This window comes from Ziziphus jujuba, chromosome 11, assembly GCF_031755915.1.
Source record: "Ziziphus jujuba cultivar Dongzao chromosome 11, ASM3175591v1".
NCBI lineage: Eukaryota > Viridiplantae > Streptophyta > Magnoliopsida > Rosales > Rhamnaceae > Ziziphus > Ziziphus jujuba.
The window spans coordinates 13868737-13940825 of record NC_083389.1 but is presented as its reverse complement, the minus strand read 5'-3'; the positions used below and the strand labels follow the sequence as shown (position 1 = coordinate 13940825).

The 72089-nt window shown below is 32.3% G+C and overlaps 3 protein-coding genes and 2 long non-coding RNA genes across 7 annotated transcripts; 2 read left to right on the top strand and 3 right to left on the bottom strand.

Annotated features, from left to right (window-relative positions):
* Positions 1 to 33: 33 nt before the first annotated feature.
* LOC132800076 (uncharacterized) lies at positions 34 to 1157 on the bottom strand. The gene is made up of 3 exons (XR_009634974.1): positions 552 to 1157; positions 333 to 476; positions 34 to 228 (listed from the first exon to the last, which is right to left on the bottom strand). It is a non-coding gene; the product is annotated as an uncharacterized LOC132800076 (long non-coding RNA).
* A 2688-nt stretch (positions 1158 to 3845) lies between these two features.
* Positions 3846 to 7701, top strand: LOC107432719 (receptor-like protein 7). The gene is made up of 2 exons (XM_016043901.4): positions 3846 to 7415; positions 7498 to 7701. Exon 1 carries the CDS (start codon positions 3987 to 3989, stop codon positions 7377 to 7379), a length of 3393 nt encoding a protein of 1130 aa, XP_015899387.4. The 5' UTR covers positions 3846 to 3986; the 3' UTR covers positions 7380 to 7415; positions 7498 to 7701.
* A 4325-nt stretch (positions 7702 to 12026) lies between these two features.
* LOC107432705 (uncharacterized) lies at positions 12027 to 14512 on the bottom strand. The gene is made up of 4 exons (XM_048466170.2): positions 13622 to 14512; positions 12845 to 12962; positions 12477 to 12726; positions 12027 to 12372 (listed from the first exon to the last, which is right to left on the bottom strand). The coding sequence occupies exons 1-3, from the start codon at positions 14260 to 14262 to the stop codon at positions 12508 to 12510; spliced, it is 978 nt and encodes a 325-aa protein (XP_048322127.1). The 5' UTR covers positions 14263 to 14512; the 3' UTR covers positions 12027 to 12372; positions 12477 to 12507.
* Positions 14513 to 42600: 28088 nt separating this feature from the next.
* LOC107432707 (MDIS1-interacting receptor like kinase 2-like) lies at positions 42601 to 45348 on the top strand. Its single transcript, XM_048465712.2, has one exon. The coding sequence runs from the start codon at positions 42601 to 42603 to the stop codon at positions 45346 to 45348; it is 2748 nt and encodes a 915-aa protein (XP_048321669.2).
* A 56-nt stretch (positions 45349 to 45404) lies between these two features.
* On the bottom strand, positions 45405 to 50226 carry LOC125419641 (uncharacterized). 3 transcript variants are annotated; one of them, XR_007238510.2, is made up of 4 exons: positions 49630 to 50226; positions 48600 to 48849; positions 46690 to 47931; positions 45405 to 45739 (listed from the first exon to the last, which is right to left on the bottom strand). It is a non-coding gene; the product is annotated as an uncharacterized LOC125419641 (long non-coding RNA). The 3 variants fall into 3 exon arrangements; XR_007238511.2 differs by having other exon boundaries at positions 45405 to 46799; positions 47769 to 47931; positions 49630 to 50214; XR_007238509.2 differs by having other exon boundaries at positions 45405 to 47931; positions 49630 to 50213.
* Between the last annotated feature and the right edge of the window lie 21863 nt (positions 50227 to 72089).

Below are 72089 nucleotides of genomic sequence, written 5' to 3'. Positions count from 1 at the left end.
ATTTGCATGCAAGTAACAATTGCATACCCTGAAATTAGAATCTGGAGGGCCACTAGAATGCTCCCCAGCTTTGGACGCATCTTTAGCTCTAACATCTTTAGCGCCAACTATTGGTGCTACAATTGGAGGTGACGTGTAGCGAACTTCATGTATGTCAACTGCTATTGTTCGCCAGTAATCCATAGTCTTCTCCTCATCGGTAGCATCTAACGTCCAGTGCACAACATACTACATGCAATGAAGAAAGGAAAAAAAAGTAAATTTGGAAACTGACTATGGTAATGTAACTTGAATGTAGTCGTACCATGTAGTCTAAACAAAATTTGCCTTACACTGCTATTGGAGGAGAACCAATTATGGACAGCAAAATGGTTCGGTTGCCTTGGAGTATGCCATCCAAGGATCCTCGGACAACGGGTTTCCAACCGGTCGGCAAATTGGTTACCAAAATCAGGGATTGCTTCAAACCCCCACACCTACAAAATACAAATTATAGGTTATTAAATATAAATTTTAAGTAAACGCTACATGTATTAAATATATTACCATACCTGAAACACCAATGGAAAACCTTTTAGGTCATAATACTGTGATATATTCTTTACTGCACGTCCTCGTCCTCGTAGCTGGAATGCATTGTGGAATGAGTTGATCGTCTCCTTGTAGCTCAGAATGCCCCAAGGGTAGGAATTAAATACGTCGAGATCAGCAACCAAATCAATGAATTTTTTTTTTTATTTGAACCTTCGGATCCATTCCGAGTACACCATGAACTAAGAAATATAGTAACGCAATTCTAACAGCATCCCAATCATCCACAAAAAGTGTATCCTTGAATAGTCATTCCAGTTCAGGCGGTTTCAAGTCACTCCTGTCATCTAGCAACCTCGTGCGCAGCTCATTTCCTTTGGAAATTTGCAAATCATACATCGAAGGGTACCTACAAAACTTTAACCCACTAATGAGTGCGAATTCCCACTTCGTAAACCGCACTGCAGATCCGCCGAAGTTAAACTCCAGTACTTCTGGATTGTTGGACTCAACTTGTCTGCAAAGCAGGTGATGCACTAACTGACCAGAGAACCGGAGGTTCTTCATGTCAAGTAAGTGTCCAAAACATGTTTGTCTATACTTTTCGAGCTTCTCACTTGTGAGGACACTTGTAATTACTTTGTTCGCCCCTATTGGATTCCCAAATGAATGTGCCCTACCTTTATTTATATCGGCATCCTGCAACATCCGTTCCTTTGGAGCATCGATGGGCTGCAATATGAATTACATAAATGGAACTGACATCAACGATTTAATCATACCCTATTTTTCCACCCTAACTTGATAATAATAATTTCCAACTAAATCTTAAGACATATGGGTTCACATTTTTGAACTGTCGGGAAATTACCGATGAAACCATCGGTAATCAACCTACAATGAACTAAAAAAAAAGCCCGATGGCCTATCGGCAATTACCGATGGCCATCGGGTGAAGTTTTTCTTCAGTTTTCACATTCATGAATAAATACTGTCACATGTCTTATCATTTACCGCACAAAACAACCTAAATGAATATAAAACTTACCGTATCAGATGGGGGAGAGGAAAGTGGAACGTGCCCTCGAAGTTTGGTGCTTTCCGTCTCAGATTTGGATTTCTTCCTAGTAGTACGTTGACGCTTAGAGTCGGGTGCTGCTGCTGTGCTACCACCGCGTCTCTTACTTTCCACCTTCTTAACTCCCTTCTTCGGTTGACGTCGCAAGTTCCTCTTTGGTGCCATTATAAAGTACAACCTACAAATGTATATTGACAACATTAATAAACTTTTATCTACCTTTAACAACATTGTCAACTATGTATACATACATGTATAAATATCCGCAATCCTCAATTTTATACGCTCTCTTCCTAAGGATGGGTATGTTGATGTTGCTGCTTGTAAGGGTCCTTTTGGTCTTAGTCAACAACCGTTAAAACATATTACCTTTATCTAGACAGGATGCTTTTATGCTTTTTGGATCAAATAAACGCCACCCTAGTTTTCATACATATTTGTGACCCAAAATTCATAATATATTTCATTATTTTGTATATGAATACAAGGAAAAAAATCTAATAGGGAATTCTTGACGGTATTACATTCCTTTATGAATTACTATTAATTTCTCTCTCTCTCTCTCTCTCTCTTTCTCTCATTCTTTCCCAAAAAATATCCAAAAAAAATAATCATAAAGTATTTCTCTCATTTTTTCTCTAATTAATTTCTCTCTCTCTCTCTCTCTCTCTCTCTCTCTCTTTCTCTCTTTCTCTTATCTTCAATTCTATATATATATCTATACCCAAAAAAAAGCATTTTTTATAAAAAAAAAAAAAAAAAAAACGACGTGTCGTCTGGGTGTCGTCCATCCCAAACGACATGTCGTTCAATCCATCTTCAACCCTTGTCCGGGTCGACCCGAACCCGCCTAAACCAGCACGACCCGATTCTTGACCCGTTTATTTCTTCCACCTCCGGCCACCGATCAAGGCCAAACCAGTCCCATTTTTTTCCTCTCTTCATTTCCTACTAATTCCCAATATCAATCTATCCTAAATCTTCAAAAAATAAACCCACCTAAACCACTACCGACCCGATTGTTCACCGGCCTATTTCTTCCACCTCCGGCCACTGATCAAGGCCAAACCGGTCCCTTTTTTTCCTCTCTTCATTTCCTACTAATTCCCAATATAAATCTATCATAAATCTTCAAAAAATATAAACACAAAAATTATAAATAAAAACCCACTCCACGGCAACGAAAGAAATAAACATAAAGCCAAATCCACACAAAAACAACCCACACCGATCCCACGGCAACAAATAAAGAAAGAGATTCAACCAATTACCTTATTCCCTGTGCTGAGATGAGATCCTAATGTTTGCCTTTTCCACGACAGCTTCGGTTTGGTTGTTTGTATTTGTGTGTTCGTGTATAAAGCCGTTTATTTTTGTTTGGTTTTAAAAATAAAAAGATATGTAAGTAATTGTTTTTTGTTTGAGGGTTATAAGGGATATTAAGGGGTAGATCAAAAAAGAAATGAATTGAAGGGGTAAAATTCATGAAGCTCGGTCCTACAGGGGTATTGGGCCAAATTCCCCTATGCGTGGTGTGTTTTCTGTACGGCTGCAATAGAAATTCATAATCAACTGTGGAAATCATTTTTCAAAATGATTTAGCATTATGTAATATTATTGGAAGATGTACGAATCTATTAAAATAAAAAATAAATAAAAAAAAGAGACTTTCATATGGTAATCCAATAAATATATATAAATGGTATTATATGACTCAAATATTTTAGTCACATTTCCTAAGTATGACGTGGACTTGTTTATAAAATTATAATGTAAAATTTAAAATAAAATAATATAAATTTACAAATTTAAATCTAACTTGATATACACGGCTATTTTCTCCAAATGCTAATACAGATTTTCTTTCGATCATGTCAACTTCTCACTCAGCACAATAGACACTCCAAATTAATTAACATATTGGCTGTAACGAAGACTCCAAAAATAGTCTTCCAAGAATTGAAGCTTAACTACTTATATTAATTATGAAGACTGATATCCAAAACTTTTTAATCTTTGTTACGGTGTATATGTGGAAAAATTGAGCAACACTTTAATTCTGTCATTCCAATTATTTTATTTATTTTATTTCTCTTCAGACTCTGCATCATATATAAAAATTGTAATATAGATAAAAATATCAAAAGGAAAAGATAGAGGTAAACCAAAGCAAGAAATTATAAAAGAATGTTATTCTATTGGTCAAGATTTACATTTACATTTACAAAGGTCTGAAGCCACTAAAATAAAACTTTTTATTTTATTTTTTATTTTATATATATTAGTAAATAAATAAAGCTTTATATATAGTAGAGAGCTCCGCAGAACCCTCAGAATACCGACTCTGTTTTATAGATCATTCTGCTGAAAGCCTAAAATGAAGACGATGAATTGCCACATTCGATATGCCATCATACTTCTTCTCATGACCTCATCTTGCTTCTTTGTTTCACACTCTTTCAATATCGATAATGCCCCTACCACTTCCTTTCACAAAACATTATGCCTCCCGGATCAAGCCTCTGCTTTGTTGCAATTCAAACATGAGTTTGCATTTCATAAACTCAACTATTCTTATGAAGATGTCCCTTATCATTATTATTTGTTATATAATGGTTATCCAAAGATGAAGTTTTGGAAGGCGGAAAAGGACTGCTGCTACTGGGATGGTGTTTCATGCAACATGGAAACCGGACATGTGGAAAGCCTTGATCTCAGCCACAGTTGGCTTCATGGGCCTCTGCTTTCTAATAGCAGCCTCTTCAACTTGCATCAACTCCAACGACTCAATCTCGCCTTCAACAACTTCAGTTTCTCTGCAATTCCTTCAGAGTTGGGCCGCCTTTCAAGGTTAACACATCTCAACCTCTCTTCATCTTTTTTCTGTGGGCATATCCCATCTGGAATATTTTGGCTGAACAAATTGATTTCACTTGATCTCTCTTACAATTACCACTGGGATCCATTTAAAGGTGATTATATTTACCTACAAAGGGTAGACATGATCACAAGGCTTGTCAAAAACATGACAAATATTAGAGAAATTCTCTTAAACAGCGTGGACCTGTCTTCGTCACTACCTGAATCCTTGGCAAACTTATCTTCCTTAGAATCTCTTTCATTGAGTGGATGCTATTTGCATGGTAGATTTCCCAATAATATCTTTCTCTTGCCTAAATTGAAAGTCATTGATTTATCAAGGAATGATATTTTCACTGGTTTTCATCCAAAGTTTCACAATGGCAGTAACCTGAGGTCCTTAATTCTTTCATGGACAAACCTTTCAGCAAGATTGCCAGATTCAATCGGAAACCTCAAGTCCTTGAATGTTTTGGATATCAGTTATTGTGATTTTTCAGGCACTCTTCCTTTTTCGTTTTGGAATCTTTCCGAACTCACAGAGTTATACCTCTCCGGAAACAACTTCGGTGGCATTAATCAACTTCTTCCTAGAGTAGGAAAACTTTCAAAGCTCACTATTTTGGAGCTTCATGCGCTTCAACTTAGTGGTGAAGTAGCCTTTTCACTTGGAAACCTCACACGTCTGGAAATTCTAGGTCTTTCTGAAAATAATTTTAGTGGTCAAATCCCATTTTCATTTCCAAATCTAAAAATGTTGCGAAGTTTAGATCTCCAAGAGAGTGGTGTCAGTGGTAATATTCCATCTTCATTTGGAGACCTCATCAGATTGGAAGATTTAAATCTTTCAATTAATAATCTTAGTGGTCAAATTCCTCCTTCCATTGGAAACCTCTCAAGGCTGGAGTCTTTTGATCTTTCAAATAATGGTCTTAGCGGTCCAATTCCTCCTTCGATTGGAAAGCTCATAAGGCTGGATTATTTGTATCTTCGCTATAATAATCTTAGTGGTCCAATTCCTCCTTCGATTGGAAAGCTCACAAGGCTGGAAGATTTAGAACTTTCCTATAATAATCTTAGTGGTCAAATTCCTCCTTCTCTTGGAAACCTTAGCCAGCTAGCCTACTTGGATATTTCTAGTAATTGTTTTGAAGGAGTCATTCATTGGTCTCTGTTTGCAATTTCTTCCTTGGAAGGGATGTACATGTCTGATAATCAATTCAGCGGCCCTCTCAATATTCAGAATATCTCCTCGTCCCAATTGGTTCGATTGGATATAAGTGGAAACATGTTAAATGGGGAAATTCCAAAGTCGATATCCAAATTACGAAACGTGGAATGGCTTAAACTTGGTTCAAATAACTTGAGTGGCACAGTTGAGTTGGACACCTTCTCAAGCTTACGAGTGCTTGATCTCTCATCTAATAATATTTCCAAACTATCATATGGACATGATATGGCTTCCATTCTTCTCAATCTTGCATATTTCAATTTGTCTTCTTGCAACATAACTGAGTTTCCAGAATTCTTGAAGTCCCAACATGAGTTGCAGCGATTGGATCTTTCCCACAACAAAATTGAAGGCCCCATACCTAAATGGTTCTTGAGTGTTAGTATAAACAACTTGTTTTTCTTGGATCTTTCTCACAATTTCATTAGCGGTTGGGAGGTAGCCCCTTCAATTTTACCTTGGAATGAATTAAGGTATCTAAACTTACATTCCAACAAGTTGCAAGGCCCACTTGTAGTTCCACCAGAGGACATATCTTACTATATTGTTTCAAACAACAACTTGACTGGTGGCATTCACCCATTTTTCTGTAAGTTGAAAGATCTCGGATTTTTTGATGTGTCTAATAACTTTTTGGCTGGCATTATTCCCCACTGCATGGGTCAATTATGTGTACATAATTCTTCCTCCAACTTCAACTTAATGACATTGGACCTCAGCAACAACCGATTGCACGGGAAAGTTCCACACTCTTTAAGCAAATGTCAACAGTTGGAAATTCTTAACCTTGGGCATAATGAAATAGAAGACACATTCCCTTCTTGGTTACCTGAACTTTCAGAGTTGCAGGTTCTTGTTTTGCGAAGCAATAAATTCTATGGTCCTGTATGGCATCCTCACAGCAAAGTTTTTGGTTTTAGAAAGTTGCGGATTATTGATCTATCTTTCAATGAGTTTAATGGAACTTTACCACCAGATTACTTCAAAAGTTGGAGCTCCATGATGCAAATTTCCAACAAAGATAACTCATCACAACTGAAGTATATGGAATATGGTGATTCCGGAAAAACATATTATCATGCCTCTTTGAAAGTAATAGATAAAGGTATAGAAATTGTGATGGTGAAGATCATAACCATTTTTACATCCATTGATCTGTCAAATAATAGATTTGAAGGAGAAATTCCAATAAGCCTGAGGAATCTTCAATCATTAGTTGTGCTCAACCTATCAAGTAATAGTTTTACAGGGCCAATTCCATCATCTTTTTCAAACCTTGGAGAGCTGGAGTCCTTGGATCTCTCTAAAAACAAGTTGTCAGGTCGAATCCCACCGCAGTTTGCTAAGCTGACATTTCTTGAATATTTGAACCTCTCCCACAACAATCTCACAGGTCCCATACCACAAGGCGGACAAATGGAAACATTTCAAGCTTCTGCATTTGAGGGAAACTTTGGTTTGTGCGGCTTACCTTTGCCCAAAAAATGCGATGACATTGAGACACCAACTTCTCAGCAAGACCAGGAATCAGATTCAGGATATGACTTTGGGTGGAGAGTAGTAGCCTTGGGATACGGATGCGGATTCCTAATTGGAATGGTTGCAGGACATTTTATCATCTCCAAAAGACCAAATTGGTTTTCCAAAACATTTGGTGTCAACATACAGAGGCCTAGATGATTCTCTCTTTTCGCTTATCTTTCTGCTATACGCCAGGTAATTATATATTAACTATGTATAAAAATTATTTTTAATAATATATTCTGTTTAACTTTTTCATCTTTATTTTGTTGAATAGTTTGAATATATAATTGGCACATTCTGGTTGGCGGTGCATGGAGAAAGCTGCTGTTCTGTGGTTCTTCATCAAGTGAATTTTTCTATTTTTAAGTTTTTTTGGCAATTGAAGGATGTTTTATGATTTTGTTAAAAAATATATATGATTGTACATATTGCTTTCGACTATTCTTATCAAGGAATTGGTGGTATATGCTTTTTGATATATTTTTTTTGTGTGGTTTTGTTTTCTTACGTTTTTATGATATGATTAGCATTAGATTGTAATGATGATTAAGGAAACTCTGTTTAATACATATTTGTGTTGGATGTTGAGTTGGTTTTTGACAAAGTTTTAAAACAATAATCATATTACCCTTGTATTATTATTATTATTGATAAAATTACTTTTATATCATTTAAATATTATATCTAAAATTATTTAAAGTCATTATGTTTGAAGTACATGGTAGTTGACTTGTCTTATTATCAAGACGCGATGATGGTGATAAATAAGGGTCTAAAGATTGTACTAGTGAAGATAATAATAACTTCCACTTCCATTGATTCCTTGAAAAATAGATTTGATGGAGAAATTCCAAGCAGTATAGAGATTTTTAAATCATCAATTGTGGTTAACCGATCTAACATTAGTTTTACAGTTTTCTTTTGAAAATCTTAACGAGCTTGTGTCTTTGGATCTTTCTTAGACAAATGTATTCTGGTAGAGTCCCTCCCCACTTGACAAATTAAATACCTTTTTTTATTTTTAAAGTTTCTTTTTTATTATTTGGATTGAAAACTAAATAAATATTTCTTTCAGATTTTAATAGTTCAAATTTTTTACTTTTTTTTCCTTAATTTTTAAATTTATTTTAGATTGATTCCTAAGTTATATAAACATCTCATTTGAATTCCTATAAATTAACCGTCCTTGCCCTTGGTCTACTTTAATATGGACTTGCATGTGCCACTTTCATTACCATCAAATTGGATAGAAAAATAAAAATTGAGTAAGGCCTAATGATTACAGAATAATATTTAGAGACCAAAATGAGACTAAACTATAGTTTAGACTCTAGAAACTAAAAGATAATTAATAATTAAGTCTAAATCTTTTTCATTTAATTCGCACTGAATAGCTGGTAGATTCTCCTAGTGTTCCATATTATATTAATGTAACAAAAATAAGATTATAATAATTTTACATTTATTGAGCAACATTTAATTCTGTCTCTCCAGTTATTTTCTTCATTTTACAGCTTATTGAGATTCTACTTCGTTGGTATAGAAGAAAGTTAGTATTACAGAAAAACAGAGAGATCCACAAAACCAAGAAACTAATTTTGGTCTTCTTAGATAAAAATAATAATTATTTGAGATTAAAGAAATCCTTTACTATTTATCAGGATTTACATTTACGAAGGTCTTAAAGCCAAGAAAATAAAGCATTATATATTAGTCCATAGACAGCTCCATAAACTCTGGATCGTTAAAAAAAATGAAGATATGATGAATTCCCACAATTTATATGACATCATACTTTTCCTCATAATCTCATATTGCTTCTCTGTTTCACAATCTTTCAACATTAATATTAATAATTTCTCAATCACTTCCATTCACATACTTTTCCTCTGCTTTGTTGCAAGTCAAACAAGAGTTTGCATTTCAAAAACCCAACTATGATTTTTACCCAACTTATGCGAAGTATTATCATTTCATAGATAGTAGAAAGAGTAGTTATTGGAAGATCCTAAACCTCAGCCGCAGTTGGCTTCGTGGTCCTCAACATTCTAATAGCAGCCTCTTCAACTTCCATCAACTTCAACGAGTCAACCTTTGCCTTCATCAACATTGCTTCAACCAGAATCTAATAGCCAACTCTGAAGGAATTGAAGAAAATGTGAAGTTGTTGAGTGCAAGGTTGATTCATTGAGGTCAATGCAAGAAGAGACTGGTATTAGAATGCATAGGCCTAACTACAACTCTGCTCTAAACTTATTACATGTCCCGTTAAAATGTTGCATATAATAGCATCCCAGGAACAACGGTCCTTTTCCGCATTCCAAAACTATAAATAAGAAGCCTCCATTGCAATATTTTATAAGTAATGACATAAAGTAAGAATTCTGGGGAGATATTGGGTAGAATCTCTTACCAAGCATGATAAAGATTGGAGCATGAATTTCTACTTTGAACGTGTGATACAAGGTGGTGAAGATCAATATTCTTGCGTGCACTTTGTGTAATTTGACAATTTGAGTCCCACCATTTCAATGACTTTGATATTTTAGTGGCAGGTTCTTGGTGTGTCACTGTTGTTTCACTTAAAATAAGAGTCATTTGATTGAGACACAGCGACGACACCAAAGTCATTTAGTGCCGACTCTGGTAAGACGAACTTAGCGTGCCATTTACTGCACATAAGATGGGTTGGCTGTATCCTCTTAGTTTTCCAAACTAAAAGTGCTATCAATATATTTTATAAATTGTATATATGTGTATATATATATATATATATATATACACATATATATTACTTTTATGATATGATTAACATCGGATTGTACTGTGATTAACATTAGATTTCCAAATTAATTTTATGTTTCTATGATATGATTAACATCAGATTGTATTGATGATTGAGGAAACTCTGTTTAATGCATATTTGTGGTGGATCCAGAGTTTGGTTTTTCAGAAAGTTTTAAAACAATAATCATATTACTTATTATTATTATTATTATTATTATTTTGATAAAGTCATCACTTTTGAAGTATATGGTAATTGACTTATCTTAATATCAAGACTCGGTGATGCTGATGAATAAGGGTCTAAAAATGGAATTAGTGAGGATAATAACAATTTTCATATCCATTGATTTCTCGATATATAGATTTGATGAAGAAATTCCAAGAAGTATAGCGACTTGTCAATCATTTTAGTTGTGGTTAACAGATCTAGCATTAGTTTTACAGATCTTCCATAGAAAACCTTAGAGACCTTTGAGTCTTCGGAGATATTTCTCAAACAATGGATTCGGTTAGATTCCTTCCCCACTCGATAAAGTATTTGAAACTTTTTGTGGTTCCTCCTTTTTTTTTTTTTTTTTTTTTTCATTTGAAATGAAAAGGTTATTTCATTTTACATTATCAAATAAATATTTCTTTCACTTTTTCTAATATTTGTTTAAAATTTTCAGATTTTTATTTTTTTACTTAATTATTAAAGTTTCTTTCAAATTGGTTCCTAATTATATAAAAATCTCACTTTAATCCCTAAAAATTGACCGTCCTTCCCTTTGGCCAACACTTTAACATTGACTTGCATGTGCCACTTCCATTAGTATCAAATTGGGTAAAAGATAAAAACAAAAAATGAGTAACCGTGCAGTTATGATTGCATTTGAGGGCCTAATGATAGAGAATAATATTTAGGGACCAAAATGAGACACATTATATTTTAGACTTTTTAGAGACCAATAGATAGAGTAATTAATCTAAATCTTTTCAGTAATGCTTATTTTTTTATTTATTTCGTATTGAATTGATGGTAGATTCTTCTAGTACGTTCCATATTATATTAATGTAACAAAAAATAAAATTCAGATAATTTTTACACTTATTGAGCAACACTCAATTCTGTCTCTCCAATTATTTTCTTTATTTTACACTTATTGAGACTATTTCGCTGGTATAGAAGAAAGATAGTATTACAGAAAACAAAGAGATTCACAAAACCAAGAAACTAGCCTTCTTAGATAATGATTATTTGAGATTAAAGAAATCCTTTCCTATTGACCAAGAGTTACATTTATGAAGGTCTTAAAACCAACAAATTAAAGGGTTATATATTAGTCCATAGACAGCTCCACAAACCCAGAATACTGACTCTAGATCGTTCGAAAAAAAACGGATATGTGATGAATTGCCACAATTTGTATGCCACCATACTTCTCCTCATAGTCTCATATTGCTTCTCTGTTTCACATTCTTTCAACATTAATAATTTCACTACCACTTCCTTTCACTTACTTTTCCTCTGCTAATTTGTTGCAAGTCAAACAAGAGTTAGCATTTCAAAAACCCACTTACAATTTTAACCAAACTTATGCCGAGTACTATTACTTCATAGATAGTAGAAATGGTAGTTATTGGAAGATGAAGTTTGGGAAGGCCTAAACCTAGGCCGCCTTTGGCTTTGTGGTCCTGTACATTCTAAAAGCAGTCTCTTCAACTTGCATCAACTTCAGCGACTCAACCTTTGCCTGCATCAACCACAATCAAATAATTCCAAAGGAATTGAAGAGAAAGTGCAAGGTAGATTTGCCGGAGTCATGCAAGTTGAAGAGACTGGCATTAGAATGCAGAGGCCCATGAAACCAATTACAACTTGATCTACAACTCAAACTTAGTGACATTGGGCTTTAATCTAGATACAAGAAGTAAAACTACGAAATGACAGCATTTAATTTCTAGAAATGACAGTTGATAAAAGGTACTGAATCCCTAAACTGAACTGCTGTTTCACCAGCAAAACATATTTGAATGTACAACAGAAAGAATGAACTTCTATTATTGTGTTAATATGCTGTTAATAGATTTCAATTAATTGGCGAACCATTTAAACTTATTCAAGAAGATATGGAGTTCGGCAAACATAAAAGTGTGAGCATAAAAGGGTTCAAAGATTAGTGTAAGAAAATCAAGATCATAGAAGATATTGGTCCATACTGGTATGCAGAAGCAAGTTCGTCTCCAGAATTTGGCCAGGAGTCACAGCCACATGCAGAGTATTCCATTTGGATTGATTACTATCTCCTAAATCAATTCCTTTGACTTGTGTAACTGCTTTCCTCAATTACAACATTTGGTTTCTTCTCATTACTCGTTCATTCTGTTTTAAAATTAAAGGCACCAAGGAAACAAAATTGTAGCATCAATAATGACAAACGACAAACATAGTATTAAGTATTAACCACAGCAATAATCGTAAATTACCTGAACAGTTTGTAAAAACCATTAGCTTGCTTTATGAAATAGTTTGGCTAAGCTTTAAGACCTCTTTTAGCAACCGACTAATAGAAGCTTTTAGTTCATCAGGCACAACCAGCTGAGCTGGCACAGCATCTAAAGCATACAAAGTGATTACATTCATAGCATCTGTCAAATTCAAATTCTTGACGTTTCCCCTCCAAACATTCTGATTCACAAACTTGCATGATTGTTTTAACACACATTTACTACAAACCTGACGAAAAATAAAGAGAAACCAGAATGTTTACAGTCTTCAAATAAAGCATCTAAGTCAAATCAAAGTTGATAGGACTTGGGAGGGAAGAGAAAGAGTAAATGGAAGATTGGCTTACAGTGCTTTCTTGAATTTCAAAAAAACTACGCAGTCTTTTAGCAGAAAAGACACTCCTCCTTGAAAGGGAAGGGCATCCAAAAAGTGCTACCTTTTTCAAATCCCTGCCTGAAACCCATCTGCAAATTCAAAATCCAAGTTTAACACATAGGAAGGAGCCATCAAGAGTCAGGAAAGTTTACCCAAAAACAAATAAATCTGCTAGCAGCAACAAACAAAATAACATATTAAATAGTTGATGCAACTCATGAACAAAGCATCAATGTTAGGCTCACTGAAACCTCTTTTGTTAGGCTCTTTACAATGGTACAATGTTCAGAGTTGAGCAATTTTCGTCTTTTTCGTTTTGCTTCTGTTCCATATTGTTAGGAATCATGGTGAGAACAGAACTTCAGCCTGATAAAAACAGGAAATTGTTCTGGTATCATTTCATAGCCCAGCACATTTCACCTGGCTCCATAATATGAATTCTTCTAAATCCAATCCTATGGTTAGAAGAAGTTTTAATAGATGGAAAACTCAGAAGTTCTTAATAGCTAACAAAACTATCCCACTCAACCTCCAATGCCAATGGGTCTTCTCACCAATGCAGAAATACTGTAATTTCTTTTACTCATTCATGAGAAACTGTTCACTTCTAAGGAATGTGTTTAAATTTCTTAACCATCCTCCAAAAACCAAAAAAAAAAAAAAAAAAAAAAAAACAAAAAACAAAAAACTGAAACATATTAAGCAACTAAACTTAATCTGAAGAAGAACAAATAAAAAATTTTCTTACTTGGCAATTTCCTGATTGTCTTTGGCAAACTTTTCAACAGCACACTTAATAAATCCGCGGCCATAGCTATCCTCGAAACAGCTAAAATCCAAATTACCACTACTATTCCTGCGCAAGAAATTTGCATCCCTGAAGTAGCCTTCCTTGTACAAATGACTAACAAACAATTCCATATCGGGCGAAAGCTCTTTATGCACCGCCGATTCCTCTCTCTTCAGCTCAATACACTTATCAACGGACCTCCCTCGATTGGTAAACACATCGTAAATGCTCCTCCTACCTTGAGAATTCTTGCTGCCCTTTTTCTCTTGCCCTTTCTTTTTGCCATCATCGGAATCCGATTTTTTCAAACTCCTCAACTCCACCTCCAATTCTCTCAAACCCCTCTTCACCTGGTTGTTTTCTTCGTCACTTTCGGTTCCTCTGTCTTCGGATTTTGGGCAAAGCTCTACTGCCTCTTTGAACAAAACATCCAGAGGCTTTCTGGGATTGCTATGGTGTTTTTCAGATTGAGGCGAGACTGATAGAGTTCTCGGGAAGAGAGAGAACAATGAGACGGGCTGGTGGATGAAATTTTGGGGTTTGAGGAAAGAGTGGGAATGGTACTGGTGGGAAAGGAGGGCTTTGAACAGAGGAGACATGGGTTTTGCTAAATCTTTTGATTGGGTTCGTGGATGGTTTTGGAGATTGTGAGGTTTGTTAATGGGGGTTCAGACAATTGGCGGCTTGGTTGAAGAAGAAGAAGAAGAAGCCGAGGTGATTGCTGCAGTGAGAGGTTGAGTGAGCTTCATCGAATGTTTTTGCTTGCCGGAGACAGAAGAGGAAAGAGGACGAATTTTGGAGAGGTTTTGGGTTTTAGCGAGAAAATGACGAAATTATTTTCTGATTTTTGTTTTGTTTTTTTATTTTATTTTTATCTTTTGCCAAATAATGGATTAATTCCCTGCAGTTTATTTTATTATATTTTATATTTATGGGGATTTATATTATTCTTTTCACAAAAAAAGAAAAAGAAAAATAGTCCTCCGAAATGGTAGCGATTAATTTACTCTTCGATTACGATTAAAATTACAGTTTTAAATGTAAATAAATATATCTCAATTATTATTATTTTTTTTCAAATCAGCTTTCAATTCTAAATGTAAATGATTTATTAAATAAATCGATTTACTTAACTATCTCAATGAATTCGTTGACAGACATTTTTTATTAATCTGGTTTGTAATCTTCATTTTCTATCTGAGTATTTAAAAAAAAAAAAAAAAAACCAGAGTGGGGATGGGATTCCTAACAAGGAAATGGGGCGGGACGTTTTAAATATTTTTTAACAAAAAAAATAATTATTTTTAAAACATATTGTATATTCATAAAATTTATTTACAGTTATTAATATAATTATTAAAACGGGTATTCTTGTTATCAAATTTAATATTTATTTTTTATTCCAAAAAAAAAAATTAATATTTATTTTATTTATTGCTGTCCCCTATACCCTCCCCACCCGTGACTCGCACCCGCGCAACTGTGGCGCTGGTAGTGGTGCACGACCACGCGAGCTAGTAATATTTATTTTATTTAGTATGTATATATCACAACTTTTGCATTTCATTTGAAAATTTTTATTTTCTAATTATTTATTAATTGATAGCATTTTTTTTATTAGTGGAGTTTTTATTTTGATTATAACTATGCTCTTTTTAGTACTTGTTATACATTAATATTTGAAATTTCTGTCAGGACCCGTCCAGAATTCCTCCTCCGGAACCTTAGACAGCCCTGATCCCAGGGAAATACCACCGAACCTTCCAACGGAAAATCCGGCAGCACCTCCCCTAAGGGATTTACTTACCACAAATTTACCTGCACTGAAAACACACTTCAAAAATATCCCCTTATTCCTCCCACAAACTACAAATTGGTTCCACAAATTTCAGCACTTCAAAACAAAAATACAGTAATCCAGTGCAAGATAAATACAACAAGAGTGAAAGAAATAGTACAACTGCAATAAAGAAGAACAGGGTACTTCACGAAGTAAAACAGCGATGAAGATCAAGTCCGCTCTGGATGAACACCGACAACCTGGTACCTAGAGGAACGGAATTTAAGAGTGTGAGATGCTAATCATCTCAGTGAGCGACCCTACTACTATACCATATAATATCACAGTAATAAGTATAAATAATAATTATTTGGAAATAATAATTTCTCTCAAAACCCTTACAATTCTCTCAGTTGGAAGAGTTCCCCTTTTAAAACATTTTCACAAAACCCTTTATTCATACTCCTCGAAAACCAAGACATCAAATAAATAGCAAAACAGTAATAGTTAATTTTTAATTCCCATACAGTTTCAAAACATTTTATTTTTAAAACACAGTTTTGAAATCATTTGATGCACCCACTATATACCAGTGGCGCCAGAGTACCCAGCGTCCCGAGGTACTGCCAGACAGGAGGTTATAGAGAGAAACCGGCATACGGTCGCGTGGCGTCCCACTGCGCCGCTGCTAACCTGGTGTCCCGGCCAAAGGGGGGTGGCCACCCTCTCCGATGGCATCCACAGGACACCCTCATAATATCACCTGCGCGCTACTCACACCCACCTGCGCGCTAATCATATCCGTGTGCACAATATCCATATCACATATACCATATCACATAATCAGAACACCAGTACGTGCACGGTGCATCTAAAAATCATAAAATCCATAAATTTAAATCATAAAACAAATTTCACATTTTTCATAAACATAGCGGGCATAATCCATCCGCTTGAACCGGGAAATTCTCCACAATTTCTTTATAATCAATGCCATAAATCCCATGATTTTCAAATCCACCAAGTCCCAAATCCATCAATTCAAATATCCACATTTTTTCCAAGCATAAATAATTCTCGAAATATAATAATCAAATCTCAAAATATTCCATGGGCATATTTTATAAAAATTGAAATCACCAACATAACCAAATATTTTCCTTAAAATATTTGAAAATCAAATCGTGCCCAATTTACCATTAAAATCACACCAATTTCAAAATCCTCAAAACCATAACATAATTTCACATGGCATAAATTTGTAAAATGCACATTTTCTTAAATCCAATAAATTCATAAATAATTCCACAATAAATTCAATAAATATTTGGCACAAGAAATTAATTTCCAAATATTTAAATCACACATAATATTTCACCAATTAAATTCCCCAAAATAAATTTGAAGGTGGGTCACTCACCTGGAGCACGCAATTAACCCACGATCCACTACGGGATCAATTCTACGACTCATCGGTGCTCCTAGAACAAAATTCACAGACAGTCAAATAAATTAATATTTTATTCGGGTAAATAATACCCGGTACCCGGGGGTAAAACACAAACGTTATCTAGAATTTATGAGTTATATACCGAATCGAAGCTCGCGTGATGAGGATCACGGATTCGGTCTTACTTTCCGGTGATCGGACCCGACGGGTCGGAATCTCGCCGGAAAGCTTTTCGAGTTTCGGCTCCGCAATTCTCCCAAACCGTCGCAAATTGGCGGAAATGGAATTCGGATTCGGGTCCAGGAGGTCGAACACTGCGGACTGGAGCTGGCCGGAATTTCGGGTACTCGCCGGAACAGTACTTTCCGGCGAGCCGCCGCGATCACCAGCAACCGTCGTCGGCGGCGGCGCGTGCGGTGGCCGTTGGTCGTGAAATTTTGCAGACTTGTAGATCTTGAGGAGAGCAACCCAACGGGACCGGCGGTGAGCAAAACGGAGGTCGGACGGCGGAGAAATCACCATTTGAAGATTTCCAGCCCCTCGCCGGAAAACACTCCGATCCCGGCGCGTCGGTGGTCCGATGGCCGTGATTTTTGGTGGGTAGGCCGGACTTGAGGAGAGGATGATGGGTGTATGGTGCGTGTACTGTAGATCGGCCGGAATAGGGCCGATTCGCGGTGGCCGGCGGTGGAGGGGGAAAAATCGCCGCCAAATTTCGGACGTCCGATCCGGGCGCGTCCGGCGGCCGTTCGCCGTGAAATTTGAAGGTTTTGCCGGAAATGAGGTGGGCAATCTGGATGGCCGGCGCGTGTACAGTAACTAGGCCGGAAAACGTGAAAATGACCGGCGGCCGGTGACTCTCTCTCTCTCTCCTCTCTCTCTTTCTCTCTCCTCTCTCTCTTTCTCTCTCTTCCCTGAGAGTTTTAACAAATAAAAACCCCGCGTGATACTGTTCATGCCACGTGGACCAATCAGAAGCTGACACGTGGCATTTCATTGTTCACCGACCAAAAACATTAAAATAATACGGTATCTGGTAAACTTCAAACGTCCATAACTTTTTAACCGGATGTCCGTTTTGAGCGTGCCGCTAGTCTGTGAACTCGTATCGACGAGCACTTCACAACCATGCATGAGTCAAAGCTCAATTCCCCATAAACAAAAAGTCAACTCCGACACCCCTTGGACAGTTTGGACTGCAACTTGTTTCGTCCATAACTTTCAAACCGTAGCTCCGTTTTCGACGTGCTACCAGTCTACGAACTCGTGGCATCGTGCACTTCGCCACGGTACCCTAGTCAACTCAAAATTCTCATCGAGTCAAAAAGTCAACTTTGACCCCTTTCGATCAACGGTCAACGGTCAACCTCGGTCAACGTGCACGGATTCCGGTGCGATTTGGGACGGGGTGTTACATTTGTGTTAAAATAAGTACATTTTCTAGTATGAGATAAAATATATATATATATATATATATATTCTCCAATATATTGTTATTTTTATTTTAATAATCATTTAAAAATAAAAGCAGTATGATGTTCTAAAAAAATGTCATTTTTTCTTAAAGAATCATATGAAATTCTTGTATGTTGTAGTTTTAAACCATCTTTCTCTCTTTTTTTTTATTTTTTATTTTTTTATTTTTTTTAAAATTTTTTATAAAGATTATAACATGGTCTCCCTTATGAAGGGACCTTCCTGTATTATATTTTCCACCTTTCTTTAATTTAGTAGGAAAAAAAAAACACCTAGTGAGAAATTTAATTATTTCAGACAGAGAGCGAAAATGGTGGAGCAGAGAGAGAGAGAGAGAGAGAGAGCCTATGGATGGCTTCAATGTGTGTGTCTGAGTCTGACAATTTACCTTTAGCTGGTCACGGTTGATTCAAATGTCAGTTATGTTAGGAAAAATTACTATGAATATATGTAAATACATGTGGACAATTTAATACAAACTAAATAAAATAAAGTTAAATAAAGAATAATAATAAAAGCATTTTAGAACCTGTAGGTCCTTAAATTGATTTGTTTTCTAGAAGGTTGACCGAAGCCTGTGTGATAATACAGTGTCCTTAAGACGTTTTACGCCTACCTGTGCAGGAGTTTTATGGCGAATGTCTCCCAGGATACAACGGCTGCAAAAGCTTTCAGATTCAGCACTCCCGAAGCTTTTCTGTTCGAACTATCTGTGTACCTTCACTTTACCACTGTCACTATTTTTTCTCTGGTTTTTCTCGTTAAACTCAAAACCCTTTTTTTCTCTGTATTTTCTAAAGAAACTGCTAGAACGTTGAAAAGAACCTGTGCCACACTAACTCTTAACACACCAAAACTCTCAACTTCCCACGTTTGAAAATATTTTATTTATTTTATTCAAAAATATTATTTTTTCCAAAAAGGTAGAGAAACAAAACCAAAGCTTAAGAACCTTTTAAGGCCCAAATCATTCACATTTTGGTTTTTTGGTCCAAAAATCTAATAATCCCCCACATGAATGATTTGACTAAACAAAGCATGACTCTGGTAGTAAAGCTCTCTAGTTGGAACCTGCATAGGATAGGTAGATGTTACTCTTTGAACCTTCCCCCTTGAGATTACATTTTCTTTACTGACTTATGATAGATACGATATCTTTGAACCATTTCGTCCTTTGTGTAAATGACAATATAGCCCACACATAATTCCTTCCTGATACACTTCAGCTCTCACTGTTGTGTTCATTTTGGCCCCGAACACCTCCCTGGTTCTGCGAGAGTTTTTAAAGAATTGCGCCATTAACAATTCTCCTTTAAAGTGGCCACTCTTCTCTCTCACATAGGTGATTCCTATTTCTTATGTAATCAGCATACTTATGCATAGATTACCAACCACACACTTATAGGAATCATTAAAAACATATTTTTATGCGTAACCTCTTTCTATCACTATTTTATCATAGGAATTGGCAGAGGATTAACCCCCCACAGTGATTTATACCAGTCTTTAAAATTGCGTTGTCCCATTGAACCTAGATCTTGGGAGCTCCAGTTAACTAGGTTGGGTTTCCATCATATCGAATTTACTCACGGGCTTTAATCCCATTCCTCTCGATGATTTCTCAACTAGTTCTCTATTTAACCCTTTGGTTAGCAGATCAGCAATGTTATCTTTTGACTTCACATAGTCTATTGAGATAACTCCAGTTGAGATTAGTTGTCTAATGAAATTGTGTCTACGATGAATGTGTCTAGACTTTCCATTATACATAATATTTTGTACCCTGCCAATCGCAGATTGACTATCACAATATAAACTTATTGTTGGCACATGTTTAGGCCACTTAGGAATGTCCTCTAAAAATTGGCGTAGCCATTCTGCCTCTTCACCATATTTATCTAATGCGATAAACTCAGATTCCATTGTGGATCGAGCTATCACAGTTTGTTTTGAGGACTTCCATATCACGGCTGCACCCGCTAATGTGAACACATAGCCACTAGTGGACTTTGAGTCCTTAATATCTGATATCCAATTTGCATCACTATATCCTTTTAATACAGCAGGATATCTTGTATAATGCAAACCGTATTCACGAGTATATCGCAAGTATCTTAGTACTCTAACGATCCCTTTCCAATGATCTTCATTTGGATTACTCATATATCTACTCAGTCTACTTATTGCGTAGGCTAAGTCTGGTCTGGTACAACTCATCAAGTACATCAGACTTCCAATCACCCTAGTGTATTCCACTTGAGATACACCCTCTCCTTTATTTTTGGATAAGTGTAAACTCATGTCTATGGGTGTTCTAGCTATATTAGTATCATCATTACCAAACTTAGCCAATATTTTATCTACATAATGCGTCTGACTAAGAATGATTCCATTCGAAGTTCTCGTGATTTTTATACATAAAATCACATCTGTAAGCTCCATATCTTTCATATCAAATTTGGAATTTAACATGGTTTTTGTAGTTAAGATCATATTGTCGTCACTACCTACTATGAGTATATCATTTACATACAAATATAGAATGACATATCCATCATCTGTATCCTTTATATAGATACATTTGTCACATTCATTTATTTTAAATCCATCCTTTAGCATGGCATTATCAAATTTTTGATGCCACTGCTTTGGAGCTTGTTTAAGTCCACATAAGGACTTTACCAATCTACAAACTTTCTTTTCTTGTCCTAGAGCGTAGAAAACCTTCAGGTTGCTCCATGTAGATCTCTTCATCTAGATCTCCATTAAGAAAAGCTGTTTTCACATCTATTTGATGTACTGCAAGATCCCGCAATGCAGCAATCGCCAATATCATCCTTATAGAATTTATCCTCGTTACTGGAGAATAAGTGTCAAAATAATTAAGGTTTTCCTTTTGCTTGTATCCCTTAATTACAAGCTTCGCCTTGTATTTATCTATTGAGCTATCTGCTTTCATCTTCCTTTTAAAGATCCATTTGTAACCCAAAGGTTTACAACCTGGAGGAAGATCTACCAACTCCCAAGTATGATTTTGCAGGATGGAATCAATTTCACTTTTAACGGCTTCTTTCCATAAATTCCCTTCAGGAGAATTTATAGCCTCTTGAAAGCTTTGAGGTTCACTTTCCAGCATATAAGTAAGAAAATCTGGACCATAGGATTTTTCGGTTCTTATTCTTTTGCTATGTCTGATCTCAACCTCAGTCTCATCATCATTCGCTTGTTCTTGATCACTATCATTATTTTCATCACTGATAGTATCGTAAGTTCGTTTAGACGAACTCGGTTCTTCTTCCACTTGATACGGAAAAATATGTTCGAAAAATGATGCATTTCTCGATTCCATTATTGTGTTCTTGTGAATATTAGAAATTTCTGAACTATGCATAAGAAACCGATACGTACTACTATTCTGTGCATATCCTATGGAAGTGCAATCAACAGTTTTAGGACCTATCTTCACCTTCTTAGGTGTAGGTATCACTACTTTAGCTAGACATCCCCACACTTGTAAATATTTGTAAGAAGGTTGTCTTCCCTTCCATAATTCATAGGGTGTCTTTATATGATTTTTCCGGGGCACCTTATTTAAAAGGTCATTCGCCGACAAAATGGCTTCCCCCCACAAGGTCTGAGGTACTCCAGAACTTATTAGCATTGCATTCATCATTTCTTTTAAAGTTCTATTTTTCCGTTCAACTACACCATTTGATTGTGACGAATATGGTGGAGTAACTTCATGTATTATACCTTGTTGAGCACAATACTCTCCAAATGGAGTTACGTATTTCCCACCATGATCACTTCTGATCACTTTAACATTTTTGTTAAGTTGATTCTCAACTTCCCTTTTATGAAGAATAAATTTCTCTATACCCTCATCCTTGCTCTTTAGCAAATATACATAGCAATATTTCGTGCTATCATCAATAAAAGTGATAAAATACTTATTACCACCTCTTGTCGATGCGAATTTTAAATCACATATATCACTGTGTATTAAATCCAAAGGTTCATTATATCTATCAATTGTTTGATATGATGACCTCGTTGATGTTGCTTCCACACAAGTTTCACATTTATGACTACAACCAATTTCAAATGTGAGAATATGATTTAAGTTAATTAACCTCCGTAGAGAATTAAAATTAACATGTCCCAGTCTACCATGCCGCAAAATGGAAGACTCAAGCAAGTAAACAGAAGAAGCACTGGCTTTATTAATTTCTTTAGGCTTTACAGTCATTACATTAAGTTTAAATAAACCATTGAATTCATAGCCCTTTCCCAAAAAATCCCAAATTTGGACAAAATAACCTTATCTGACTCAAACACTCAGTGAAAACCATGTTTGCTTAGCAGTGATCCAGATACCAGATTATTGCGAATGTCTGGAACATACAATACATTATTCAGAGTTAGCTCTTTTCCCGAGGTCATCTTCAGGATTACTTTGCCCTCACCTTGGATTTCTAAGGTAGTGGAGTTACCTATGAATAACTTCTCCCCATTCTTTTTTGCTTTGAAGGAAGTGAACATGCTCCTATCTAAACATACATGGCGAGTCACACCAATATCTACCAACCATTCTCTGGGATTGGATCCCACCAAGTTCACCTCAGATATCACAGCACTAAGGTCAATCTCATCAACCTCTCTAGTGATGTCCTCCATCACCTGTGCCTGGTTCCTCTTCCTCTTTGGCAGCCTACATTCTGTTGCTCTATGACCTATCTTGTCACAGTTAAAGCACCTGCCTTGAAACTTGGCCTTCTTGAAGATTCCTCCTTTAGGCCCCAACTTGGAAGCTTTTCCAAAATTCTTCTTAGTCTTGGAGCTCTAACCATGCTCCACAACATTGGCCTTAAATCCGGCCTTCGAAGCTTTCTTATTAGACTTTCTGTTGTCATCTTCAATGCAAAGCTTGCCAATAAGAGCCTTCATATCCATCTCCTTTCTTTTGTGCTTCAGATAATTCCTGCAGTCACTCCAGCTTGGAGGTAGCTTTTGAATCATACAAGCCACTTGTAAGGCTTCATTCATGATCATCCCTTCAGCAAACATTTCTTGAATCAGCACCTGCAACTCATGTACCTAATTCATTAATGGCTTTGTATCTACCATTATGTAGTCCAAGAATTGACTTGTAATAAACTTTCCTAAACCCGCATTCTCAGTCTTATACTTCCGGTCCAGTGTTTCCCACAGCTTTTTAGCTGACTTAGTGCCACAGTACATACCATATAGAGCATCAAACAGGCCATTCAGAACATAATTCCAACATAAGTAATCTGAATTATTCCATGCATCCACCGCCATGATCTCCCTATCACTCTCTACATTACTGGGTGGCTTATCTTCAGTCAGGTACTTTGCAAGTCCCAGGGTGGTCAAGTAAAATAGCATATTCTGCTGCCACCTCTTGAAGTTTGCTCCATTAAACTTCTCAGGTTTCTCTACATGACTAGCAGAGGGGGGCATCTGAATCCCAGAAGTCTGAATGGGCACAGTCCTATTGTCTCCACTTGCCATTTCTGTAGCATCACAAAACAGAAATCATATAGTTGTTATTTTCTATTTCAACAAGCTAATTATAAGCAATTTCCAAAAGGAAAACACACAAAAATGTGATTTTTTGAATTTCTGTATATACCACAAAAATTACTATACACACCAAAAATACTGTTCATGGGTACTGCTCACCGCCACGTATCACTGCCATGTGCCCTGCCGACGTGGCATACAGCAACATCATCACTTTGCTGATGTGGCACCTTGACACGTCATCGCATGCTGACGTGCAATGCCACATCAGCATCTCGCTGACGTGGCAATGCCAAGTCATCATATTGCTGATGTGGCATTTGCCAACTCATCTCCTTGCTGACGTGAATTGTCTGACATGTGTCATCTGTATCAGATCGACATGTGGCGCAACTAGATGACGACATGTGGCAGTCACAGAGTCTGACACGTGTCACCTGATCAAGTTGACATGTGTCTCCACTCATCTTGCGACACGTTGTTTCACGCTTTGTCGACACGTGGCCTCGCCACTATGCGACACGTGGCATCCCCACGGTGCGCCACGTCGCCTTGCTACTGTACAACACTTGTCAACATTTCATCTAGACACGTGGCACCCTCTCATAGGGACATATGTCTAAGGCCATTTTGCATTTGGGCCTTGTCTCTTGGGCTGGGTCTGAATTGGGCCTGAATCTTGGGTTGAACAGTAGCCTATTCTAATCCTGGGCTAGCCTTTAAAATTAGGTTAAGCCCAATAAATTTAAAAATTGGCCCAATATTTCACAACCCAACCCAAACCCATTCTCTCTTCTTCTTCAACCTTCAACCGAGTCAGTTTCTGCCCGTTTTTCTGGTAAATGGGTCAAATGACCCGGTTGCATTTTTTCACCTCTTTTTCAATTTTCCAGTAACCAAAAAATTGCCAAAAAAATACCAAAAGGTTTAGAAATTCTTGGCCAATTCAATTTTGGGAAAAATTTGATTTTAAACAAAAATTTAATGATTGCCCACAAATTTATAAACCTCACGGGTTTGATAAATTTTTTTTTTTTTCCTTCTCACACCCAAATGAACAATTATAAGTAAAACATCAAAGATTAGAGATTGAATAAACTAACATTAACACGAAGCCCAAGCAACCATTCTCTTCACACTCATGGATAAAGAAAATAATTTTTTTTTTCTTTTTGAACCCACCCGTGAAGCACACATTGAAATACATAATAAAATATATATATATATATATATATGTAAACACAGTCTGTCTATGGTGCGGACGGTCCTCATGCGGACTACAGTATTGATGACGGTTTTTCATAGTATTGGTGACGGTTTTCTAAGAAACCGTCGTTAATACTATGAAAAACCGCCACTAATACTGCGGTCCTCATGCGGACCGTCCTCACCATAGAATTTCCGTATATAAACATATATATGCAGTATATACACAATAATCAATACCATAATAAATGATTAAATCTCCACATATATATACATATATAAAATTCGGTAAAATGTCTTAAGATTGTTGGGAAAAATTATCATGAATATATGTAAATACATGTGGACAATTTAATGCAAACTAAATAAAATAAAGTTAAATAAAGAATAATAATTAAAGCATTTTAGAACCTGTAGATCCTTGAATTGATCTGCTTTCTAAAAGATTGATCGAGGTCTGTGTGATACTACAGTGTTCTTAAAACGTTTTATGCCCATCGGTGCAGGAGTTTTGTGGCGAAGGTCTCCTAGGATACCACGGCTGCAAAAGCTTTCAGATTCAGTACCCCCGAAGCTTTTCTCTTTGAACTATCCATGTATTTTCACTTTACCACTGTCACTATCTTCTTTTTGGTTTTTCCATTAAACTCAAAACCCTTTTTTCTCTGTATTTTCTGAAAAGACTGCTAGAACATTGAAAAGAACGTGTGACACACTAACTCTCAACACACCAAAACTCTTTTCTTAAAACTCTCAACTTCCCATGTTTGAAAATATTTTTTTTTTATTTTATTCAAAAATATTGTTTTTTCCAAAAAGGTAGAGAAACAAAACCAAAACCCAAAAACCTTTTAAGGCCAAAATCATTCATATTTTGGTTTTTTGGCCCAAAAATCTAACAAGTTATGATCACAGAGCTCTGATCATAGATGGCTAACACCAAATGCTCAACTCTGCTGGTATTCACTGCCCTCTCGCCACTCTGAAGGTACTCAATTTGATTTCCACTGGCTCTGTTCGTTTTTCGAATTTTGTGGAGGAAGTGAAATTTTAGGTGGAATTTTAACGTTTGGACTCTGGATAACTTGCTTTTGGTTTAATTTTTGCTATGTTCGGATGTTTTTGAAGTGAAGAAAGAAAATTGTTGACAATATATTCTTTGGCTAATTCCATTGCTTGATTTACCTTAGCGTCTTGCAGTTAAAGTCACCCTTTTATTTTATTTTATTTTATTTTTTTGGGTGATAGTTGTTGGTATTTTTTTGTGTTTGGTTTTTTTTTTTTTTTTCAAATATTTGTTTTTGAACCTTAATCTCATGCTGATCGAAGGTTGTCAAGTTTCATCCTACTGTAATTGTTAGTGAAATCAAATTTTGGTAGTATTTTTTTTTTTTAATATATATATACATGCCTACTTTTGTTAGTGTGCATTTCAACATTTGGTCAGTTTTTTGTAACTTTGATGGATTCATACATTTGGGATTTTGTGGACATTATGTAACATGATCGTTTATATTTTTGCATTAGGAGTTGAATTGTTGCATCCAAGTAAAATAGTAGCTAGCATGCTGCACAACATAATACTATGACATAGTTTTCGATTCACCATGTGTTTTGTATCACTTCATCTATTTTGATAACCGTGAATATTATTTGGTTCTGCAGAATTTAATTTAATCTAATTGACGTTTGTTTACTGATATAAAACTACAGTTGTCAATTTGGCTATTTTGAAAGTTCACCTTGAATGTAAATATATATTAATGTGTAAAGGTTCACAGAGCAAGCAATGGATTTGGGTATGGTAGAAGAAGGGTAGGTCCATTAAACAGAATAAGATTATGAAGTTAATATGTGCCCCCTTTATGCAAACACTATCTTAAGATAGACGAAAAGAAGTTTTTTTCTAGTAGGCTTTTAACTTTATGGTCTCTTCTTTTGCTTTCTTTGCAGGTTCTATTTTCCTTCAAATTATTTACCTTAGTTCTATGATAATGGTTGGTGGTCTATGGTTTTTATTCCTCCAAAAATTAACATGGTTCTGGATAAGGAATCATTTTAATAACTGGTTACAACTTACACAGTGTCTACTTTCATCAATGTAATTTCTAAACAGAGTTTAGCCCCAAGCTAGTCATTTAAATCTGCGACGGCTATCCTTTCTTTTTTGGATTGATTTCAATCTTCCATTTTGAAGTCTCTGCTTGCTAGGCTATCATATAATTCTAGATTGCAAAAAAATATTTGCATATATGGTCAAATGGTCCTTGAAGTTTTCCTCAGAATAATTTTTCTTCAATCCTTTTTTTTAGCATGTGTTCTGATTTTCACGTTGCCAAGGTTTGTATGGTTGACAGCTCAAACAATGAAATTATTTGTGCAAGGTTATCAGTGTGACTGGCATATTGAAAATGTACATTTTCTTATGAAGCACCGTTTTGTCTTCTCAGCCCTTGTTGGTCTTCCACATGTTATTGCTTCCAATTATTTGTTTATTTTTAATTTTGCTTTGTAAAGAATTTAGTTTGGTAGAAATAAATACTGAGATTTTATGGAATAGAATGACAACTGGAAGAGTATCGACTTTTTCTGCAACCTGCCATTTAGGAAATTAACATCATCTTCTTTTCTTTATTTCTCCTTCACTAGGGGGCTTCTTACCCCTAAGCAACTCCTCTTGGTGGAATTTTTAATTTTGTGAGGACATATCTATTAGCCCCGTTCTGGTATAAAAAACCATGTAATCTCAATGAGTTATTCTCCATACTGGCATCAACTCTATGTGCCATTCTTAGAAGTAATGATGTGTGGTTAATGCTCTTATTTGTTTCAGATGAGGACATCGCATTTTGGGAGGAACATGACTCCAGCAGCTGCACAATTGGGAACAAACATGTTTCAGATGCGTAACATGACTCCAGCAGCTACACAATTGGGAACAAACATGTTTCAGATGCGTGATGTGCTGCTGCTGCTGCTGCGTGGATGTGTTAATCATTCACCAACTTCAAGATAAATTAGGTTTTACACACCAGAAGCACTGAAATTTTGGAAGAAATGTGCTGAATTAAATGCATCTCATCTCATCTTGCTAACCTGACTTGGTATAAATATATTTTTTCTCTACATCTGCTTGATAAAAAAGGTTATTCTGACGACTGGTCCTCGTGAATAACCATTGGAGGGGTAAAAAAAAAAAAAAAAAAAAAAAAAGGGTGTAAAATGGAAACTAGCTGAGCGTGGTTCATAAATCCACATTATTAATCTCAAGTGTTCTTCTGTTTACCTTTGGAAACACACATTACGAGTAATCCTACATTTTACAGTAGAAAAAACTTACACAATAAGCAAGGAAGCCAAACTATAAACATGAAAAACGAAAAAATAAAATAATAAAATAATATATGGAAAGAGAAGCCAGAGAAACAGAAGCCAATTACATGTTTTATGGAAAGGGAAGCCTGAGAAAGTAGCTTTCCTCACGGAGTAACCAATTGTTGGATGAAGATGCCCTTTGATCCTAATTCATCCTCTTTTCTTTTTTTTTTCTTTTTTTTTTGTTTGAAAGTACGTAGAAAATATTTTGTCAAACAAAAAGGAAATTCTTGGTTAAGAAAGATGAAGTAAACAGTCTTGCTTATTTTAAATGAAATGTTGCTGCTGCTGATGCTGTGAGAATCCTCTCCATCCAAAGCCTTCAAAATCCTCCCTCCTTTTCTGATGCCAATCAACTCTGTGAAATAGGAAACAGAACTAATTTCAATCAATAGAAGTTTTTGAATATATTATTAAGTATATGAAATTCTGTATAAATAATTACATTAAGCATAAGCTCATAGGAAGCCTCCTTTATGGGTTTGGAGGAGATGTTTTTATTTGTCTATGTCAAGTACTGTTGCATTTCTAGCACCTAAAATACAAAAGATCCCATAAACCCCAAAGTATCAAGTCCCACTTACAAATTTTGTGTAGGATCCATATGATAGGACAAATTTTATGGTTCGGAGCTTCCTAGTTTTGCATTTATCTATTCACTTTTTAAATTGAAATTAAATGGATAGATGCAAGTTACCTAAATCTGAGATGATTTTAAGTTTCATAATGAATTATTATGTTTTGCTTCTCTAAAGGAATGGTGTTTGCTGTTTTGCTTCTACTTCTTCTTCTAATTAATTACTAAATAATATTATGACATGGGACGGACAAGAAATGCAGAACAATGGTGCTTTCATGGAGGAAATGGGCCGGAATTTAGAGGAGAAATTGTTACTGGGTTTAGAAATGTGGATCCATATAGAACTGTCATTATGGACCACCAGATACGCGTTCACTTCCTTAGATATTTTTTTTATTATTAATACGGGGGAGGGGGATTTTCACTCCTGATGGAGGTTTGATACTTCATATCCTTAGATTGATTAGTTATTTTTAACTTTATGTGTTTTTTATTTTTTAAGGAAATTTTAATACTTTATTAAGGAATTTTATTTTATTACAATTTTTTAGTTTATGCAGCATCTATATTAAAAAAATTACATGTGACTGCCAGCTGGAAGTTAGAAAGAAAATTTTAGAAATTAAAAATATGAATATTGGAAATAAAAAATAAAAAAAGAGTTTTGGGACTTAAAATTATTTAAACATAAATGGGAAAAAAAATATAATTTTTTCAATTTAAAACTTTTATTTTATTATAGAGAAAACAATATACATATTTTGATTCTAATGGCTATTTTAATGATTATTTATAGCAAAAAAAAAAATTTATTATTTTGAAGAAAGATTAGACAAAAAATAACAAATAGCCCATAAAATATATATGAGATTGACAATTGATATGGCATGTCCTACTTTGTGAATTTTTCATAGGTTTCTAGCTCTTATCATATCAAGATTGTATACATATGGTAAATATGAAAATCAAATGAGGTTAATTCAGTGGAAAAGCCACTAACACTTATAATTGAAATGTTATAAGAGACATAGGATGAAAAGGAAAAATTATTGTATATACCATAATATTTATTCACAACCCTAACCATTAGAATTTTACAAACATGCATGCTAAACTAGAAACATAGAAAAGAAATTGGTTAATTGCACTTTAATATTTTGTAATTTGGAGAAGTTGCATTTTTGACTTTAAAATTTAAAACGTTCCAATTTAATCCTTTAAATGTCAATTATTTCATTTTTGTTCCAATTTAATCCTTTAAATGTCAATTATTTCATTTTTGCTCAATTGAATTTTTGACAAACAGCGGTAAGTGGTGTAAAGGTATTAAAAAACAATTTTTTTTGAAAACAAAGGATTTAAATTATAATAAATTGAAACTAGAGAGCCTAAATTTCAACAAATACTATTTTAATATAGGTTAAGTATAACTGTTAATCCCCATTAGCCAAAAAAATTAATATTGGACGAAATTGAAACAAATTGAAATTTAACGATCAAAATTGAAACATTTTAAATTTAAAGATTGAAAGTATAATTTTTCTAAACAGCAAAATATGAAAATATAATTAACCCAAAGTAATTCCGTCTTCATTACAATTCACCGACATGGGTATTCATCCATGGTTCTAAGCATGGCAAACTAATTTATGATATCCAATTAAAAAGCTTAATTTTTATTAATTACATTCATGCATGGAAGTCACATGCACTTACAAAGAAGAGAAAACTAACATAACGTATTCCGATTACTTATTTATATATAGCTACTTGTACAGTATTGTATAATTAAATAGCAAGTCAATATATATATATATACACATATAGAAATTCTAATCCATGATTTTAGATTAAAGTTGAAGTCCAATAATAGCTTGCATGTGTTAATTATTAATGAAAAGGAAAATAGATGCATATAAGCGCATGCTTTGTTTTTGGACTTCAATTTTGCCAGATGATTATGGATAAGAATCTCATTATCTAAATGCACAGAGAGGTTTGTTCTTTTGTACCAAGGTTTGATAAAGATTTTTGATAAATATCATTTGGCCATTGAATGAATGCATCTAACCAATTTTTCCATGTCAATTCACAATAACGAGATGTACCAATTAATTGCTAAGATAGTAATAAAAAATCTTTATCAAATATCTTGGTCAATGACCAATTCAATTACTAAGATAATAATAAATTTTTTTTATCAAATATCTTGGTCAATGACCAATTCAATTGCTAAGATAGTAATAACAAATCTTTATCAAATATATTGGTGAATGAAATATTCCCAAGATATATATATATATATATATATAAACTGTTGGAAGCTGCCTACTTTCGAGAGCCACCATCTACCCCGGTACTTTTCTCAACTCCCCCGGTACTTTTCTAGCCTTTTTTGCCTGCTTTTGAGCCTTCATCATTATCACTCCCACTGAGCCTGGGGTCTTCTTCGGGGGGATCCTTCCTGATAGCTTTATTGTCACTTTTAGATAATCTATAATTTAACCAACAAAACAATTCATGCACATGTTAGGCCGGATCTACTTAATATTTCCAAGTTCAATTAAAATTTTCAACTAATTAACGATAAAATTAATGATTCATGTATGTATTATATAGGAAAAGGGCTACTAATCAACAAAATCGATATATATTTGCAATATTCTTCATATATATATATATATATATATATTAACCGTTGGAAGCCGCTTACTTTCGAGAGCCACCATCTCCCTCGGTACTTTTCTGGCCCTTTTTTTTCCGCTTTGAGCCTCCACCACTATCACTCCCACTGAGCCTGGGGCCTTTTTTGGGGGGATCCTTCCTGATACCTTTATTGTCATTTTTAGATAATCTATAATTTAACCAACAAAACAATTCATGCACATGTTAGGCCGGATCTACTTAATATTTCCAAGTTCAATTAAAATCTTCAACTAATTAACGATATAATTAATGATTCATGTATGTATTATATAAGAAAAGGGCTACTAATCAACAAAATCGATATATATTCGCAATATTCTTTATATATATATATATATATTAGCCGCTGGAAGCCGCTTACTTTCGAGAGCCACCATCTCCCTCGGTACTTTTCTCAACTCCCCCGGTACTTTTCTGGCCTTTTTTTTCTGCTTTTGAGCCTCCACCACTATCACTCCCACTGAGCCTGGGGTCTTTTTTGGGGGGATCCTTCCTGATACCTTTATTGTCATTTTTAGATAATCTATAATTTAACCAACAAAACAATTCATGCACATGTTAGGCCGGATCTACTTAATATTTCCAAGTTCAATTAAAATCTTCAACTAATTAACTCTATAATCAATGATTCATGTTTGTATTATATAAGAAAAGGGCTAGTGTAACAGCCCAAACCACTCGTACGGAAAAGTATCATTTTCAATTGATGTGGGATTTCACTATCCTTTCCTCTTGAGGTCTTGGCTTTGATATTAACTGTAACAGTTCAGACCACCCGCATGTGAATATTGTCCGCTTTGGTTCCAGCCCGCACGGTTTTATCAAAACACATTCACAAGGGAAAGGTATCCACACGTTTATAAGCCATGCTTCGTTCTCCTTTCCAACCGATATAGAACTTCACAGCTAATAATCAACAAAATCTATATATATTTGCAATATTCTTTATGAAGAAAAATCCATAGCTAGATAAAAATTAAGTTAGACTTAGATGCCCAAAAATGCCGGTATCCAATTAATTACATATATAGAATTGATGGGATATATTACTATAAATTATATCTAATTAGAAGTTAATAACCTATATATATATACACATATAAGAATTAATCTTTTAATTACTGTCTTTCTCAATTTATCCTAAAAGATATGATGATTTAGATAATAAAAATAGGATTCACATTGGTTAGTTCATTTAGTTTTATATGATAATCTTTCAACTTATTTTTTTATACGAAAAACCTAATTAAATATAAATGAGAAAATATGAGTCACATTTTATTACCCACCTCACATGTCTCCCAAAATAAGCTAAAAAATAGCTTTTAAGATATTATAATTATATATATATATATATGTATATAACATTTTTTATAAAATGCATACATATGTATAATATCAAACATATTCGTGTCAAATTATATGTAATTCGCTACATGATTGCATTAAAAAACATATCAGATTATATATAATCAGATATACACGTGTTTCATACCATACAGATGCATGCATTTTTAACAAAATTTTATAGGATAAAAGGTGGAAATGTATTAGCTTGCATGCATTTTTACCAAAATCCTATAAAATAAAAGGTGGAAAAATATTGATATATTAAACATAAAATATTAATTGGACAAGTGACAATTCTTAATAATTGTCATATATATATATATATATAAGTGTCAAGGAAAAGATGGGGGAACATATGAAAGCTATTTGTATATGTGTATATATATATATGTGTGTGTGTGTGTGTGTGTGTGTGTGTAGAGCTTATATAGAGCTACTTACATCATCGTTGTTCTCTTGCCCAGTTGATGCTCTCCAAGTTTTTCGGAATATTTCACTTCTCTGGCTTCGTTGGTGCTCTTAGCGAGCATGAAAGAAGAAATATATAAAGAGAGAGTTACCGCGTGGAATCTGAAACTAATAATAATTAATGCGAATTGGACTTTGTCTGTTGCTTTAATTATTTCTTACTTTTTAATTACTAGACGTACATGTGTGTTGTCCTTTTTGTCTCAAGTCTAGCTATATAAAATGATGCTTACCCATTCTCATTTTATAATATCAGTTTCATTAGGTGTGATATATATATATATATATATATACATGTATGTGTATATAAATTTATTTTGTTGGATTGTCTTTATGAATTATTTTTTATTATTAATTTGGAATATATGAAGTAAAAAGTTTGATATATGAATATTGTTATTTGCCACAGAGTGCCATCTTAAATTTTTTGTATTTTAAATTTTTTTAAATCAAAATGACATTTTGAACATTTCTTATTTTGTCACCTTTTTTTCTTTTTTTTCTTTTTTATTTTTTTATTTTCCATATGTTTTGGTTGATCACTCCCTATTATAAAACTGGAACTTTTTTCTTTTACCTTAAATTGTATATTTCTTTATGTAATTTTATAGATTTGCTATGTATTTATTATAAATGCCAAAATACATTTGTCGAAGCATTTAAATTATTAAAATAATATATTTTATCTGTAAAAAAAAAATAATAAAGCAAAAATATTTAACTACTTTGTTTAGTTGATATTCTAATTAATTGAAATATAATATAGCGAATGATGTTGCATTTTTTTTATAATTTTATATATCTTTATGTTTTAAACCAATGAACCGTGGAATGATATTATATAATGGTGCTCTAGAAAAATTTCCTGGTTTGAAACTGATACTGAGGTCAATATTATCACTAATGAGCAACTGATATGTTAATTAGTTTTAGTGAACGTTTTACATTTTAAAACTAAAATGCTATATAGAACATTGAATTTCCCAAAATCTACGTGCTAGTGATAAATCGCAACAAATGTTATTTGTTTTAGTTATACATCAATAAATATTTTACCACACATCAGTTACGTCGAAATAATATGGATTCAAACTTGGCTGAGTTAGACATCATATTATTTTTATGGGTTATCACCCAATCAATTAGGCCAAGATCTAACAAAAAATTTTAAAGAGAAAACTAATTGACATAGTTGTGGGAAAATTGAAAGGTGGGACATTGCTACCCAAATAGATACTCGAATGGAGCTCATAAAGGTATCATGTAACTTTTCCATGCCACTCATAAAGGTATCATGTAACTTTTCCAACTTTTAATTAATATATATATATATATGTATACTGAAGTTCTTTCTTATGCAGATCCTTGAGTAAAAGTTAAAACCCATGAAGATCCCATTAGCACTAATAAGATGAACAAATTATAATGGCCATGTGAGTCAAACGGCTTGTCAAAGAAATCCATTACTGCTAAATGCTCTAATAGAATGTTCTTAAACTTTAGCTTTTAGTTACAAATCTTGTATAGGAGAATTTCATATAAATATATATATAGTTTTAATCTATTAGAAGTTAAAAATATAGTCAAATTAGTTTACAAATTGGTTATTTATATTCTATCTTAACTTGTTTGCTTTGTATTTAAATCTTTACTTAATAAATATTGAATATAAAAATTATTTTCTATATAAATCTTGATTAATTAATGATTTGTGCATATATATTTTTTATAAAAAATAATAATAATTGATACTATATTTTTTTATATTTTTTTCTTTTAAAAAAAAATATATTGATAAGGATTATTTTGGTAAGTTATGTTATCTAGCCAACTCTGTTACAATATGCCAAGTCTCCAAAGTTGACATGCAGAGCTATTGAAGAGTTTTATTAAAAATTTTATCTATATTTTTATTGTGGGAATAAGAATATAACAATTTACAAAGCTATTAAAGTTCTAAAAACCCCTCCATAACAGATTCTTTAAGGTCATTATCATATCAAATATCTCTATTTATATATTTACTTCAAAACAACTAATATTTATGTTGATTAATTCTTGTCATGTACCCCAAATTTATTAGAATATAAAAAAGTAGTATAACTCACAGTAATCTTAAATTTTGGTTCCCATCGTATAATAACTAATGTATGTCTGTTATCCAATGTGTAGTACACATAACAAAAGAAAAAAAGTCTATTGTATTATGCTTATTATTTTTTTTATTTTAGGAATATTATACAAATAAGTCAAATAAGTTACTCAGTTGTTAGATACAATTGCGACAACATGTTGGTTGTTAATGCTCGTCGAGAGAAATTAAAAAAAAAAAAGAAAAAAAAGAAAAAATGCTGGTTGATCAATATTAATTTGTATATGTCTTTCACATAGGTATAATTCGTTTGTTTGAAGACTGAGCAAGTATAGTTGACTTTGAAGACCAGGATCGTGATTCAATAGCCGCCAGAGCAGGCCCCGACTATCCTTAGGTCAAAAAAAAAAAAGACTATACTTAGGTCGGGCCCTAAAATTAATAAGTATATGTAATATATATATATATATATAGTTTATTTATAGTACCAATATTTGTTTGGATGTTTTTATTATCCGGACTTCGAAACGAATATTAATTTTATATATTCATATTATATTAAATAATTTTTAAAATAATATATATATATATTTTTTGTCCTCAAAAGTTTAGATTTCATTTAAACGTCTAAAAAGGTAAATATTAATATTTTTTTAAAAAATAATCATTTTTTTAGTTTTTTCCTATTCCTAGTTAATAATTAATATCTTTAAATTCTTTATAATTATCCAAATACATCAACAACCATAATTTTCTTATTGTTCCATGCATGAAGGCCATATTTTGGTGGTTAAATGATTTTATCTTGCACATATTACATAATTTTCTCTCACCCTTTTAATATCTTTCAATTTAAGGGCCCAACACCTTTTAAATCTCACAACCAGCCTACCAATGGCTGCTGTATACATAATATATTTTAAAATTTTGGTTGCCTAGGAAAAAAAAAAAAAAAGTTAGTTTTAAGGTCCAGTTTAAGAAGTGTCAAAGTTGAGAGGGAAAATGATTTTCAGGATTTAGTTCTCTGAGAATTAATTTTTCTCTTGATTTATTTGATAAGTAATAGAAAAGTTGGAATTCGTAATTAAATTTAATATTGTATAATAAATTAAGGATAAATATGTATTTTAAAAAAATTTCGAAACTATTTTCTTTAAGATTCTCAAAATGACATCTACATATGTGGGAACAACTTTTCCACATATTTTCCTACATAAGTGGAAATCTAATTATTTGGATCCACAAAATAAAATTATGACTTTTCTAAAAAAATTAGATTCTCACTAACTTTATTTTTATCCAAACATGTATGCCGTAAGGGGAAGGGCTCAATTATTTCCACATGGCCAACAATGAATGTTCCGAGCTTGTCACATATTAATAAATGATTGATTGAAAAAGAAAAAAGAAAAAAAAAAGAAAAGAAAAAGAAAGAAACATAACATTGGGGAACATATATAGATACATTCCTTTCTTAACTTGGGTCCAATATCTTATCACTCAACTTCTTTTTTTGGGTAAATATCACTGAGCTTCATGAATGCATGTTCATGATGCCTTTAAATTCCTTCTTCTTCTTCCTCCTTTTATTCTTCTTCTTATTATTATTACATTGTATGTGCATGATTACTTCAATATTATCAAGTTGCCGAGAAAAACAAACACGTACTTGAAAAATAAAAATAGAAAAAATTATAAACTAGTTACTGTAATTGTCAATTAATTAGGTGGGTGATTAAATTAGATAAAATGGTAGTTGAAGAAGAGACGAAAGTAAACAAATCTGTATATTCAATGCACTAGTTTATTAGCAGCCAGCCAAAGTAGACTCCATCAATTAGGGGCGGAGTCAAGATTTCTAGGTTGTGGGGGCAAAGCTTTAAATTTTTTATTTTTTATTTTTCATCAATATTATTAAACTAATTAAAAAAATATCATCATATGATATTAATATTTTATGTGAAACAATATATATAATTTTTACATAAAATTAATTGCATTTTAGTATCTTGTACTTTAGTATAATTGCACATTGAATATTTAAATTTGAAATGTTTCATATTGGATCCTGAATTTATAATTTATTTTATATTAGGCCCTCAATTATCAAATTGACTAATAAAAAATTTATATTGAGAAAATTAATTAGTTTTTTCAATTGAATACCAATATGAGGGAAAAAAAAATTTGATCAATGATAAAACTACTAAATTTTTAAACCTTTTGTTAGTTAGTCTGGAAATTGAAATATGAAATAAATTATAAATTGAGGATCTAATATGAAACATTTTAAATTTAAAAGCCAAATTTACAAAATGATCAAAGTATGGGATACTAAAGTGTAATTAACCCTTTTGTATAATAACAATGCTAGCTTTACCAAAATGTTGATCAAATTTTTTTACTAAATGATGTAGTAGATGATATGATAATATTTAATTATTTTTTTAATTCATTTATTAATTTAAAAATTTACTTTTTCATGTTTAAATTATATAACTATGTTAATTAATAATATTTTAATAAGTATTATTTAATAAATAATTTTGATAAACATTTTAATATATGTCGCATTACTGAGCATAAGTTTTTTTCTTTTTTAAAAAATATATATTACAAAAAAACGTATAAATCATTGTACTTACACGTAAAACGCTATATATATATATATATATCATATTGACGTCTAGGTCTTTACAGTAATTTAGAGCATAAAAACTTGCCATAAATATTTTATTTCTCTTTTCAAAGATTATGGTTATAAAATTAATATGAACTTTTTCTAACATTGTGGAATCGAAAATCGTACTGATAAGATTAGATAGTAAAAAGAGAAGGTACATTAACAGAATATAATCAAAGTTCATTTGAAACGTACTTGTAATAATAAAGCAATCCAAAATTTTAAGTTTTAAATAATTTCTGTGTTAGATATATACATGTTGAAATTTTTCAAAGGATGAATGATTTATAAAAGCACATACCACAATTTATTTATCATTTTTTTAATTAAGAACACAATTTACTTCTCATTTGTACATATAAAAAAATTATAGAAATTTTTTAAAACTCTACTCATCTTTACTCATTTTGGATATAAATGTATTTTTTATTTTGTCATTTTGTAGAGTGTAATGAAGAGATAAAAGAGATATTTCTTTTAGGTTTAGTTTGTAAAATGTAAAAGTTGAGAAGCAAATTGATTTCTGGATTTAGTTCCTACGATTTAGTTTTCTGAAAATTAATTTTTTTTTTGATATGTCTAGTGAGTAATAAGAAAATTAGATCTTATAAGTAATTAAATTTAATATTATATAATAAATTAAGGACAATATGTATTTTAAAAAAATATAAAATTATTTTGTCTAAGATTTTCAAAATGACATATTTTATAGATGAAACAACTTTTTCATATATTTTTCTATATTAATGAAAATCTAATTTTCCAAATCCATATTTTTCCACCTTACAATAAATATTTAAAAAAAAATATATCACTTTTTGAAAAAAAATTAGATTTCTATTAATTTTACTGTTATCCAAAATGCGGTTAAGATAAGTTTGTTTTCACTGTAATTGTATATAATAAAAAAAAAAAAAAAAAAAAAAGGAAAATGCTAGGGATCATTATTTTAAAAGGCAAGAGTATAAGTCAAGGCGTCTATTTCTTCACGAGGAGAGGCATTAGCTTGGATGTACGTCTTTTCCAGGGAATTTGAATTTAATACGATAATATATTAAAATTTATTAAAAAGTAACTATAAATATGATATTAAATAATATTTGTTAATATCAATGTGTTTTCCTTCACTAAACAAAAATTACCGTGGGTGTGTAAATTTAACTCTAGTTAACTTAACTTTGTCGAATGGCAAAAGATATGGACAAATGTAAGGTCAAAATTAAGTTCTAGAAAAATCTACCCCTTGATGGTGTGAAAGCCATCCCGTCTGGTGCATTAAAAATAATAATAATACTAATAATAATAATAATAAATAAATATATATATAAAAATCAGGTGTTGAAAGTTTATATTGAAAAAACAAGTTCTCTCCTCCGTTGCTTGTACTTTGCTGAGACCTTCCTCCGTTTGAAGTGTATATGTGTACTAATGTGCTAATTTCTTCTTGCTTTGAGTGGTGTTGTCCAAATATATTTGTGTTTTGTTGCTATTTATTTCCACATTACTATGAATTTATTAGAACTCAATAAACATGTCAACTATGTTTTATAAAATCTCATATCTATAGTTTATCATAATCATATGCATTTCTTAAGATCTAATTCAACTATCACTTCCCAGTCTCAAATCAAATCATGAATTATACAATTGATGGCCAAACAATCACAAACATTAGGGGCATAATAAAACACCTAACATAAATATGCAATAAAACATCAATTCATTGAAATTAGAAAGTAATTCAAGTAATTATAATCTGGCTACATCATAGCCTTAGAAAAGAAATTTAGAATTTAGAACATCATGAAATTAAATAAAATTCTAAACATATTATATGGTATTGAGAAAGAAGGATAAGAAACTAGAGAATTTGAAGAACAATGATCAAATTCCATTTTCGGATTTCATCTTTTCTCCATTCCATGTCTCCTTGCACATTTTCCTGGGTTTCCCGCCATCCCAAAAGTCCCTTCCAATAATTTACAAATCTCTGTTTATAATCCTCTTTGGTTTGGCTTTGGTTTCCTAATTTTTAATGGTCAAATTTGTTATCGTAAATCTAATATGCCCAATAACTAATTCAACCCAAATTAAAGTGGCGAGTAGACCCAAACTACTTTAATTAGGCCCATAAATGGGGACTGGAATGGTTGACACAAAGTCATAATAGGGGTTAACCCATTTGTTTTGTATCAGGCTGGTCCATTTAGGAGTGTCTGATAGCTAATGATTAAAAACAAATGATATGAGGCTCTGAGTAGTTTTTATTGACGGCCCATTTCTTTTAAACAAGCCCAAAAAGTTATTAAGCTTGAAATTTGTTTTATAATATTTTCATTTACTTGCTAGCTAGTTTACATGTTACCATCTTGAGCAACTTTTACAAGCGGGAGTCCTTGAATAAGTAAATTTTCAAAAGGAGTGAGGAGTGGTTTCTCATAGTGAGGATAAACAAATGTGCTCACGATCTCCCATAAACCAACCTTTCTATCAAAGTTTCTTGTTTCCTTTGGGTAATCCAACGCTAACCATACTTTAAGGTGATCTTTGTTATTTCAAGTTAAATCATTCTTTCTTCTTTGAGGGTGAACCAGTGGGCTTTACCAAAAGGAAAGACCATGTTTATTGTCCATAAGTTGTTCAAAAGTATGCTTTAGAAAAGTAAAGTCTTATAAAGATCCGCCAGGTTATAATGTTGTTTTTGGATAAAATGAGGAAGGAGAGTTGAGAGGTTGGTCTATCTAAATAAAAATGTTTTTCACTAAAAGTGGGGGGAGGATCTGGTCTTTGGGCTTCTCAAGACTTTTCCTCTTCAACTCAATAAACTTGCTTATGTTTTATGCATCTCTACAACTTTTCTTCAAAATGCTTTTTTTGCTAAATACAATCTTTCTCTATAAACAATTATATTCCTTTATTTATTTCCAAAATAAATCATTTATGGGTTGTTAAAAATGCTTTTCAGAACTTGTTAGGGATTTTGCTCTCACTCTCTTTTATTTATGTGTTCTTTCACTTTGCTATGCTCCTAGATTGTTGTTGTGGTATTATTGAATTTGTGATCAGGTACACTTTTGAAGCTTTACATGATCCAAGGTGATCTAACTTAGTTCTCAAACAAGAAGAACCCAAAAGGACCCAAACTTAAGCTAAAGAACAGATCTAAGCCCTTCACGGATTAAGAATCACAGTCAGTCTCAATCAAAAATCGTCCTCTAATACTAATTTAATCAGAAGTCTTGCTAAAAGCCTTCGCCATAGCACTGTGGTGCCATACTTACTAGAAAATCAACAAACATCGACTACAAACACAAGGTATATGGAAAAACCATAGCCACAAGGTATAGCAAGAGACATTCACCAAATTAGGTTGTTTAAACATAATATTGAGCAAGAGACATTCACCAAATAAGGTTGTTTAAACATACTTTGCTGAGCATTCTTTCTGATATAGAAATAGTTAAATAATACGACGGCTGCTTCGGCAAGGTATCAACAAAAAGTCATTAATTTAAATATGGTGGACTTAAAAAGTCAAGTACGACCATTAAACACCATTAAAGTACAGAAATAATACGAAATTCCCACGGATGAATTTAAAATCATTTACTTGACCAACTAATTAGTAGCTTCAGCACATCATTAGTTAACAGTCAAAATTATTTAGCTGCATTACAACTAAAGTAGTCATAGACACCCTCTTATCTTTTCTTATTAAAGAAGGACTCAGAAAAAAATTGAATTCCATTCCTTCTCTCTGTTTCAAATAAATATATATAATATTAGATTAGTCTTTTTATATTAATAACAGTATACATAACACTCTCTAGAAATATTTTCTTTCCCTATATATTAATCATAATTTTGCGGTAGTTGTGAAAGAAGTGTTTCTAATTGATCTATAAAATTCCAATTTTCATATTAAAAAATATAATAAAATAATCCTTTCTATCTTTTCAGTTATCAAATGGGGTTATGAATATAATATTTAATGAAGAATAATATTGGCATGGGCTATCCAACAGATTAATTTTTGTGAACCACTCTCGACTCTAGACCACAAGCTTTTATTTTTATTTTTATTTTTTTTAGCTCTGTTTTGGAGCATGAAGACCATTATACCTTCAAACTATATAATAAAGTTTTGGAAGAATCCACGGTTAAGGAAGTAATTTGCAAATATTAGTCTTCCTCAACCTTTTTTCCATCCATCATTATCTAAATATGGAACCATTACTCAAGATGTTAATCACCAAGAAGATTGGAAGGTTAGTCTTATTCACTTCTGTTATCATCATCATCATCATCATTTTTCTGGCTCCTTCCTTTTCAGAAGCAATTGCACAAGAAGGAAAGGAAATGGAGGCCCTTCTCAAATGGAAGGACGGCCTTGATAGTCCAACAGATTCTGTTCTTCTACGCTCATGGAGTCCTCTACCTCCTCAGAACTCGTCATCATCTTCAACAAATTCTTCTTACAACTTCAATATTGGAGGTGGCAGCCCCTGCAAATGGTTTGGAATCACTTGTAACAAGGCAGGAAGTGTTGTTGGTATAAACATTAGCAGCAGTCATCTTCAAGGTACGCTTGATAACTTCAGCTTCTCATCATTTCCCAACTTACTCACCCTTGATCTATATAACAACAGCCTTTATGGAGGTATCCCATCCCATATTAGTGAGCTTTCTAGGCTCACCTACCTTGACTTGGGTCGAAATCATCTATCCGGATATATTCCATCTGGAATACGGCTATTAACAAGTTTAGAATACCTTTTTCTGGATGGCAATGAAATTTCCGGATCCATCCCTCAAGAAATCGGACAGCTTAAATCTCTCGTTAAGCTTGTTTTGGAAAAAAACCATCTGACTGGTTCAATCCCTGTATCCATTGGAAACCTGACCATGTTAACCACACTAAGCCTTGGTGAGAACAATATTTCTGGATGCATCCCACAAGAAATAGGACAACTTAGATCTCTCGATGTTCTTTCTTTGTATGCAACCCAAGTGACTGGCTCAATCCCTGTATCCATTGGAAACTTGAGCATGTTAACCATGCTAAACCTCGGCCGAAACCATATAAATGGATACATCCCTCAAGAAGTAGGACAACTTGAATCTCTTGTTAGTCTCTCCTTTGATGACAACTATCTTGTTGGGTCAATCCCTGCATCCATTGGGAAGCTCAAAAACCTTACATTCTTAAGTTTAGCGGACAACTACTTGAATGGTTCCATTCCTCAAGTATTATTGAACAATCTTACCGAGCTGGAGACGCTGCAATTTGACAGCAACAACTTGTCTGGATTCCTTCCCGAAAATATTTGTCTCAATGGAAAGCTTACATGGTTTGTAGCAGCCCGTAACAATTTTAGAGGTTCCATTCCAAAAACCTTGAGAAATTGCAGTACTTTGGCCGCAGTTTCACTTGAATGTAATTTGCTAACAGGAAATATATCAGAAGAGTTCGGGATATACCCAAACTTAAGCCGTATTGACTTAAGCAACAACAAATTTGTGGGAAAGATTGGCGGAAACTGGGGACAATGTCATAAACTCACTTTGTTGAACCTCTCGAACAATAAAGTTTCAGGTGAGCTACATCCTGGACTTGGGAAAGCTACCGAGTTGCGTGTACTTGACCTCTCTTCCAATCTTCTAGAAGGGAAAATTCCAAACGAGTTGGGACATCTAAAATTCTTATTCGAGCTCAACTTGAACAACAATACAATTTCTGGGCAAGTTCCTGCAGAAATTGGATTGTTGTCAAACCTTGAGATCCTGGAACTTGCATCCAACAAACTAAATGGATCGATCCCTGTTCATTTGGGACAGTGCTCAAAACTGAGGCACTTGAACTTGAGAATGAACAGACTAAGTGGGAATGTTCCATTCCAGATTGGGCGTTTGGAATCTCTCCTAACTCTGGATGTAAGTCACAATTTTCTTGCAGGAGGCTTGCCTGAGGAGCTGCATGAGTTGAAGTTGTTGGAAACATTTAACCTGTCTCACAATATGCTCTCTGGCTTAATACCATCCAAGTTCAAAGAAATGGAAAGCTTGTCATCTATTGATGTATCTTTCAATCAATTATATGGACCTCTCCCAGACATCAAAGCCTTCACCGAGGCCCCAGCAGCAGCACTGCAAAATAATAAAGGCTTGTGCGGCAACAACACTAGTTTGAAGTCATGTCCTGTTCGCGGAAAGAAAAACATCATTCCTGTTGTAATTTCAGTTATAGTGTCTATCTCTGGCACTATAATTGTTTTGTTAATCATTGCTGGGATACTTTTTAGTCGCCAAAAAGGAGAGAAGATTGTGGATGAACAACCAAAGGAAATAAAAACTGAAATTTTCTTTGCAGCATGGAATCATGATGGGAAAAGGGTTCATGAAGAAATAGTTGAAGCCACAGAGAACTTTGACCCCAAATATTGCATTGGGGTTGGAGGGAATGGAAGTGTTTATAAAACACTGTTGTCAACCGGTCAAGTTGTTGCAGTGAAAAAGTTCCATGAAAATGGTGGGCGGGCCAGTAAGGAAGCTTTTGATAGTGAGACTAGCATGTTGACAAAAGTACGCCACAGAAATATCATTAAGCTTTTTGGATTTTGTTCGCATACTAGATACTCGTTTTTGGTGTATGAGTTCATGGAAAGGGGAAGCTTATTTAAGATACTAAGAGATAATGTAAAGGCGAAGGAATTGGGGTGGACTACAAGAGTGAATAGTGTCATAGGTTTAGCCAATGCCATCTCCTATTTGCACCACGAGTGTTGTCCTGCTATAGTTCATAGAGACATATCAAGCAAGAATGTTCTGTTGGATGCAGAATATGAAGCTTGTATTTCTGACTTTGGTTCAGCTATAAATTTGCATCCCGGCTCATCAAATTGGACTTCATTTGCAGGAACTTTTGGATACTCAGCTCCAGGTAAGTTTCTCCAACAACTTGGCTTTCAATAGTGATCCACAATGCATCTTTTGTTACTCTGTTGCAACCAGAATGCTTCTTTTGTTACTCAGTTGCAACCAGGCTAGCTCATATTGTCTCCATTCCATTTATAACATTTTAATTACAGAAATGATACATTTAAAAAAAAAAAAAATTAGCAAAAGATTACTAACTTGAACATATATTATCTGCAGAGCTTTCTTATACAATGGAAGTAAATGAAAAGAGTGATGTGTACAGCTTCGGAATTGTGACATTGGAAGTGATTATGGGAAAGCATCCAGGAGATCTCATCTCGTCTCTGTCAACATCTCCATTAGCGGTCGCTGATCAGATTCTACTTAAGGATGTATTAGATGAACGTCTCTCACCTCCATGGAAGCACTTAGAAGACCAAGTTGTCTGCATTGCAGAAATAGCATTTTCATGCCTGCATCAAATTCCACAGCTTCGGCCAACTATGAAGCAAGTTTCTCAGAAGCTATCAATTTTATTACCATCACCATCATCAGAGCCCTTTCATGCAATTACATTAGAGAAACTGTTTGATCCCGAAACTCTGATATACTGAAGAATTTCAAATTCTTCAGTTTTTTTTTTTTTTTTTTTTTTTTTTCCCCTCTTCCATGTCGTTGCTTGGTATTGTTTTTCTGTTTCTAATATAGATTTTCATATTCCGTATCAAACACACAAATCCAAATATATTTCTAATCAAAATGTTGATAAAATAGCTGATAAAAGAAGGTTATATATTAATAAATAGCCTCCTATCCTCATAGCGGTTTACTGAAAATTCTCAAAACTACCAATGTTAATATCTCTTATAATACATGCTCACGACCATATCCTCAAAGCTGTGTCTGATTTATAATTAATCGAGAGCGACAAATGCAACACACCGTCAGCTCACTACAAGTAGCCACACTGTTAATATTCAATTAGATAACTACAAAGCCACACCAGCATGATTACTTGCCGTGCAATTCCCCTGTTTTGATTTAAACCAAGACTAACAAATTCTTGAATGAATAATCAACATCTTTAAAAACCAAATTGTTGATTTTTAACAAGAAGAAATGGGTATATATTCATCACTTGAACTGAAATTGTTGAATTTCTTCTCTTTTTTCAATTTAACTTTTATATTGCTTGAGTACTAACAGTGCGATCGATAAGATACAACAATTTATTTTTTTTCCCTGGATATAATTTTTTTTTTTTTTTTTTTAATATGCACTATGTTTGGTTTTGTGACTCACAATCATTTAACAATGTAATATTTACTATATATGAAACTAATTTATTGATCAACAATAACCTACTTAAGGATGTGCTAGATGAGTGTCTCTCACCTCCATTGAAGCAATTAGAAGACCAAGCTGTCTGCACTGCAGAGACAGCATTTTCATGCCTGCATCAAATTCAACACTTTCGCACAACTATGAAGCAAGTTTCTGAGAAGCTGTCAATTTTATTACCATCATCATTATCAAAGCCCCTCCATACAGTTACATTAAAGAAACTGTTCGATCCCGACTCTTTGGCATACTGAAGATTTGCAATTCTTCATTTTTTTTTTTTTTAATTATTTTTTTAAAATCATGTCATCGCTTCATGAGTAAGGTATTGTTTTTCTGTTTCTGATAAATAGATTGCCACAGTCTGGATCAAACCCAGAAATTTAAATATATTTCTAATGAAAATGTTGCTACACACACACACACACATATATATAGCCTCCAACGTTCATCAAGCAGTTCACCTAAAACCATAATACACAAGCAAAAGTACGTGCCTTGCAATTCCGCCTGCCTTGATTTAGACCAAGATTAACAAATTCTTAGATGAATTATCAACATCGGTGAGAACCAAATTGTGTAGCTTCTTACAATTAAGATTTTTTTTGTTCAAGAATATAGAATATTCTCAATTCAAATTTAAGAAAAACATGTGTATCACTTACAGTTACTGAAATGTTAATTTAAGAAAAATGTTAGTTATTTTAACTGATCATGAGAAAGCATCCTAGAGATCTCATCTTATCTCTGTCAACATCATCAACACCAGTTGTTCAACAAATTCTGTTTAAGGACTTCTTAGATCAATGACTTTCCATCAAATAAAAAGATGCATACGCTGAACCAGATGGAGAAATATTATCCATCTTTATCCCAAACTCACTACTTTTGAGAGACCTCTAATTATACAGAAATTGCTACTCTTCCTGAGGCCTAAAGATTAATTGCTACTACACAGTCATGCATGAAAGCTCGGGGAGAGGGGGGGGGGGGGGGGGGGGGGGGGGGGGAAGAGAGAGAGAGAGAGAGAGAGATAGAGAGAGGGAGGAGAGAGACTATACATACAATTTATAAATAGCTAGTTGTATAATAGTAACATATAAATATATAGCAAGTCAAAGTTATACACACACCTTCAACAATGGTGCCATTATTTCCAGATTTTGAACTTGCAACAGAATCCATCTCGTCCCTCCCGGAGTACCAGAATTTTGCTGCCCTTAGAGGCCTAGTGCTGTTAGTTTTTCCACCGGGGTGACCTTGCAGATATCCTTATCGGGAGGTTTATGGCATGCTCTGTAATTAAACCAACAAAACAACATATGTTTATGTTATTAGCCTACGTCTTAATTCCATTAATAATTATCATCTAAAACACAATCATTTAGTACAGTGTCAAAAGATGGAACATTAAAGTAATGAATATTTCTTTATTAATAAGATTCACTCTTTCTAAACAAAATTAATGTAGTTTCATCATTTTATATGACACATTTTAATTGACAAGTTATACATTTTTCTCTAGCTATAGCTGCGATTATTGTAAGAGAGAAAAGTTTAAAAACTTGCAGATCAAGTCATTAGCATGAAAAAGTAAAAGCCGAGATTACATAAAGAAAGTGAAATATTTGCATGCAATTCTTAACTAGAGAATTAGAAAAAAGAATATAAAAGATATTGGTCCATACTGGAATGCAAAAGCAAGTTTGTCTTGAGAATATGGCCAGAGTCACAGCCATTACCATATGCAGTATTCTTGGATTCATCCGACATTTGGATCAACTAATATCTCATAAAAAAATTTTCTTGACTTGTCCTCAATTACAACAATGGGTTTCTTCTCATTAAAAATTCTATATGAAGAATGAAAATCACCAAAGGAAAAAAAAAAAAAAAAAAAAAACTTCAACAATGAAAAACAAAATATAGCTTAAGTATTAATCATAGCAATTGTCCTTAATTACCTGAGCAATTTGTGAACACAATGAACTGGCTTTATGAAATTGTTTGACTAAGCTTCAACACCTCTTTAAGCAACTCACCAGTAGAAGCTTTTAGTTCATCAGGCACAACCAGCAGCGAAGGCACAGCATCAAAAGCACACAAAGTGATTTCATTCACAGCATCTGTCAAATTCAATTCTTGATGTTTGGCCCTCCAAACATTCTGATTCACACACTTGCACAAATGTTTTAGCACACGTTTACTACAAACCTGATGACAAATGCAGAGAAACCAGGATTTTTATGGTATTCAAATAGAGCACCTAAGTCAAATCAAAGTTTATGGGACTTGGAGGGGAAGAGAAACTGAAAGATTTTCTTACAGTTTCTCTCCAATTTCAAAAAAACTACGCAATCTTTTAGCAGAAAAGGCACTCCTGCCTGAAACCCATTTGATAATCCAAAATCCAAGTTTAACACATTGGAAAGAGCAACCAAGAGTCAGGAAAGTCTCAATTACCCAAAAAGAAAGAAACCTACTAGCAGCAAGAAACAAAACAGCACATTGAATAGTTGACACAACTCATGCAACAAAGCAACAAAGAAATAAGTTGCTGATAGCACTGTTCAACCGAATTGTCGGCCCTGCCAGATTACTGATCTACCTTATGGAAAACTCTTTTGCTAGGCTCTTTACACTGGTACGATGTTCAGAGTTTATTATTGTCAGGGATCATGGTGAGAGCAGAACTTCAGCCTGATCTGGTGTCATTTCATAGTCTACAGGCTCCACAATATGTATTTTTCTAGATCCAATCCTCTCTTTGGCAGAAGTTTTAATAGATGGAAAACTCGAAAGCCCTTAATAAGAGTATCTAAGAAAACAATCCCATTCAACCACAAAGGATTTTACTCACCAATGAGTAAATATTCAATTCTAAAAAGAAGGTGCTTAAATCTCTTAACCACCCTCCAAACAGAAACAAGAAACGGAAGCATATAAAGCAAGTAAGCTTAATCTGAAGAAAAAACAAATAAACAATTTGCTTACTTTTGGCCATTTCCTAATTGTCTTTGGGAAACTTTTTCGACAGCAAACTTTATAAATGCACGGCCATTGCTATCCTCGAAACAGCTAAAATCCAAATAACCATTACTACTCCTGCGCAAGAAATTTGCATCCCTGAAGTAGCCTTCTTTGTACAGATGAAACAAACAATTCCACATCGTAAATGCTCCTCCTCCGACCTTGAGAATTCTCGCTGCACTTTTTCTCTTTCGCTGTACTGCCCCTTTGAACAGAACATCCAGAGGCTTTCTGGGTTTGCTATGGCGTTTTAAAGATTGAGGCGACACGGATAGAGTTCTCGGGAAGAGAGAGACAGAAAGAGGAGCCTTTGAACAGAGCAGACATGGGTGGGATCGGATGGGTTTTGCTGAATCATTGATTGGGTTCGTGGGGTATTGGGGATTGACAGTTTCGTTAATGGGGGCTCAGAGAAGTGGCGGCGCGGTTGAAGAAGAAGAAGAAGAAGAAGGCACGGCGATTGCCGCAGTAAAAGGCAAGCAAGCTAGAATTTTGGGAGGTCGTGTGGGTTTAGCGAGAAACTGAGGAAAATGAAAAAATAACAGATTAATTCGCTGCTGTTTTATTTTATTTTAGGAATTTGTATAACTCTTTTTCGGGGAAAAAATAATAATCCATTGAAATATTAGTGATTAATTTACTTAATCTTTGATTACAATTTATAAATGTAAATAAATTTTATCATGATGAATTTGTTACAATCTAACATGCATTTTTTACTGACTTGACTTAATTAGATAAGTCACTAAGCAGGCTTGACTCAAAATTTTAAATAGTTGAAATTTCAGTCGATATTATTTTAAATTTTAAATTTTAAAAAAAATTAAAAATAAATTTTACTTTTAAATTGGATGGATATAATTTTTATAATATTTATTAAAATTTTTACAAAAATTTCTGCCAAAATATTTTCAATAATTTAGTTTAAAAATATTCTATGAAAATTTTCAAAATTTTAATAAAAAATTTTTTAAAAATTTTAAAAAAATTTTCATATAATTTTTTTTAAAATTTTTATAAAAATTTTTAAAATATTTATAAATTTTTTTTTTAAAAATTATGAAAAAAATTCATAAATATTATTGATATTTAATAAATTATTTTATCAAATAAAATTTAATGATAAATTTTTTAATTTTTAATTATTTTTTAAATATTTAATGATATAAAAATAGAATAAATTAAATTGAATAATTTTGATATGTGCTATCTATTGATAAAGTATATGTAAATTTACTACATATTTTGTGTAAGATGGACTTGTATATTTCTTTGTAGAATTATTTTATTTTTAAAATTATCTTATTATGGTTGTAGAATAGGATTTACATAATATTATTCTTATTTCTATTTTAATAATCCATTTAAAAATAAAACCAGTATGATATCTTAAAAAGATATCATTTTGTTTAAAGAATCATACAAAATTCTTTTACATTGTGTATTTAAATCATTTTTTTGGGTTATAACATAGTTTCTCTCATGGGCATTTATGTCTCTATTGAAACTTTAACATGTTCAATTTTTGTTTTTGTTTGTCTTTTTTTTTTTTCCTAAATGATATGTAATTTTTTATTTTAATAGTTTATTTGTGTTAATTAATAGTAATTAGTGTTTGTTAGATATATTAATTAATTACAAATACAAAGAAAAAAAAAACTAAAATGAATACAATTTTAAACTATGTTCTATTTAGTATTATTATATTTTTTTCCTTTTTAAATTTATAGAAAATTAACAAGGTTAATAACAATTAATTAATACTAACAACTACTGAACTAAGCTAACTACATTAACTTTAGTAGATGGAAACAAAAAAAAAAAAAAATCTCAATGAAAAATTTAATTACTTACAGGTTTTAGAGAGAGAGAGAGAGAGAGAGAGAAAATGGTGGAGAAAGAGCTTGTGGATGGCTTCAATGTGCATATTTGAGTTTGACAATTCACCTTTAGCGCTGGTCGCAGCTGATTCAAATGTCAGTTATGATCACAGAGCTTTGATCATCGATGGCTTACACCAAATGCTCAACTCTGCTAGTATTCACTGCCTTCGCTCCACTTTGAAGGTACTCAGTTTGATTTCCACTAGCTCTATTCGTGTTTTGAATTTTGTGGAGGAAGTGAAATTTTAGGTGGAATTTTCACGTTTGGACTTTAGAAAAATTTGCGTTTGGTCTAATTTTTGCTCTGTTTGGATGTTTTTGAAGTGAAGGAAGAAAACTGTTGAAGATATATTCTCTGGCTAATTCTATCGCTTGATAGAGTACATGATATATACACACACTAACAACTCTCCTAATGATATGAGTTGTTGAAAAAACGATCACAACAAGATAAGTGCTACAGCAGCTTAGGTAACATTGCTATCAGTTCTGCAGGATTTACTTTAATCTAAATTGGCGTTTGTTTACTGATATAAAACTACAATTGTCAATTTGACTATATTGTGAGTTCGCCTTGAATGTAAATATATATAAATGTGTAAAAGTTTACAGAGCAAGCAATGGGCTTGATTTGGGTGTAGTAGAAGAAGGGCAGGTCCATTAAACAGAACAGATTATCAAGTTAATCTGTGCCCCTTTTAAGATAGCCGAAAAGAAGGTTTTTTTTATTTTTATTTTTTTTTCTATTAGGCTTTTTAACTTTATGGTCTCTTCTTTTGCTTTCTTTGAGGGTTCTATTTTGCTTCAAATTATTTACCTGATTGGTAGTCTGTGGTTTTATTCCTCTAAAAATTAACATGGTTCTGGCTAAGCTATCATTTTAATAATTGGTTACAATTTACACGATGTCTACCTTCATAAATGTAATTTTTAAACAGAGTTTTGCCCCAAGCTAGTCATTTGAATCTGTGACAGTTATCCTTTCTTTTTTGGTTTGATTTCAATCTTCCATTTTGAAGTCTCTGCTTGGTAGGCCATCATATAACTCTAGAGTGCAAAAAATATGAAGCTTTCCTAAGAATAATTTTTCTTCAATCCTTTTTTTTAGCATGTGGTCTGATTTTCTCATTGCCAAGTTTTGTATGGTTGACAGCTCAAATAATGAAATTATTTGTGAAAAGTTATCATTCAAATTTACTGACAAAAACATGAGCTTTGTTGGAAAGGTGATATACTTAACGGTGACTGTACCAAACAATTAACTTTTCAGTTAGTCCAGCTAGAGAAGCCCCGAAAGTGGGTCACTGGGAAACAATTTGTAGGATTCATAATTATAAAGGCCACATCAATTGATATGAGTGTGACTTATATAAAAAGCAAATAACTGGCTGAGATATGTCAATCTAATGCTGATTGGGAAAGCTCTAAGGATGGAAGATCTATTTAGTTTACGTATGTTTGATTTGGGCAGCAATGACACACTCATACATATGTGATCTAACATTTTTCTTTTGTCTGATAGTTTGTTGAAAAAAACAATGCAAACTTTGCTAAACATATTGATATAAAAGGATATGTCTTGCAACAATTTTGGAAGTTGATTCTAAAGACAAAGATGTTGCCCTATCCTAGTCAGTTGACATTGTAAAATTTCTGGCTAAAAATATCACTTAACAGTATCATACCAGTCGAGAAGCTGTTTAAAACATGCTTCAACCTCAAAATCATGATTACAGAGTCAATTGCGTCTAACTTTTCCATATCACATTATTTGAGAGAGTATAGTTCTTCCATCACACAATTTTGTGATATTAATCTTGCTTGCTGGTCTTTTATCATTGTTACAAATGGAATGAATATAGCTATATTGCCTTAAACCTCCTTCTTCTTTTTTGGATCTATTTTGGGAAATGTGTACGAGTTTACCACCTAGTGAATGTCTGTGATCTCTTCCTTTGTCATGCTTAAGCACGCTGCAGCACGAACTTTCCCTTAAAACAGTAGAGCTTGATTTGCCTCTTTCTTCAGACGCAAGAAATGATGATTGAGAATAATTTTTTCGACGTTGTGAGGTCTTGATTGACTGTTAGTATTTAGGAAGAGAAGAACACTTCTATTGTTCTACGTATATCGGCATCTGAAACGTAACAAAGGCTTATTTGACCATTTCTAACCAGGTATATATTATTCTTAAATATGACGATAACCAGATCAGATAAGCTACAGGATTAGCAACACTCCTTATACGTCATAAATCTCTCCTTTAGGATTATGACAATGTCAGAAATCAAGCATAGTTATCAACGTGATTGGCATATTGAAAATGTACGTTTTCTTATGAAGCACCGTTTTGTCTTCTCAGCCCTTGTTGGTTTTCCACATGTTATTGCTTCCAATTATTTATTTATTTTTAATTTTGCTTTGTAAAGAATTTTGTTTGGTATAAAGTAACGAGCTTTGTGGAATAGAATGATAACTGGAAGAGAATCAACTTTTTCTTCAACCTGCCATATGGGAAATTAACATCATCTTCTTTTCTTTATTTCTCCTTCACTAGGGGGCTCCTTACCCCTAAGCAACTCCTTTTGGTGGAATTAACAATCACTAGTGGACCTTGATTTCCTGCATATTTAGCATGAATCCTAGGACCTTGTCCCCCATCTTTGGGCTAGATGTTAGTATTGGAAAAGCAGGTTTGATGAAAGTACCTACCTCTCTGGGCCCCATATCCTCTTCCCCCGTGCCAACTGCCATGGAAGAGGGTCTTGCCTCCTAATCCATCTAACTTGGGTTTTAAATTTGTGAGGACATATCTATTAGCTCCTTTCTGGTATAAAAAACCATGTCATCGCAACGAGTTATTCTCCATACTGGCAACAACTATATGTGCCATTCTAAGAACTAATGATGTCTGGTCCATGCTTTTATTTGTTTCAGATGAGGACATTGCATTTTGGGGGGAGCATGACTCCAGCAGCTACACAACTGGGAATAAACATGTATCAGATGCGTGATGTGCTGTGCTGCTGCGTGGATGTGTTAATCACCAACTTCAAGGTAAATTATCTTTTACACACCAGAAGCACTGAAACTTTGGAAGAAATGTGCTGAATTAAATGCATCTCATCTCATCTTGGTAACCTGACTTGGAATAAATATACTTTTTCTTTACATCTGCTTGATAAACAAGGTTATTCTGATGACTGGTCCTCGCGAACAACCATTGGAGACGACCGGAAATAAATAAATAAAAAAAATAAATAAATAAAAAAAAAAAGAAGAAGGAAACAAACAAACAAACAAACAAACAAAAGAAAGAAGAAGTTAAAATGGAAATTACCTGAGGTTGGTTCATAAATCCACCTAATCTCAAGTGTTCTTCTGCAGGAAGAGTAGGTGCCCAAGTTTGGAAGAGTAAAATGAAAATTTGCCTTCTGTTTACCTTTGCAAACACACATTACGAGTAATCCTACAGTTTACAATAGAAAAAATTTACACAATAAGCAAGGAAGTCAAACTATAAACATGAAAAACGAAAAAAAATAAGATAAAATGAAATAATACATGGAAAGTGAGGCCAATTACATGTTTTATGGAAAGAGAGGCCTGAGAAAGTGGCTTTCCTCACTGAACAACAATAAGTAACCAATTGTTGGATGAAGATGCCCTTTGATCCTAATTCATCCTTTTTGTTTTTTTCTTTTTTTTCTTTGTTGAAAGCACGTAGAAAATATTTTGTCAAACAAAAAAGAAATGTTGCTTATTTTAAATGAAATGTTGCTGCTAATGCTGTGAGAATCCTCTCCATGCAAAACCTTCAAAATCCTCCCTCCTTTTCTGATGCAATCAACTCTGTGAAATAGGAAACAGAATTAATTTCAATCAATAGAAGTTTTTGAATATATTATTAAGTATATGAAAATCCGTATAAATAATTACATTAAGCATAAGCTCATAGACAGCCTCCTTTATGGGTTTGGAGAAATATTTTTATTTGTCTATGTCAAGTACTGATGCATTTCTACCACCTAAAAATACAAAAAATCCCATAAATCGCGAATATCAAGTCCCACTTATAAATTTTGTATGGGATCAAATTTTATGGGTTGGAATTTCATAGTCTTGCATTTATCTGCTCATTTTTTAAATTGAAATTAAAATGGAAAGATGCAAGTTACCTAAATCTGAGATGATTTTAAGTTTCATAATGAATTATTATGTTTTGCTTCTCTGAAAGATAGGTGTTTGGTGTTTGGTGTTTTGCTTCTGCTTCTTGTTAATTGCTAAATAATATTATGACATGGGACGTAAAAGAAATGCAGAACAATGGCGCTTTCATGGAGGAAATGGGCCGGGGTTTTGAGGAGAAATTGTTACTGGGTTTAGAAATGTGGATCCATATAGACCTGTCATTATGAACTGGTAAGCATTCCCTTCCTATATTTTATATTTTATAATGTGAACTGTCCCCAGCCGATATTTAACAAAAAAAAAAGAAAACATCAATTTTACTGTATATATATTATAACGGTGTATATAGTAAAATTGGTAATTTTTTTTTTTTTTATAAAAAAATATTGATTTTTTATATGATCTGGATGTGGAAAATCCACATCATAGAATTACTTTATATATATATATATATATATATATATATATATATTTTTTTTTTCACTCCAGATGGAGGTTTGATACTTAACATTCTTAGATTGATTAGTTACTTTTTTATTTTTCATGTTTTTATTTTTTAAGGAAATTTTAATACTTTATTAAGGAATTTTATTTTAGTACAATTTTTAGTTTATGCAGCATCTTTATTAAAAAAAATCACATGTAACTGCCAGCTGGAAGCTAGAAGCAAAATTTTAAAAATTAAAAATATGAACATTTGAAAAAAAAAAAGAAAAAAAAAAGAGTTTTGGGGCTTAAAATTATTTATACATAAATGGGAAAGAATATAATTTTTCAATTTAAATTTTTATTTTATTAAAGAGAAAAAAAGTATACATATTTTGATTACAGTGGCTATTATAAATAGCAAATATATATATATATATATATCTATATATATATATATTAATTTGAAGAAAGATAAGACAAAAAATAACAAACAACCCATAAAATATATATGAGATATACAATTACTTTTTAGTGGTTGATTCAAATTTTTTGACATTGATTAAAAAAAATTTACTATGTGGCAACTAACATGGCATGTCCCACTTAGTAAGTTGTTAAAAGGTTCTCAGCTTTTATCATATCAAAATTATACATATGTCATTTCAATGTCGTAAATAAGAATATCAAATGAGATTAACTTGGTGAGGAAGGCATTAACACGTATAATTGAAAGGTTATAAATTTGAGATATAGGATAAAAGGCAAAAATTATTGTATATGCCATAATATTTATTCATGGCCCTAACCATTAGAATTTTACAAAAATGCATGCCAATCTAGAAACATAGAAAAGAAATTGGTTAACTGTACTTTAATACTTTGTAATTTGGAGAAGTTGCATTTTTGAATTAAAATTTAAAACGTTTCAATTTAATTCTTCAAATTTCAATTGTTTCATTTTTGTTCAATCGAATTTTCGACAAACAGTGATTGATGGTTTAAAGATATTAAAAAACTACTTTGTTTGAAAATAAAGGATTTAAATTGTCACAAATTAAAATTAGAGAGCCTAAATTGCAATAAATACTATTTTAATGTTGGTTAAATATAACCGTTAATCACCATTAGCCAAAAAATCCAATTGGACAAAATTGAAACAATTTGAAATTGAAGGAAACAAATTGAAATTTAAGAATTAAAATTGAAACATTTTAAATTTGAGTGTATAATTTTTTCTAAACTATGCAATATTAAAATATAATTAACCCAAAGTAATTCCATCTTCATCACAATTCACCGACATGGGTATTCATCCATTAAGCATAGCAAACTATTTTACGATATCCAATTAAAAAGCTTAATTTTTATTAATCACATTCATGCCTGGAAATTACACGCACTTACAAAGGAGAGAAAAATAACATAACATATTCCAACTATTTATTTATATATAGTACTTGTACAATATTATATAATTAAATAGCAAGTCAATATATATATATATATATATACACACACACATATAAAAATTCTTTAATCCATGATCTTAGATTAAAGTTGAAGTCCAAGAATAGCTTGCATGTGTTAATTATTAATGAAAAGGAAAATAGATGCATATAAGCACATGCTTTGTTTTTGAACTTCAATTTTGTCCAATGATTGTGGATAAGAATCTCACTATGTAAATGCATATAGAGATCTGTTCTTTTGTACCAAGGTTTGATAAAGATTTTTGATAACTACCATTTTGGCTGTTGAATGAATCCATATAACCATGTATAAATCATGAATAAAATTAAACCAATTCAATGGCTAAGATGGTAATCAAAAATCTTTATCGAATATCTTGGTCAAAAAAATATTCCCAATATATATATATATATATAAAATAACTGTTGGAAGCCGCCTACTTTCGAGGGCCACGACCTTTCTCGGTACTTTTCTTCTTTTCTGCGTCTGATATTGAGCCAGGTCCACTGCTCCCTTTCGGCCGGCGGTCTGCAGGGGGGGGTTTCACCCTGTTGCCTGGAGTGCCACTTTTACATAATCTGTAATTTAACCAACAAAACAATAAATGCACATGTTAGGCCGGATCTACTTAGTATTTCCAAGTCTAATTAAAATATTCAACTAGTTAACTACATAATTAATGATTCATGTATGTATTATATAAGAAAAGTGCTAGTAATAAAAAACAATCTATATATATTTGCAATATTCTTTATGAAGCAAAGTCCATAGCTAGATAAAAATTAAGTTAGGCGTAGATGCCCAACAATATCGGTTCCAATTAATTACATGTATAGAATTGATGAGATATATTACTATGAATTATATTTAATTAAATATCAATAGCCTATATATATACATATGAGAATTGGTCTTTTGAATACACTCTTTCTCTCAATTTATGGTAGAATATAAGATGATTTAAACAACAAAAATAGGATTCACATTGATTAATAAATTTAGTTTTATATGATAATATTTTAACTTATTTTTTATACTAAAAACGTAATTAAATATAAATGAGAAAATATGGGTAACATTTTGCTTACCCATGTCACATGTCTCCCAATCTTTAAGATATTATCAATTATATATATATATAACATTTTTGCTATAAAATGCATGCATATGTATAATGTCAAATGCATACGTAACAAATTATATGTTATTCGTTGTACGATTGCATTACAAAACATTTTAGATTACATGCAATTATGTATACAAAGTTTGATATCATTCATATGTATGCACTTTTAACAAAATTTTATAGGTTAAAATATGGAAATGTATTAGCTTACATACATTTTTTAGCAAAATCTTATAAAGTAAAAGGTGGAAATATTTTGATATATTAAATATTATTAATTAATGATTTAAAACTAAAATACTAATTTAACAACTGACGACTCATGATAATTGTCATAAGTGTCACGCAAAAGATGGGAACATATGAAAGCTATATGTGTGTGTGTGTGTGTGTGTGTGTGTGTGTGTGTGTAGCTTATATAGAGTTACTTACATCATCGCGGTTCTGTAGGCCTTGCAAATTTGCATTCGGTCAGGCAGTTGGGTGATCTTAACTGGCATACGGATCAAACAACCTACTAGAGCCATGAGAGAATAGTGAAGACAACCAAGTTTATAATTTCTCTTTGGCCAGTTTATGCTCTCCGAGTTATTCGGAATATTTCACTTCTCTGCCTTCGTTGGTGCTCTTAGCGAGCATGAAAGAAGAAATATATAGATAGAGAGTTACCGCGTGGAATCTGACACTAATAATAATTAATGCGAATTGGATTGGTCTGTTGCTTTAATTATTTCTTACTTTTTAATTACTAGACGTACATGTGTATTGTCCTTTTTGTCTCAAGTCTAGCTATATAAAATGATGCTTTCCCATTCTCATTTTATAATATCAGTTTCATTAGGTGTGATATATATATATATTTATTTATTTTGCTGGATTGTCTTTATTAAATATTTTTTTGATTATTAACTTTGACTATATAAAATAAAGAGTTTGATATATGAATATTGTTATTTGTCACGTTATGTTAAGATAAATCCACATGGGGGTTTATAAGTGCCATCTCAAATTTTTTGAATTTTAATTTTTTCTTAAAGTATTGTCGAAGTGACATTTTGAACATTTCCACTTTTCCTTCTTTAATTTTTTTTTTTCTTTTTATCATCTTTAACCACGGGTTTATTTTGTTACCTTTTAATTTTTATTTTTATTTTTGTTTTCCATATGTTGTCATGTATTTATTATAAATGCCAAAATACATTTGTAGAAGCATTTAAATCATTAATTGAAATCATTGAAATCATATACTTTACCCGTAATATTTAGCAACATTGTTTAGTTGATATTCGAATTAATTGAAATATAATATGGTGAATGATGTTGCATTTTTTTTATATGTTTATATATATTTTTGTTATAAACCCGTGAACAGTCGAGTGATATTATATAACGGTGCTCTAGAAACATTTCCTGGTTTGACACTGATACCAAGGTCAATATTATAACTAGTGAGCAACTGACATGTTAATTTGTTTAAGTGAATGTTTTACATTTTAAAACTAAATTGCTATATAGAAGATTGAATTTCCCAAAATTTACATGCTAGTGATAAATCGCAACAAATGGTATTTTCTTTTTCTTTTTATTTTTTTTTTTGGTTATGCCCCAGGCACCCCTTACCCTTCGGTAGATTCGGAACCAGCATAGTAAGGTTAGGTGGTGGTATTTCTTTTAGTTATATATCAACAAATATTTTACTATGGATCAGTTATGTCGAATTAATATGAGTTTAAATTTGATTGAGTTAGATATCATATTATTTTTATGGGTTATAATCCAATCAATTTGGCCAAGATCTACCAAAAAATTTTAAAAAAGAAAACAAATTGACATAACTGTATCAAAATTGAAAGGGACATTGCTACCCAAATAGTTATTCGAGTGGAGTTCATAAAGGTATAATGTAATTTTTCCAACTTTTAATTATTATTATATATATATATATATATATTGAATGTCTTATGCAGATCCTTGAGTAAAAGTTAAAGCCCATGAAGATCCTACTAGTACTACTACTAGCACTGATAAGATGAACAAATTATAATGGCCATGTGACTCAAACGTCTTGTCAAAGAAATCCATTGCTGCTAAATGCCCTAATAGAACGTTCTTAAACTTAGCTTTTAGTTGCAAATCTTGTACAGGAGAATTTCACATATATATATATATATATATAAATATAAGATGATTCTACTATCCGAATCATCTGCATATGGACTAAGGTGAAAAATAATAGATTTTTGAAAAAAACAGATGAAAGAAAAAACAACTGTTTTTCAAAAAATCATTATTTATTTTTTAATCCACATGCGGACAATCCGGATGATAGCCAGATTCTATATATATATATATATATAGCTTTAAACTTATTAGAAAGTCAAGATAAAATCAAATCCGTTAGAACAAATTAATTATTTATATTCCATTTTAATTTGTTTATGTTATATCTAAATATTTATTTTATAAATATTGAACTTAAAAATTATTTTCTATATAAATTTTAATTAATTAATGATGTGTGCAAATATATTTTTCATAAAATTAATAATAATTGATATATATATATATATATATATACTTTTATCTTTTTTTCCTTTTAAAAAAATATTTTGATAAGGATTATTTTGGTAAGTTATGTCATCCGACCAAACCGGTTACAATATGCAAGGTCTCCAAAGTTGATATGCAGAGATGTATATAACAATTTACAAAGCTATTAAAGCTCTAAAAACCCATCCCATAACAGATTTTTTAAGGTCATTATCATATCAAATATCTATTTATATATTTAGTGCACAACAACTAATATTTATGTTGATTAATTCTTTTGTCATATACCCCAAATTTATTAGAATATAAAAAAGTATGTAAATATAATTGATAGCCATCTTAAATTTTGGTCCCCATCATATAAAAGCTAATGTACATCTGTTATCCAATGTGTAATATACATAACAAAAGAATAAAAGTGTATAGTTGTTTTTTTTTTTTTTAGGAATATTATACACATAAATCAAATAAGTTGATCAGTTGTTAAATACAATTGCGACAACATGTTGGTTGTTAATCCTCATCAAGAGAAATTTAAAAAAATGAAAAAGAAAAAAAAAAAAAACATGTTGTTTGATCAATATTAATTTGTATGTCTTTCACGTAGGTATAATTCGTTTCTTTGAAGACCAACAAGTATGGTTGACTTTGACGACCAGGATCGTGATTCCATAGCCGCCAGAGCTGGCCCCGACTGTGGGCAGGGCATACCATTGCCTAAGGCCCCACTTAAGTCAGCGCCCTATAATTGATAAGTACATATATAAATATATATTTATATATATGTATGTCAGTTTTATATTTTCGCACATATATTAAATAGTTTTCAGAATAAAAATTTGTTTTTTTTTTCTTTTTATTTTTTTTAAACGTTTAAACCTCATTCGAACCTTTAAAATGGTAAGTATTAATATTTTTTTAAAAAAAATTTCAGTTTTTTGGTCTTTTCCTATTCCTAGTTAGTAATTAATATCTTTAAATTCTTTATAATTTTCCAAATAAATAAACTACCATAATTTTTTCGTTGTTCCCTGCATTAAGGCTATATTTTGGTGGTTAAATGAGTATATCTTGCACATGTTACATAATTTTCTCTCACCCTTTTAATATCTTTCAATTTAAGGGCCTAACGACTCCGAAATCTCAAAACCAGCGCTGCCAATAGCTACTATATACATAATATATTTTAAAATTTTGGTTGCCTAGTAAATTTTTTTTTAAAAAAAAAGTTAGTTTTAAGGGGAAGGGCTCAATTATTTCCACATGGCCAACAATGAATGTTCTGAGCTTGTCACAGATTAATCCATGGTTGATTGAAAAAGAAAAAAGAAAGAGAAAAAAAAAAAAAAAGAAAAGAGAAAGAAAGAGACATAATATTAAAAGCATTTGATTGGGTTACTTATATAGATACATTAATAATTTTTCTTTGTTCTTTCTGAACTAGGGTCCAATATCTTATTGCTCAACATTTTTTTATTTTTATTTTTTTTGGGTTAAATATCAGTCAACTTCATGAATGCATGTTCAGGATGCCTTTAAAATCATTCTTCTTCTTCTTCTTCTTCTTCCTCCTCTTCTTCTTATTATTATATTGTATGTGCATTATTACTTCAATATTATCAAGTTGTCGAGAAAAACAAACAAGCACTTGAAAAATAAAAATAGAAAAAATTATAAACTAGTTACTATAATTGTTAATTAATTAGGTGGGTGATTAAATTAGATAAAATGGTAGTTGAAGAAGAGACAAAAGTCAACGAATCTGTATATTCACAGCACTAGTTTACTAGCAGCCCGCCAAAGTAGACTCTTTCAATTAGGGGCGGAGTCAAGAATTTTATGCTGTGGGGGCAAAGCTTTGAATTTTTTATTTTCTTTTATTAATATTATTAAACTAATTAAAAAAATATGATATTAATATTTTATGTAAAACAATATATATAAAGTTTTTACATTTTAATACCTTATACTTTCATATAATTATATATTGAACCTTCAAATTTGTAATGTTTCATATTAAATCCTCAATTTATAATTTATTTTATATTAGGCCTTCAATTATCAAATTGACTAATAAAAAATTTTAAATTGAGAAAATTAACTATTTTTTTTTCAATTTAATAACAATATGAGAGAGAGGGGGGAGGAGGGGGGGGGGGAATTGATTAATGATAAAACTACTTAATTTTTAAACTTTTTGTTCGTCAATTTGAAAATTGAAAACCTAATGTGAAATAATTATAAATTGAGGATCTAATATTGAATGTTTTAAATTTGAAAGTCAAATTTGCATTATGATCAAAGTATAGAATATTAAAGTGAAATTAACTCTTTTGTACATTAATAATGTTAGATTTACCAAAATGTTGATCAAATTTATTTACCAAATGATAAAATAGATTATGTGATAATATTTAATTTGTTCTTTTTAATTTACTTATTCATTTAAAAATTTACTTTTTAATATTTAAATTATATAAATATGTTAACCAATAATATTTTAGTAAGTGTTATTTAATAAATATATTTGGTGAACATTTTAATATATATATAGCATTAGTGTTTATATATGAATACCAGCATAAGTTTTTTTTTTTTTTTTTTTTAAACAAAAAGTATAAACCACTGTAGTTACATGTAAAACGCTATATATATATATATATATATATAAATATCTTGTTTTTACATCAAGGTCTTCAAAGTTATTTAAAGCATAAAATCTTGCTATAAATATTTTATTTTTCTTTCCAAAGATTATGGTTATAAATTAATATGAATTTTTTTCTAACATTGTGGAATCTAAAATCATACTTATAAGATTAAATAGTAAGAAGAGAAGATACTTTAACATAATATAATCAAGGTTCATTTGAAACCTATTTGTAATAATGAAGCAATCCAAAATTTTAAGTTTTAAATCATTTTTTATTAGATATATACATGTTGAAATTTTCAGATGATGAATGATTTATAAAAGCACATCAACCATAATTTATTTATCATTTTTTCAATTAAGACACAATTTAATTCTCATTTGCACTTATAAAAAAATCATAGAAATTTTTTAAAACTCTGTACTTATTTTCGATATAAATTTCTTTTCTTTTCTATTTTGTCATTTTGTAGAGTTTAATGAAGAGATAAAAGAGATATTTCTTTTACGTAAGTTTGTTTCCACTGTAATTATATATATATATATATATATATATATAAAATGCTAGGGATCATTATTTTAAAAGGCAAGAGTGCAAGGGGGGGCGTCTATTTGTTCATGAGGTGAGGCACTAGCTTGGATGCATGTCTTTTTCAGGGAATTTGAATTTAATTTGACAATATATTAAAATTTATTAAAAAAAACTATAAATATGATATTAAATAATATTTATTAATATTAATGTGTTTTCCTTTACTAAACAAAAATTACTGTGGGTGTGTAAATTTAACTTAACTTTGTTGAAGGGCAAAGACATGGACAAATGTAAGGTCAAAATTAAGTTCTAGAAAAATCTACCCTTTGTTTTTTGGTAAACAAATCTACCCCTTGTTGGTGTGAAAGCCATCCCGTGTGGTGCATTAAAAATAATAATAATAAATAAATAAATCAGATATTGAAACTGGAAAAAACAAGTTCTCTCCTCCTTTGCTCGTACTTTACTTAAGACCTTCCTCCGTTTCAAGTGTATATGTATACTAATGTTCTAATTTCTTCTTGCCTTAAGTAGTGTTGCCCAAATATATTTGTGTTTTGTTGCTATTTATTTCCACATTAATATGAATTTATTAGAACTTATTAAATACAAGAAATTAACTATATTTCGTAAAATCTCATAAATATCTATATTTTATGATAATCATATGTGTATTTTATTAAGATCTAATTCAATTATCACAAATCAAACCATAAATCATGCAAGTGATGACCAAACAATCAAAAGCATTAAGAGCATAATAAAATATCCAATATAAATATACAATAAAACATCAATTCATTGAAACTAGAAAGTAATTCAAGTAATCATAATACGGCTACCTCATAATCTTAGGAAAGAAATTTAGAACATCATGAAATTAAATAAAATTCTAAACATATTATATGGTATTGAGAAAGCAGAGTACGAAACTAGAGAATTTTACTTTCAATTTTTTCTTTTTTTTCTTTTTTAATCTACCGACCTCTTTTTAAACATTTCAATTATACCCTTAACCCAGGATTTGGGGTTGCACAAATCGAATCTTCCACATATTAAAGGGATGCAGTCGGAGAAGAGAGCGTGCAAGGGGGTGAGAGTAGGAAGAATAAACAAGATGAATATGAAGATGAAGTTGAGGGAGGCCATGCAGAAGAAGAAGAAGAGGAAAGCATGAGTTTGGATTTGGAATGGGAATTGGAATATGGGTTATGGTTGTTGTTTATGTCAGTGTCCTTCATTATTGCTTCCGTGATATTGAGAGACATTGAGAGTTACAGGGACTATGCTTCGATGGGTATTCATGCTCTTTTTTCGCTTTTTTTTTTTAAATTTATAGATAAAAAAAATATAAAATAGAAATCGAAAATAAAAGAAAGCATAGGTGGAGCAGGATTTTTTTTTTTTTTAATAAGATTGTGTGTAGATTTTGCTAGAAGAAGAAGGAAAAAAAAAAAAAATGGAGGTGCAGATATTGAAAGCTTTTCGGAAGGAGAAAAGGAAAATAAAATAATTTTTAGTTTGATTGAGGGTAAAATAGAAAGTAGCAAATAGATTAAAGAAAAATGAAGAAGGAAAGAATAAATATCCTTGACCGGTATTAAACCTAATTCCCCAATACAATGTTTGACACAAAATCATAATAGGGTTTTAACCCATTTGTTTTGTATTAGGCTGGCCCACTTGGGGTGTTTACAAGTAGTGTCTATTGATAACCCATTTCTTTTAAACAAGCCCAAAAGTTATTAAGCTTGAAATGTGTTTTTATAATTTTTTTCTTTACTTGCTAGCTAGTTTATATGTTGCCAACTATCTTTAGCAGCTTTTACAAGCTGTACTCCTTACATAAGTAAATTTTAAAACCAATATAACTTAACCCTTAGTCCAACAGCTATTTTATTTTCCTTTTTGGTTTCGACTATTTTTTCCAAAAGGAGTGAAGATTGGTTTCTCATAGAGAGGATAAACATATGTGCTCACGATCTCCCATAAACCAGCCTTTCTATCAAAGTTTCTTCTTTCCTTTGGGTAATCCAACGCTAACAATATTTTAAAGTGATCTTTGTTATTTCAAGTTAATCACTCTTTCTTCCTTGAGGGTTAACCAGTAAGCTTTACCAAAAGTAAAGACCATGTTTATTGTCCATAAATTATTCAAAAATATAGTTTAGAAAAGTAAAGTCTTATAAAGATCCACCAGATTATATTGGTTTTACTGGACAAAATGAGGAAAGAGAGTTAAAAGGTTGGTCTATTTAAAGAAAAACGTTTTTCACTAAAAGCATGGGGAGGATCTGGTCTTTGGGCTTCTCAAGACTTTTCAACTCATTAAACTTGCTTATATCTCATGCATCTCTACAACTCTTTCTCAAAATGGTTTTTATGCTAAATACAATCTTTCTCGATAAACCATTATATTCACTACTAGAAACGAGCTGATACACGACGCAAATACTGCGTCGCACTAAATAAACAGCGACGCATTTGACGGAGTCGCCAAATGTCTTATCGCGAAATATATAAGATAACAGGCGACGTATAATAACAGTCGCCTAATAATAATTTTTAGCGACGCACATTTAATTAAATATCATACAGTGATGTACTTATAGCGACTAATAAAATAGCGACTCTTTATAATAAAGTCGCTAATAAATTTTTAGCGACACTTACGTGATTAGTCGCCAAATAATTATGTCGCTAAAAATTCTTCCTGAATAGTGACTCATTCATTTTTAGCGACACATTGTTTTTGTCGCCTATTTAGCGACGCTTTATTTTTTGCGACGCATTATGTGAGACTCTCTTTTAACGACCATATATTTTTAGCGACTATTTTTTAGTGTCTCTAAAATAGCGTCTCATGAATTTTTAGCGACGCTTTTTTGTCACCTATTTAGCAACGTATTATTTTTAGCGACAAATTTTGTGGATCGATTTTTTAACGACCTGTAACAATTAGCGAGGAGTTTTTAGTGTCGCCATATTAGCGACCGTTCATGTTTTAGCGACAAATTATAAGAGTCGCATATTTATTAATTTTTAGCGACTCTTTTACCTATTTAGCGACGTATACAACAATATACTTATGTCGCTAAAAATTATATGAGTCGCCAAATTGATCTTATTATATGTCGTTATATATTTTAGGCGACTTTTAGTTATATTCATAAACAGCCATTTCTTTTATTTTTTAGATTTATCTTCATAAAAATTTATTAAAATATAAAATTAATTATAATAGCAAAAAACCCAAACTAACTTCGTCCAAAATAATTAGAATATAAAAACTTAAAATAAATACTTGTTCATAACAAAACAATAATCAATATAATTAAATATCATCTCATTGACATATTTTTACATATGCATACTTATTGAGATGGAAGTTGATGTACTCGAGTTGACGATATTACGCCCTCATACTGCATATGGAAAAATAAAAAAATTTGTTAGCACTGACGCAAAATAAATTAATAAAAACTTAATCATAATTAATAAATTAAATTGTAATTTGGCAAATGAAAATTTAATGAATATTTACCTTCTTAAGGTTTGGCGTGGCACATATTCTCCTAATTAAAGTAGAAAACACATAAGAAAAAAACACACAATGAATAAATAAATATTACTTAAAATATAATTATAAGTTAATAAATATACGTACCAATTTATTTAGAAGATATTGTTTATCCATATCCCCTCACAGTCATTACGAACATAGCCACTCTCACATTCATCCTCATTATCATTTTCATCAACACTTGGCAATTGTATGGCAAATGGATTGTGAGCCATTGTAGTATTGCCAAGAACATCTTCTTCAACCAATTCTTCTTCAACCAAAGTACAATGTTGTGGTGGAGTTAAAACAACAGACCATCTCGAGTCAAGTTGATCTTCAACATAAAATATTTGTTGAACTTGTGAAGCCATGATGAATGGGTCAGATTTATATCCAATTTTACTAAAGTTAACACATGTAAACCCCATCTCATCAACTTTCACACCACTGCTGTCAACCCAATCACACTTGAACACTGGAATTCGAAACATAGTGTAATCGACGTCCCAAATCTCTCTTATGATCCCATAGTATGTCATCTCGGCTAAAATTGGGTTATTATCCTTAGCACTAGCAAAATGCTCACTTTTGGCAATAACTTTGACACCACTATTCTGGGTGACCCTCTTATTATTCATATTTATAGTGTTGAATCTAACCCCTCTAATGACATATCCTTCATGTTTCGTTACCACCCATTGCGGACCATGGGCTAACCATCGTAATGTTTCAGACACTGTGTGGTTAGGTTGACTTCGCTCTTGTGCAATCTAGTCAATAGAAAAATATGAAAATTTAAAGCTAAAACAATGATATTATATATTGAATATTTAACTTTCCCATACCTTATCACGTAACCAGTACGTAAATGTACGTTTGTGTTCGTCTTGAAACCATTTTGCTTTTTTTCCTCGATTTTTTTTGCTTGACTTCAAGACTTCAAAATGAATACTAAAACAAATAAAAGTTGTTGTAATTAATAAAAATATCCAACATATCAACTTATCGATGCGTATTAATATATTCAAAATATCAACTAAATTATACATGTTGATATATATATATATATATATATTAAAAATATCAACTATTTTATACATTAACATGTATATACGCACCTGACATACGGTTCCACTTCTGGTGTATTCAAAAGTATATATCTATGAACTTGCTCCCAAAGTTGTTGATCAATTGATTGATTTTTTCCACCTTTAAATGGGGCACCAACATCATCCTTATCATTTAACTTTTAATATCTACCAATTGGGTTTCCAACTGCATCTAATCCTCTCTGAAATTCACTACAAAACTCAATCACTTCTTCACATATGTAACCCTCGGCAATACAACCTTCTGGCCGATTTTTGTTTCGAACATAACTTTTCAATACTTTCATGTACCTCTCAAACGGGTACATCCACCTGAAATGTACTGGTCCACACAATCTTACCTCTCGAACCAAATGTACAGTTAGATGAACCATTACATCAAAAAATGATGGTGGAAAGAATTTCTCTAAAAGGCACAAAGTTGTGACAAGATCATTTTGAATATTTTCCAATTCAGCAACAATGATAGACTTCTTGCAAATTGCATTGAAGAAAAAACAAAGTCTTGCAATTGCATGTCTCACATGTTTAGGAAGGATTGCACGAATTGCAAGAGGCAAGAGTTGTTGCATCAATGTATGACAATCATGAGATTTCAATCCTACCATCTTTAAGTCCTCCATTGAAACAAGATTCCTAAAGTTTGAAGAATAACCATCTGGAACCTTTAAGTCCGCTAAACACTTACAAAACAATTTCTTCTCATGCTTTGATAATGTATAGCAGGCCGATGGTAGGAAAGTTCGATTACCTTGAGGCTTAGGGGCCAAGTCTTTCCGCAAACCCATTTCTTGTAAATCTAACCGAGCATTAACTCCGTCCTTCGTCTTACCAGGAATATTGAGCAATGTACCATATATGCTCTCACAAACATTTTTCTCAATATGCATGACATCTAAATTATGTCGCACATGGAGAAATTTCCAATATTCCAATTCAAAAAAAATGGACTTCCTCTTCCAACATTCTTCAGAATCAACAGTCCTTTTCCTCTTGTGTGAGTTATCAAATCTCATTGCATTAAGCTTATCTAATATTTCTTCTCCAGTCAACGGTTTTGGAGGCACTCCAAATTCTTGAAATCCATTGAAAGCCTTCTTTTGCCTTCTATATTGATGATTTGGAGGAAGAAATCTTCTATGCCCGGTAAAACTCATTTTTTTTCCATGCTTTAGCCTTGTAGCAAAAGTATTTTCACTGCAAATTGGACAAGCATAATATCCCTTCACCGCATGACCGGATAAGTTACCATAAGCTGGGAAATCATTTATTGTCCATAGCAACACTGCCTTCAACGTGAATTTCTCCTGACGGTAAGCATCGAAGACCGTAACACCCTCATTCCACAACCGCTGCAGGTCTTCAACTAACGGCTCCATGTATACATCAATTTGATTTCCTGGTTGCTTCGGTCCAGAAATTAGAAGACTTAACATCATAAATTTCCGCTTCATACACAACCAAGGAGGAAGATTATACACAACCGTCATCACAGGCCAACAACTATACCTACTACTCAACATATTATGTGGATTAACTCCATCGGCCGCGATCCCAAGTCTCAAATTCCTATCTTCGGATGCAAAGTTTGGCCATAAACGATCAACCAACTTCCAAGATGGAGAATCCGCAGGGTGTTGCATTTCCCCTGTCCTAACCTTTCTCCCATTGGCATGCCATGTCAAATTCTTAGCTGTTTCAACACTACGAAACATTCGTTTAAAACGCGGAATAATAGGAAAGTACCATAAAACTTTATTTGGAATATTGCTAGCAACTCCATTCTTATCAATTTTCCATCTAGCAGATCCACATTTAGGACATTCATTAAGGTCCACATATTCCTTCCTAAACAGAATACAACTTTTAGGACATGCATGAATCTTGATGTACTCCATTCCCAAAGCACTCAAAGTCTTCTTAACATTGTACATGGAGGTTGGCAACACATTGTCATTTGGCAACATCTGGGATAACAATTGCAACAGTACATCAAAGCTCTTATCAGAATATCCATATCTTACCTTTAAGTTGTATAATTTAACCAAAGCCGACAACTTGGTAAATTTGGTACAACCTAGGTACAAAGGTTTCTCCGCATCCTCCAATAAGGTAGCAAATTCATTAGGATCATTATCAAAAGTTTCTAATGCAGCACGGGTCATGTCTAAGCTATTGAAAGCCACGTCTTCCTTACTACTACTATCATTTTCATTATATTCTACATTAATATTCCCAAAATGAGAAGATGGTCTAATACCATCAGCACATGACTCACCATGCCAAATCCATCGCCGATAGTTGACATCAAACCCATTCCAATATATATGGCCTTTAATATCCCTAATAGTATGGATTTTCATATTCCCGCATTGCATGCAAGGACACCGTATGGCATTACAATCATTGGCATTCTCCATGCTAAATTTCAAAAATTCACTCACCCCCTTAGCAAAATCGCTTGAGGTTCTATCCTTCGTTATCCACGATTTATCCATTTCCCTACCAATCTAATTAAACAGAACAATATCAAACAATATCATAAAAAAAATTTCAGACAAAAGCAAGATTAAGAAAACCCATCGCAAACAAATTATCGACAAAAGCAAGATTAAGAAACCCATCGAAGCAAGATTAAGAAAACCCATTGCAAACAAATTATCGACAAAAGCAAGATTAAGAAAACCCATCTCAAACAAATTTTCGACAAAAGCAAGATTAAGAAACCCATCGAAGCAAGATTAAAAAAACCCATCGCAAACAAATTATCCACAAAAGCGAGATTAAGAAAACCCATCGCAAACAAATTATTGACAAAAGCAAAATTAAGAAAACCCATCGAAAACAAATTATCCACAAAAACAAGATTAAGAAAACCCAACGAACCTAACCTTCGGGTATAATGAATAAATA

Coding starts and splice junctions, on each gene's coding strand:
- LOC107432719 (XM_016043901.4), top strand. CDS start 3,987: ATGAAGACGATGAATTGCCACATTCGATATGCCATCATACTTCTTCTC.
- LOC107432705 (XM_048466170.2), bottom strand. CDS start 14,262: ATGTCTCCTCTGTTCAAAGCCCTCCTTTCCCACCAGTACCATTCCCAC. Junction 12,963..13,621: donor GACAATCAGGAAATTGCCAA/GTAAGAAAATTT, acceptor TTGAATTTGCAG/ATGGGTTTCAGGCAGGGATT. Junction 12,727..12,844: donor TTGAAATTCAAGAAAGCACT/GTAAGCCAATCT, acceptor ATTTTTCGTCAG/GTTTGTAGTAAATGTGTGTT.
- LOC107432707 (XM_048465712.2), top strand. CDS start 42,601: ATGGAACCATTACTCAAGATGTTAATCACCAAGAAGATTGGAAGGTTA.